The sequence below is a fragment of the Acipenser ruthenus genome, chromosome 5 (assembly GCF_902713425.1).
Source record: "Acipenser ruthenus chromosome 5, fAciRut3.2 maternal haplotype, whole genome shotgun sequence".
NCBI lineage: Eukaryota > Metazoa > Chordata > Actinopteri > Acipenseriformes > Acipenseridae > Acipenser > Acipenser ruthenus.
In genome coordinates this window covers 17,684,497-17,756,585 of record NC_081193.1, presented here as the reverse complement: position 1 = coordinate 17,756,585, position 72,089 = coordinate 17,684,497, and the positions used below count along the sequence as shown (strand labels likewise).

Here is a 72,089-nt window from a genome sequence, read left to right as displayed (position 1 = left end):
TTTAAAATGCTCTGTTTAATTGCAATAACATACTTCAGGGAAGCAGTCATTGAGATATCTCAGCACAAGAATATAGTAAAAAAAAGGCATTCTTAAATGCTTATGTAGATTTTTACAGTATACACAGGATATTGTCTTTAATATGAACAAAATACAACTCTACAAAACATCTGTTGTATCGCAGAGTAGTCAGTTCATATTGGTGTACAAAAAAAGTACAAATAAGAGAAGAAACAAATGAGTCAGTCTCCTTGTGTATTGGATGTTTAGTGACATTTATGAAATAGGACATCGTGTTGGTAAAGTTGGACCAAGATCCTAATGGGAATGTGTGGTTAAGAGTGTGCAGGTGCAGGTGATCAATAATCAGACAGACAACGATAATCCAGGTGTAATGATGATTTAATGTTTATATCCAATGGCCTGATGGCAAACAACAGTAAATAATAACAATGGTAATGAAGCAATACAGCAGCATGTATTGCTTATTTGTAATCCACGGGTTGGCACCGAAATAATAACAGTCCCACTTCATTTCACCCACACGTAACACATACACAAACACAAACACCAGTCCACAGTGCGTGCTCCAGTGCTCGCAGTGAATACAGTTCTTTGGTGCAAACAAAGTGCCGTGATGTTGATCCGGGTTTAGTGCTGGCCTTTGGCAACAGCTCCGGATCGTATTAGCTGTCTCAATAACAACAAACACTATTATTAACAACGACAAACAAACAAACAAAAGAGCTACAATGAATTCTAGGTGTGTATTAGTTCATTTAATATAAAGCAGTTGTATGTTTTTGTGGTGAGAATGATTATAACCTCCCTCTGAAGAAAGATCTTTTGATTTCAGCCCTCAACTGTAGCTGCAAGATTTTCCCAGTGAGTCACCGTCTTGTTTGAATCAAGAATACAATAAACAAAGCATGTTATCTATGGTGAATTTATTCAAATCCAAGATATTAATATCACAAAGAACTTCTCTAAAGCTTCACTAACTGTCAATGACATATCTGATTCAACAGCATGTTTCTCTTTACTCAATAGTTGCCCTACCGGTTTCATTGTCGCTCCCTTTTCTTCTTCTTTTATATAATATACTTTTACATTTTCAGTTTTTCAGGGGAGTAAGGGTTAAAGGTCTTCTTTTTCTCACACAGGTGTTACACACAAGTGGAATTCACTTAGCCATTGACTTTAGATACTAAAGCTGTATATCCTGTGATATACAGGTTAAGACACTGTCCAAGTTTATATCCAGGAATATCACAAATACCCTCACTGAGAGCATACTCTAGCATAGCAACCTGTCGCTGACTTATTCAATCAAACTCAAAGTAAAAGTGGCAGATAACAACTGACTTTTCTTTATTTATTAAAAGACATGGAATTGATTTATTTGTTATTATTTATTGTATTGCATGGAACGTGTGTGATTTCACACAGGTCTACAGGTGGATTTTGTTGTCTTGACAGCATTGTCACTGTCATGTGCCATTGCTGTCTGTCCACTGATCAGAACAGCAACTGTAACTACCCTTTGTCAGCCACCCGTTGTGGTTACAAATCACTGGCTATGTTACATTAATGGTTAACCAATTGGTTTTTCTTATTGTAATCTTTACTATGTCGTGCAGTACTGAGAACCTCTTGATGCCACTGTATTCTCTTCATGATATGAAGTTTATTATTACATGAACAAGATAGCAGGAATCTCAAGGAGGAAATCCAAGGATGGTCTTGTCAGTGTGCAGAGAGACTGATATTTATTTGTGCTTCACATTTTTTTTTTTTTTCCTTCGATATGAGTGCATGGTAATAAAATATGTTTTACTCCTCAGTACGTTGTGTTTGAGGTATTAGTTATAGAGAGTTTGCATGAAATTCCTCTGAAACACAGATAATAAAGGGAGGGCCTAAGTAACCTGGTGAGTCCTTTTACAGTTTGGAAAGGGCTTGAGGAATGTCTGTGTAATGCAAGGGTGCTTTTATGAGGTATCACATTGCAATAAACTATTATCACTTTCAGACAATGTTACCAGCCGTTTTAATTGCATTTCTCCCCTGCAGCACAGGGATCAACCATGTGGCATTACTTTACAGACTGCACCTGGAAAATGAAAGTATACATATTAAATATAAAAACACTAATCAATTCAGAAAATATGTCTGGCATTCCTGTACTGTACCATGTATGTATTTAATATATTTATTTTTATACAAACCAGAGTCGTTAAATTATTATTAAATAGGGAGAAGAGATACAGTACATAAAATATAATGATACAGATTAAAAAAATAAGGGGTGCTACAGGAAACATGCCAGTAGCCACCATACATGAAAATGCTGAAAAGTACTGTATGTAACTGCACAAAAGGATGCTCTAACAAAATAATAAGGTGACAGTGTTGGACAAGATTATTATCATTTTTTTTTAAGCGTGATCCAGAAGTAGTGAGTGACAGGAGGTATCCAAGTGTGATTTGCGGTACCGTTTCCAGTGGCAACAGAGATATTATCTGCATTTTGAAATACTCGGACAGTGGTATAAAAAGGACCCCGATGCCCAGGCAGTGGACTTCTGTGTATTTTTTTTCCTTTTCTTTTTCTATGTCCAGAAGCTGTGCTTTGGTAAGCTCGATGCCTAGCAGTAATACTTTTTTTTTACCACTTGAATAAGTGTTGGTGTCTGATTCAGACGCAATTATTTTCTGTTTTGTATTTGTAATTAATTTAGAACAATTTGTAGATTTTATTTTTCACTTTGACATTATGGACTTTTATTGTGTTGATCCGGGGCAAAAATTTAAATTTAAATTTAAAATAATTAAATCAATTTTGATTCCATGTTGTAACACAATAAAATTAGGAAAAGTCCAAGGGGAATACTTTTGAGAACCTCTGTATGTATATGCTGTATATATATATATATATATATATATATATATATATATATATATATATATATATATATATAACATAATATATATAACATCATTTGGACATTTTATTTAACATCATGTAATCAAAGAAACTACAAAATGATATCACAGAAGTCTAATGGAAGCCATAATTTAGTACAGTATTTCATATTAGATTTTGAAATGTCTATTTTTGTCAGTTTTTCGTTAAGTATATGTAAAGCGGTATGTAATTCAATATGTTAACGTAATTATACATCAGGTTTCTTTCGACTTTATGAAGCAAAATTAATTAATTCTATAGCGTGATGCAAAACTTTTGTTGACAGTGCATAGGAATATGTATAATTCTTTATTATTATTATTAATATATATATATATATATATATATATATATATATATATATATATATATATATATATATATATTTTTTTTTTGCACTTGTCATTATTGTTTAGTGTAAAGAAAAACACCAAACAGACAGGCTGGGTATAATAGGCAGTTTGCCCGTTGAGATAACACAGAAAGAAGCTGTTATTGTTTTGTAGTTGTTCACTTGTTCAACTTACAGCCTAAAAGAGAACTGTGTTCTGTTCAGTATTGGTTCAGCTATTAAAATATTGAATCCATACTACAACATTTATTAAGCCTATCCGCTCTGTTCTGTCAGATGCGTGGCTGGTGGTGTTTGCTTTAGTGTTTCACAGTGCAGGCCCTGATTCATGCCCCTCGTGTTCTGCAGTACTGTAGTGCTGAAAGGGGAAGGGATCAGGTTATACTGTGACGTAGCTTTAGCTTTGATTACAAAGGGAGGAGTTCCTTAATAAGTTACAGCGAGCAACAGAAACTCAACAATAAGAACATATGTCATTCAGCTCCCACAGCATATGGTTACTTAATGGTGTCCTGGTTGGACCCACAATGATGTAAATGCATATATGATATATTTATTGGTGACTGTTTACTTATTACAAAGTTTACCTTTCTGTGCATACTACCTCAACAAAACCAGCTGGTTTAAAAACTCTGAAACCCTAAAAAACGATTTTGAATTTCTTTCTGGGTGTTGTCAGAGAACAAAGCAGATTCTCTGTCGAGACGGCATTGAAAATCAGATGAATTATTTTTATTGTCTAAATACAATCAAAATAAATCTATCCAGGGTCATTGGCCTTAAAAGCAGGGGAAGAACTAGATTATTTGAAAAAAACACAACCCCCATTGGAGGGCCTAATAAATCTTGTAAATGTCACATTTTTCTTCAGGTTAAGTATTATGAAATTGCTGGGGCAAAACAGGCATACTTTGTGAGTTCTTTATATACATTACAGCTTTTTTAAATCTGTCCCACTAAATAGTTTTTTGCTGGGCTTTCAGTATCCTTACTGACCAGGGGTGCTTGACACATTTGGGATAATAATACCCTGCTGTACAAACAAATGTCTTTTGGTAACAGTGTGGAGTTTAGCTCTTTGAAGTAAATCAAGCTAAATATTTAGTCTCATGTTATAGACTATTGACATTTAATGACTTGACAGATGTAAACACAGTGTTTTAGACCTCTAATCTGAGAGGACCACTCTCTGTAGCAGCCCAGAGTTTTTACAGTCACAAACATTTACACCACTTCACAGTTAAGAGCAAATGACGATCTTCTCAAGGTCAATTAGCCTACTTAAAACCATAAAGTAACTTCAAACACTTAAAATAAAGTACTTCGTTGGTAATAGCTACAATGGTTCTACACGTTTCAAATATCCTTAGTTAGCAGAAAAAATTAAATGAAATAATGGAAATTTGAGCAAAGATGTAAATGCAATTGTTAAAGTGGACCTTACAGTATTGCCTCTTACTGTACATGTACTGCAGTGCAAGGATCGTGACAAAATAATAAACTGCACCTCATATGCATGCAAGTAAAAATACAAAGAGCATGGCTTACAAGCACTGATTAAACATTAAACTATGATAATTCAGGCTTGACTTTTTGATTATGATTTATGAGTCTGTCTCTCCCATATTTCCTAGTATTGCTGTCAGAATTAAATGGTAAAACCATACTTTATGTTGTACTTTTCTTATTAATAAATGACATTGAAACATTACATTTACCTAAACTCATGTATTACTTATGTATTATTGCAAAACCTCTTGAAGTGTGCTGCCTTATTAATGCCACCACTTAATGCCTAAGTACCAAAAGAAAATTGAGCAGGGTACGAGGTTTGGTTCGTTTGTTAACCCTAATTTGTTGTATTTTCTTGAACCTGCTTTTGCACTGAAGAGGGCAATCACCCTTACAACTATATATTCTAAACATAAATACTATATATAGTGGATATGTCCAAAATATGTTTGAGATCATATATGATTTTTTCACATAAATCAGGGCTCACTGAAGCAACCATTAAATCGGGTTTCACAATATATTGCATATAACAGATAACTTGTAATAAAGTAGGCGGTAGATGTAGGATAATTGGTTTTTAAAAAAATCCATAAGTGTTCATATTATGCCATATATTTTATAGTTTTATAATCAATCAGACTTGTTTTTCATGTATCAAACAAGCTTTATCAGAAAATCTTATAGTCTGCAACATCTTTTGTCAGTCAAAGCACCACTATGTATGCTGTTATGTTGTCCTATTATGACCTTCAAGTTAATTCTACTGTTTAGTAACAAAGTATCCTTGTCATTATATTTTGCATGCTCTTAATTCTGTGGATAAGGTCAGGTTTCAATTCAAGCTGTGGCAGGTGTAATGTTGAAAGTATGCTTAACATTATACCTGAGGAATCACCTGGAATAATGCTGAACAAGGGAAGTTCATTCCAAGCAGCTGTCCTACTGGTGGTGATAACAGAGCGCCTCCTAATGGAAAACCAGGGAATGGAAATTAATACACTACTGTAATGACCAAAGAGTCTTTGTATGTATCTGTGGCAAAGTGAGTTGTAGTGCACAGGTGTAAAGGTGATGCAGTGCTCCAAACAACAACAAACATACAGTTCTGATGAAGTGATGGGTTTTTAACTGTAATCCAAGGGTCGAAACTGACCAACAATGTGTACTGCTCTGTATAATTAATGCACTGGGCAGTCCCAAATAAAGTACACTATAATCACAAAGACACACACACAACACACAATACACATACACGATCACCAGTCCTCAGTGAGTGCAGTAGTGCTCGTAGTGTATATAAAATTTATCGTGCTCTGGTGCAGTGATGTTCCGGGTACGTGCTGGCCTCTGGCAACAGCTTCAGAACGTGTTAGCTGTCTAATAACAACATGTAACAATTAGACAAACAAACAAAACACTAATGATACAATAATACGGGTCCTTCCAGGTTCAATGCCTTAACCAAAATGAAGGAACATTTTACGTCGCTTCGTCCCCTATTTGTACCGTCACTCATGACCCCTTGATAAACGATTGCAGCTGCTCCTCCAATCCGTGGCTGCCACATCATTTCCCTTCCGGGTCGATGAGTTAGTACACCGAACCTCTGCCCCCTTTCTAGATGACTGACTTCCTTTTAACCCTAGGAATGAAGTGTCAGGCCAAACAGTCCAAGGTACTCTGTTCCCGTCACTTAGCACCCTCACAGGTCGGGAGGGAGATTTACCACCAAGAATCATTGTCTTTCTGTCACATATCCCACCGCTCAGAGTGGAGCCGAAGGAACACTCGGCTGAATCTACCTCAATATCCCTGTCCGGGCAGAGACTAGGGAGTCCTCAAAATCCTCAGCTAGTTTCACGGCGTCCTCCAGGGTGTCAGGGTTATGGCACTGTATCCAGGCTTAGGTTTCAGCGCCGACCACATGGCAGAATTGCTCCACAACAACTGCCTCCCCCATCTGCAAGTTGGTTTTCTTCTCGGGGGTCAGCCAGTGTACCATGTGGTCACACAACCATTCCACAACCACCCTGGGGCATGTCTCCGAGGACCTTCGGTACTCCCTGAACCGTACCCGGTGAGTCTCTGCCGTAATGTTGAGGTGACAGAGGATGGCCAGCTTCACCAGTTCGTAGCTGGAAGCGTTGGCATCGCTCATAGCCTGGTATATTGCCTGAGCCTCCCCGATCAGGCAGGGTCCCAGCTGGCTTGCCCAGAACTCCCGCAACCATAACTCGGTGGAGGCTAGCCGCTCAAACACGACCAGGTACGCCTCTGGGTCATCCTCCGCCATCATCTTCATCGCCCGAGCCTTCGGTGTTCCTGTAGGGTTTGGCGTTGCCAGCCCTGCCCTCTCAATGAGCGCACTGTATCGCTCCTCCCTCCTTCTCTCCTCTGCCTCCCGTCTGCTATCCAGCACTTCCAGTAGCTCCACCAGTGCATGACGACCCATAGTCCCGTGTCTGACACCACATGTGGCAAAGTGGTTGCTTGTGTACAGGTGCAGGACCGATGCAGTGCGTAATTAACAGACAGAGAGTTGTAATCCAGTTGGAAAGGGTTTTTAATTATAATCCTGGTCTGGTGACCAAACCATACACAATAATGTGTAATGCACTGGAATAAATAAACGGGTTGCAGTCCCAAATAATAAACACACGTATCTTTCCCACAATGTACAAACATGGTCACCAGTCCTGGGTGCGTGCTGTAGTGCTTGTGGTGGGTGATATAAGTTTATGCGTGACAAATGTTCCGGGTTTTGTCCAGGCCTTGGCAACAGCTCTGGAACGTGTTAGCCGTCTACCAATAACAAACAATAACAATTACAAACAAAACAAACAAAACACTCACGATACCTTATCACAGTTTCCACAGGTCCTTCCAGGTTACATTTCTTAACCAAAGCGAAGGAACAGATTGCGTCTCTCCGTCCCCTTTTATGCCGTCACACATGACCTCTTGGTAAACAAGTGCAGCTGCCCCTCCAATCCATGACTGCCACATCGTTTTCCTTCCGGGTCGATGAGTTAATGCACCAGAGTTCCGGCCCCTTTCTAGCTGGCCGACTTCCCTTGAACCCTGGGAAAGAACTGTCGGGCCACTCCGTCCAAGGTACTCTGTTCTCGCTGCTTAGCGCCCTCACAGGTTGGGAGGGAGATTTACTACCAAGAATCATTGTATTTCTGTCACAGGCCACAGTAACTGGTTTTATGTTTTTTTGGTTTGTTGACATTATGTTATTGTATTACTACATTATGTTATTGTAATACTATAATGAACTGATTGTTGACATAATTGTTGCAGAATAAAATGAGATTTGCTTTTCTGTTGAATAGTTCTGACTGTGGGTTTGTTGATGAATCAGCAGTTTTCTGTGGATAAGTAGCACAACTGTGGATTTGTTAATCAAAAATATATCTGCCCTGCACACCACACAGCCACTTTTAGTTATAAGATTAGTAGAATAAATCAATCAAAAGATCAAACAGTGGCATGAAATGTTTTAATGTTAAAAAGACTGCTTGACTGAACTAACAAAGTATTTGCAAAGGTATATACCATTGTAACAGGGGTGTTCTGTTACTGTGTGAGTATCCACTGATTGACAAGAGAGACAGAGGTTGATGTTGAAACGGCACTCAGGCGTCCAGGTTTAATATACAATTAGCAGGCAGTTGCAGTAGGTGGGGGCTGCCAATAGGGTACCAACAATGGTAGTCCTAGTGCGGAAGGACATATAGAAAAATGTACATGAAAATAAATACAAAAAAGCAAAACAAACTCAGTGGGTAAAGCACAGCTAAAATGTAAAGTTTGTCAAACAAAGGCTCAGCGCTGCTCCCACTAAAAGGGAGGTCCTGCTCCAGGAACATTCTCCATAACACACTGAATAAACTGGGGTGGGATTACAATCCCCTAAATGTCAAGGATCCTGGTTGCACACGTGGTGGTCCACGGTTTTGGTTCACTCCCCCTGGATCTACACAGTCATGCGCTTCAAGCATGTGGCCAGAGTTAATTGATAATTAATTAGTCAATTAACACCTGGCCACCTGCTGCACATGGATTTCAATTAGGCAGGGAGGGAATTCTAACCTCCCAGCCCTGCCATACCTAACACACTTTATAAATAAAATGTGTTTAATTTTACCAGTAATCAAACAAAACACATTATTTACAGGTACACAACCATATTAATTTCTACTTTCACCTGAAGGAGAGACCTCTGAGATTACTTTTTAGTTAGTCCAATAAAAGGTATCACCTCTCCTTCCCTTTGTCTATCACCTCTTCAGAACTAATTTATGTATAAAAGATGATAGAAAGTAAGTAATTTGTAAGGCCTCTCCACCTTTTTAGCACAAGATGAGTTTTCACTTTGTTTTGGGTTTATTTTACTATTTCAAAATAGCTGACCCCTGTTCACTGCATTTGCTAGAATTTTACTTCAAGAAATCAATACCAAACATGCAGCAAAGATAAACAACTAAAAGGTACTACTAAGAACAAAAAAAATAATTGACTTATGACTAAGAATCAAGTCTTGATAATATATGTAAATGTTAATTGTCCGATTCTAATGCACTAGTATACTTTTATGACAGGCCTAGTAACCCAATATAGCACTTAAGTGGTTATGCTGCGTACAATCCAGAACTTGCAATGAGATACTAAATATCCTGGCTAAATAATTCCACAACAGCTCTTGCAATTAATTTTGTTCTAAATAAGCAGAGCGTGTCACTTAATCCTCTAGCTTGCTCATTACTGTCAGAGAAGGAAAACAGTTCATTAATAACAGCTGTGAGGGGTTGGGAGGAGACCTTTAATGAAATATAGAAGTGGTACTGCTAGCCATTTTTCAAACTCAACTTTTTCACTTTTTATCATAGACTCCTAACCAATTACCAATAATAAAATAATAGTGTACAACTAATCAATCAACAGAATAAACAAAAAAGTAAAAGAAGACTATTGCAATGAATTGGTATGTTATTTGTGTGGGAAACATCTTTATGTATCTACAAAGAATAGTTGTTTTTTTCATTGAAAATGTCTCAATATTTCACACTGGTAGTTTGTATTGTCTGTATGATATATTGTAACTCATTCGGTCTAACTCTTATAAAAGTTTCCCACAGTAAAAACATAGCAAAGTATAATAAATCACAGTGACAGCATGGTAAAGCACATGTTAAACATTATAAACCCAGAGAGGTATGGTAAAGCGTATTAAAAAAAAAAAAACAACAACAACATTGCAAACTATACTAGGCAAATGCATAGTATAACCATGGTAAAAGCATGGAAAAACTGCAAAGATACCATGCAAATTTACTGTGGTAAACTTTGATAAGGTAACTCTTAGTCATTAATAGTAATGACAGCATTTTTAAATAATTTCATTGAGCTCTTTAGTGGCTGACATAGTGCTTCAGCCAGCCCATAAGATAATCATTAGCACTAAAAAATGCTTCTGTTCAAATTCAAGTAAAAAATATTCTGTGTTTCTATTCTGGTATTTTTATTCAATGATAAAAATTCAACTGGGGCAGAGGATACTTGTCGATATACAGTTCTACAATCAGTGGTGAGACAAAAAAATTCAAATTGGTTAAAAACTGTGGGTAAAATAGATAAATAAATAAAAATGTAACATACTGATAAAGCTACTCCATATATATATATATATATATATATGCTTAAACAAGCTGTGTTTTAAAACGTTTTCATCTTTGCTTGATGTTGACTGGGTAAAATTTAAGTACAGAGTGAGCCCTTATTATTCAAAGTGCACACTCGTTGGTCAAAACATATCTAGGTACCTGTAATCTATAAACCTATATAAACCTAACCAATACATTGCTGGACCAGAAACCTGTAGCTGGCACAATATATATATATATATATATATATATATATATATATATATATATATATATATATACAATTGTGCAATACATATTAAATTATAAATCCTAGTTTCCATCAGACACAGGATTAAATTAAAGCCAAGAAAATGAAAATATGTTCGTATCACAGATACTGTATGTACGTTTTTTAATGAAAATGACTTTGTTACATCAAGCCTACTATCTGGTACAAAGACACAGATTAAAAAAGGTAAAAGCCAACTAATTAATGGTCATGTTATCCGCTTTGAATAATATAGATGTTTTAGATGTAGCTCCATAACTCATTGAAGTTGGAGTTCTAGTATTCTGTGATGAATAGTTTTATATGAAAGATACAATAAACAGCGAACATTTGTGTGTGCAAATGATGGGCCCCTTTCCAGAGAAGTTAAACATCAACTTGAAACTTGAAAGGAAGAGGCAGAGATTTGCCAAGCTTTTTCTTGTCTTGGCACTTGCTACTGGAAGCCAGTTTTAAGGTCAATGTTTGAAAACCGCTCATTATAAATAAACTGTTATGTTTTATGATGGAAAGCTATGAGGGGGCTGCAAGGGGAGGGTAATGTTGGCGATTAAGGAGTTATGATTTTGAATTACACCTCAGATCCAGTAAACCTCTTTCAAAGGGGTTTATGGGCAGCCTAAGAAGTGCTGCATCTATTTCATGCTTGTCTTGTACACTGTGGGATTATATGAGTAAATGTAACACTAACAGATCATCTAAAATGCTATCTTTATATGCCTCTTTTCTATATTACTATATTCATTTCTCAATTTTCTTGTTGACATCATCACTTAGTGCTTTTTGTTTAATGGTGTTGGTTAGTGTAATCTCACACTGACATACTAATTCAGTAGACAGCATGTAGACCTGTAGCATGCACCACAAATACAGCCTGACTCATGAACCTGGAGACTGGGGTTTGAGCCTCATTCATAACCTCAATATAATGTAAACTCTATTGCTTACACAATTAAATCCTAAACTACAGCAGATGCTTTAAAGGAGTAAACAACAAGGCTCTAAAAGCAGCATAACAAACTTTATTTTCACGTAAATTATACTATTTTGACTCAGGGTATACCCCTGTAGGATCTTAACCAGCAGATCTGTTGGGGCTGATTTTTTTTTTTTTTTTTTTTTAAGGATGCAAATATTTTTTACGAATTATTCTGAAAGCAGTGGTGACAAAAACAAAATAAAACAAAACAAACAAACATTGGACTTAAATACCGGTAGATGTTTAATAATGTGTAATATTATAATTATTTATTTCTTAGCAGACACCCTTATCCAGGATGACTTATAATTATTACAAGATATCACATTATTTTTACATACAATTACCCATTTATAGAGTTGGGTTTTTACTGGAGCAATCTAGGTAAAGTACCTTGCTCAAGGGTACAGCAGAAGTGTCCCCACCTGGGATTGAACCCACAACCTTCCGGTCAAGAGTCCAGAGCCCTAACAACTACTCCACACTGCTGCTAATAATTCAAAAAAACTTTAAAAAATTTTGAGGGTGGATTTCTATATGATGATCATAAACTCAAATGCTTATATTTAAATGCAAGAAGCATTAGAAATGGATTTCTAGAAGCCGTCGTCAATGTGGATAACTATGACATTATAGGGACATTATAGGGATAAAGGAATCCTGGTTAACTCCAAATGATGGAGACAAGTTTAACATGGAAGGATATAAGTTAGTTAGGAAAGACAGACATGATTAAAGAGGGGGAGGAGTCACAATATATTTTAAAAATGCCTTAAAAGGGGAAATACTGGAAAGTAATGGCAGGAACAATGAATTAATATGGATTATATTAAATGAAAACTAATCTAAAGGTTTAATAGTGAAAGTCTGTTATGTTATCATTAAACCAAAACTTATATGCAAGCATCAAAAAAATAAGTAAGGAAGGGGACACCCTAATTAAGGGAGACTTCAGCATCCCAAACATAAACTGGGACCACATGACCTCAGACAACAGTTCAAACATGGGAATGATAGAGTTAATGCAAGATTGTTTCTTATCACAAATGGTGAATGCCCCGACTATATACAATTAATGTCTAGATTTGGTATTAACAAACAATGAGGCAAGGATATACAACTTACAGGTAATAAGTGACCATAATATGATAGAGTTTGTGGCAAGTAAATCAAGGGAAGTACATAAATCAAAGACTGGTATACAATTTCAGGAGAGCAGATTACAAAGTTTGTTATAAAAGAAAAGCACTTAAAATAAACAAATCCACAGGGCCTTATGGAATCTGTCCAGGAGTCCTCAGGAAACTAAAGAACATCTATAAATAAAGCAGCTATCCCAGTGGACTGGGAAATTGGCAATGTTGTTCCTATATTTAAAAACAAAAGGGGATAAATGTGACCTATAACTTTTGGAAGGGTAGATCTTGTTTAACCAATTTACTAGATTTCTTTCTGAAGGCGTCTACTAGAGAGGACAAGGATAGTGCGTATGACATAATCTACTTAGATTTTCAAAAGGCATTTGACAAAGTAACGCACAAAAGACTATATCGAAAGATTAAATCAGTAGGAATAAATGGTAAAGTAGCAGCAACTGGCTACAAGATAGAAAGCAGAGAGTTATAATTAAAGGTCAGGTATCAAACTGGAGTAACGTAACAAATGGAGTACCACAGGGATCAGTATTGGAATGATTATTCTTAATCTATATGAATGACTTGGACCAAGACATAATGAGTAAACTATGCAAATGTGCATATGACACAAAACTGGGAGGGGTAGCCAACTCCCAATCAGAAACTTTAATAATGCAAAGAGATTTAGACAAGATTCAAGCTCAGGCTGACACATGGCAGATGAAATGTAATGTGAATAGGGTGCAAAAACATTGGAGGCAAGTACAACATGACTAGTAAGAAATAGAGGAGGCTATGTACGAAAAGGACTTGGGTAGTAGTGGATGAATCTCTTAAGCCAACTAGACAGTGCGGAGAAGCTATAAAAAAAGGCAAATAGAATATTAGGTTATATAGCCAAGACAGATGAATTCAAATCAAGAAAAGTTATATTAATTATACAATGCACTGGTACGACCACACAGAGAATATTGTGTACAGTTCTGGTGCCCATATCATAAGAAAGACATTGAGGCATTGGAGAGAGTACAGAGGAGAGCAACATGATTAATTCCAGGATTGAAGGGTATGTCATATGAAGATAGAATGAAAGAGCTGAATGTGTATAGTTTAGAAAGAAGGAAAGCCAGAGGCAACTTAATAGAGGTATTTAAAATTGACAAGGGATTTAACAAAGTAACTGCTGAAAATTATTTTTCACAGGTCACAGAGAAGAGAACCAGGGGCCACAGATGGAAACTGAAGAAGAGCATATTGAGGACGGAGGGGAGAAGGAGCTTTTTCATGGAAAGGGAGGTGAACCATTGGACAGGCTGCCGGACAGAGTTGTTGAAGCAGAGACTATCAGATCCTTCAAGAATAGACTGGATGCTGTCATGAACAATACTGTGTAACCCTCTTTGTGACTATAATAAGACCTTTAGCTAGCCTGGAGGAATGGTGGTCCGTTTAGTCATGGATTCCCAGAGGTTTAATTTCCCCTACTAACCTGTTTGGGTTTTTTTTTGTTTTTCCTGAGTGCTAACGGACCACGCTTGCATCAAAGCTAGTGAGCATAGGTGGGCTGAATGGCCTTTTCTTGTTCTAAATTTCTTATGTTCTTATGTACAAACACTTTAAACACATTTCCCATTGGGAATGCTGGACTATTTTTATTGGTTAACCCACCTGATACAAAGAGAGAAAAGGGTTTACAAGAGTGTCCCTTAAGAATCATGTGTGAAATTAAAGTTAAAATAAAGTTCTGGCTATGCTTAAGATCTTACCTTTCTTTAACAGTCTTAATAAAAGTCATATTTTCAATAGCCCATTTCAAATTGTTACCAAGAGCTTTCAGGTTTGCACATATTTACTTTTGGATCCCCAGGATTTCCTCTACAGAGAAAGTGCTTACCTTAGCTTGTTTGCATCAGTGGGATACTAGTGAAATATTAACAAGAAGAAATCCTTTAAAACCAGAAGAAATCCAGATTGTAAAGCCTTCTTCCTGGAATGCTAAGAAAAACAAACAATCTAAATTTTGTTTCATCTGGCAGTTAAGCTTGGGGATAAATTCAGAGGCACTCCCTTATCCAATGATCTTCAATAGTCGTGCAATGGCAATACAATGGGACTCCATTGCAGGTTCTTTATAAGAGGAAATGCAGTAGTTTATGTAAATACAGGAGTAAATATAACCCCTGACCTGTTGTTATAGAATAATGTCAAAATTGCAAATGGCCCCTCGTTGGTTCTAAGGTATATAACCCCACCTGTTATGCCTCAATCCATATTAGACTCCTCTGGGAGTCTAAGCATGTAACCAGTTCTCCTAATGAGAAATTTTAGAATGTTTTTCTCTTTAATGTTTATTTTGTTCTAACGTTGTATAACAGCGTTACTCAGACACCAGAGGAAGCTCTAGTTTACATGCAATGCCCTGGGAAACCATACATCAATTATTCAGCTCCATGTTTAATGTTTCTGTGCCCTGTTGACATTTCCCAAAAAATACCTTCCTTAGGGTGGAGAGCTTTTCCCAGAAAACCACTGTCACCATAAATAAGCATACAAGATATTACACTGCAAATACAGGTAACTCAATTACTCCTCAGGGTTCTCAGCTCCACACCCCATTATAAGTTAAATCTTTAAAGTATCACAGCAAAGACCACTTGTCATATATTGTCAGAGTGATCAATTCAGAATAGGGAACTGAGGAGAATCCAGCACGACTTGGACACACTTTTGTGAAATTGCTAGGGAGCTTATTGGTATTTGCCAATATGAATAATGTAAAAAAAAAAAAAAAAAAAGAAAATGGGAGAGCACCCAAGAAACAAGCAAAGCCTGTTTGGAACATGTTGTTATAGGAGGCTGTGTGGTCCAGTGGTTAAAGGAGGTTCAAATCCCCTCTCAGCCACTGACTCATTGTGTGACCCTGAGCAAGTCACTTAACCTCCTTGTGCTCCGTCTTTCGGGTGAGACGTAATTGTAAATGACTCTGCAGCTGATGCATAGTTCACACACCCTAGTCTCTGCAAGTCACCTTGGATAAAGGCGTCTGCTAAATAAACAAATAATATTGTATTGTAAGGTGGAAACAGGAGAAATATTTTTAAAGAAAAAATTGTAGTCCTGGTGATGTCATCTTAAACCATTCATCTGATGATTTATGATGTCACCAGAAACCCTTGATGCAAATTATAACGTTAATTCTCTGTTTTGCCATGGAATGGTCATGTATACACAATAAGTAGCTATTTATTTTGTATTGAAAAATAACTGCACCTATCAGGTGTGTCTCCTAGTGATGTCATTAAAAGTTGCCTCAAACTAAATCTTCTGGAGCAAGATTTCAACCCACTGTTCCTGAAAAAATGGCTTTGTGTTCCTAGGGTGTAACTGCCATGGTCACCCCAAGATCAGCAGAGAATAAGATATAAATCATTATGTGTTCATCTTTATCCTGTGATAAATCTACAGTACATGTCAATTATGAGTACAGGACAAGCCTGTGAAATACTGTAGCTATAAAAGCAAATTTATTATTGTTTTTTAACAAGCACAATTTCTGCCTGGGGCAGACACAAGTAGACAGACATACTCACATCAACACCACTCTCCACTTGTGATAATAATACATGATAATCTAAAAACTATGAAGTGCTATGTGCCCAAAATCAATAAAGTTAATTATTCTGAACTGCAACACAATCCTTAATAGTTGTTTTAGGTATGCAACATTATAGGCATAATGATAGTCCACTTTATGCATTCACAAGCATTAAAATATGATCTCCGACCTTCACAAGTTGTAGCTGAAGGATATATCTTCAATTGGCCAAGCCGTGAACAGGAATGTGCCAAACATGAACTACTTTAGATGTGTAATGACTGCAGTATAGGATACTGACCTTAAGGTTAGGGTTTCGGTGCAGTTCATGTTGCTTGCATTCTGACTCCTCATTCTGCTTCTGTTTCTGTTAGCTCAGCTGCTATTGGCCAGCATTAACGTCACTATAATTTTTACTTACTGATTGGCCGAGCTTTCATTCTGATCAGATTTAATTTTGGCATGCGTCACAAATCTCCACCCATTTCACTTTGTGTCAGTGCTCATTGGTTGATCAACGCTAAATTGACCTCAGTAATTACTTTATAAACATGTGGTTTTGCCACATTGTTTATTGCGAAGATACTACAATGGCAGGAACTAAAAACAATGTAAATTAAAAAAATTTAAATAAAAATAATATTACACTTTTGTACTGTTTCTGCCTGAAATACACAAAAGAAGAAATGTGTAACTTTAACTACTATTTGATATCCTTTGCTGTATGGTTCATTGAATGGGACAAAGTAAGGCCTTCACAGCCTATTATTCTGGAATATTACAGTTTTACATATCATTTTATGATTGAACAACATTGCAAATCGCTATACTTTTGTTAGATTTAGCTGGGAATTGTGCAGCATGTATTTGGAATAGGAAAGTGAAAGTACTTGTTGTATTTATTTAACTTCATAGTGCATATAGTATATGTCACAGTATACATATAGGAACTTTTGTGCTGAAACCAGCAATTAGTATGTAAAATGACAGTTTGTTTCAATGCTCCACTCTATTGTGATATGCAAGTTAATTAAATGAGAAAATGTACTGGGTTTATGGAGTTCATGTAATTAGTCACTGCAGGCGCAAGGCCACAGCTTCTAATGCTGGTGTGAACTAGAATTATCTGATAGCTTAAACTATATGGATTCTAAGCCAACGGCATGTATTGACACATTAAAAAGAGCAAGCAATAACGGCTTACTACAGAGAATCTGTAGTGCACTTTACCGCATATTTATTTTGTGCATCCTTTTTATTGTGCTTCCTAAATTGAGCATAGTGTACAGTCATAGAACAAAGTCTTATTTAGTATATTTCTGTAAGAAATACAGAGACTCACTCTGCGCTCACAGGACCAGTGTTGTCTATCTTACTCAAATGATTTTGGCAGCTTTAACCTGGGCCAGATTCCCACGCAGAACCCGAGATGAAAGACTGAATCAACCCACTATACCACAATGTTTTAGCAGCATGTGAATTAAATTATTTTTTAAAAGAATGCAAAGTTTGAGTTTTTCAAAGCCATCAAAGGCACATTGCCTTTAACATTCCTCAAACCAGTGGTTCAGCATTTCCTCTGGTGTGTATGACCCCCTTTGCTTATCTGTCATTGGGGTTGGCATTTTCACTGTGAACTGTTTAATTCCTGCTCCGTCCGTACTATGGGAAGAACAGTCACTCTCTTTGTAGTGAAATGTAAAGCATGGCTCTTCAATGACGCCTTATTAGATTGAGAAGGGCAGTACTGTGTAAAAACCCTTTGGGATTTTTTTTTTTCTATATGAAAAGGCCTAATGAAAAAAAATAAGCAACAATAGTAGTTTGTGAAACAATAGCTAAACGTTCACTTTTTTAATAAAAAAAATATGAAATCGGACAAAAAATTTAAAACTCGGAATTGTAAATTGTAAAATGTACATGTATTGTCAGTATGTAACAATAAGAACGTGACAGACCAGGAAAAGTAATACAATTGGAGTATAACATCTAATGGTATATCACCCCTCTTTCAGTATGGATGCAAAGAGCACCCCCCCCCCCCCCCTTTGTTATATCCAAGGACAGTAAATTGCACCCATGCTGTTGCATTGTCTAGTTTGCCCCCTCCCCACTATATAGTACTGTTGCTAAAGAACCACTTTGAGTCAAGATTCAGACTTTTGTAGCCCTCATCAATACTTTAGACACATGTGGGCCTCCTGCTGTGTCTTCATTTAGGTACAGTATAGTTTTCTTTCTTTGCTATATTATACGATTGTGTTTCAACGTTTTGCTTAACTCTTGTGCCACCTGGTGTTAATGTACAGTAAATTACAAAATAAAAATTTAAAAAAATACAAATAAATAATTTCTATTTAATACAATGATAGTATTTTTAAAAATATTTTTCAAGTCCATTGTAATCCATATATTTTTCTTTAATACCTTATAGACTCTAGATCTTAATATAATCACTGTTTTTTTTAAAGATTTGTATTCAGTTTGTAAACATTTGGTTTTACAGTGTCCCGCTTCATCAATTACTGTTTAGACAAAAAGAAGATGTAATACCTTTTATTGGACTAACTAAACAATAATTAATCACAAGCTTTCAAGACGCAAAGGTATCTTCTTCAGGTGAAAGTAGGAAAGTATATTTATTTTGTATTTATTTATTTATTTATGTTTTTTAAAAATGTATTGTATTGTATTTATCATTCTGCACTATTATTTCTTTCCCTATATTAGTATTTACTGTTACATTTTATTCTTATAATTTTGTCTTTGTTATTGTCATTGTTTATTGTGCAGTCACTCGTCCTGTTTTTTTTCTTCAAACACAGCTTTTTTCCCCCTTGCATTAGAACTATGATTCAAAATTGGTTATTTTTGTTAAAGTTCTGATGCTACCTTTGAATGTAAATATCAATCTCTCTTTCCTACTTTCACCCGAAGAAGAGACCTTTCAGGTTTTGAAAGTTTGTGATTAATTATTGTTTAGTTAGTCCAATAAAAGTTATCACATCTCCATCTCTTTGTCTCGCATCTCTAAATACGGCTACCATTCGACAACCGATACCTCAGCATTGTTGGAATTCAAAAACCCCAGCAGGAATTCTAACACAGGTAAGCAATTCTTAAGCAAATATTTAAACGGTTAAAATGAGCCTTGTATATGTATGCAATCTGTCTAAATAGTTCATAATTCAGGCCATTTGAATGCTGAAGATTTTTCTGATATTATTGCTCGTATTCCATTGTGTTACAAATTACGTCGATAAACCAATCAGGGCTCACAGTAAACGCAAGACGATCTGCTGACGGTATGAACTTTGATGGCCACCGTCAACCCCTCAAGCCCCGCAATTCATAAAAACAACTTACGCAATTCAGCCTTGTTTATTGACTTTCTAATCAGTTACACTCGCACCTGATTTGCGTAAAATATATATCTTGTCTGGAGGAGATGAAGTTTACAATGTTTCACTTTTCCAGGAAGGAAGAAACTTCGTGAAGTCTCTAGGAATAATGAACTATTGGACAGAATACAAACTCAACATTTTTTTTTTTAAATTAAATTCTGTTCTTGGCAGAGAGGTGCACACGACAACCCAGTCGTGCTAAAGAAAAAGAACCGTACACTGCATTACAATATCATCGTGCGGTGTACTGCATTTTTCGAAATAAAAAAAACCAAAAAAACACAACGCGCTATAGCCTTGTGTAGAAAGTAAAAGGGATAATGTTAAATCCAGTTCTTCGCTTTGTGTTCGATGCCGTGGATCAGTTTTCCCAAGGTTCGTATTTTTCTGATTTTGTCCAACATCGTCCTCATTTTTTAGCCCTGGTCTCTGTTCTGCTGGGGGGTGTGGTTTTCTTTGTTATTGTTTTACTCAAGAAAAGAGGCCAGCGTGGTACCGCGCCCACCTTTCCCGTTGATTACAGCACAGACCTTTCAATTGAAGAAGTGGTACAGAACAAATACGTTGCCGGAATTAACGGAAAGAAAAGGAGACACCAGGATGAACTGACAAAGAAAAAAAGAAAAGAAAAGGGGAAGGTAAAGTGTGGTAGCTGTGTCCTGTACATATATTGCTATATACATAGTGACATATTATTATTAGCAGTAGTATTCGTCTTAGTATTTTTATTATACATATTATTGTACTAATGGATATAAACGAGAACATAATAAATAATTACGTATTTGGACTTTTGCAAAAAAAAAACTTCAGTGACATTGGTGACCAGGGTCCTGTAGTGGAGTGAACATGTGTTTCAGACAGAACTGTGTCATTCGTGAACATGAGTGACCAATTGAATAGTTTTGACATCAGTGGACAGGATATATTCGGAGCGCTTTGCTTTCCCCAGTGATATGACAAGTGGGGTTTCCATTTTCTCAGACCATGTTCCTTGTAGGTATTTTCAGCAATAAATACATCATCTTGTGAGTTTTTGTGTTTGTTCCTCCACATAGTAGTTTTAAAAGACAGAGTAGGGATGTTAGGAATCAAGTCAAACTGTATAGTTGTAGTTGCTTTGCGCTGTGATGAGGTGTCTAAGGTCACTACACTGAAAAGGGCTCCAGCTGTAGCAGAAACATCTGTACTTTGCAGTCAAGGCTGTTTAAATGGATAACAGTGTACCTCACTTTCCAGGAATCAGTGAATGGACAGCCCCCCATTGCTCCAGAAACCAGAGCATCAAGGGAGGACAGCATACAGAGCACCACTGTTGTTGACAAGAAGCAAGTGAAGGTGCTTTATTATTATTATTATTATTATTATTGTTATTATTATAAATGGTGAACTATACTTTTCCTATAAACTTCAGTATTTTACATCACGGTGATGGCGTGAGACCAGTGTATAAGATTAGGTGGTAGCACTCTAGTGATTTGTCACCAGAAATCCTCAGTAGAATTACAGCCTTATTTTGCACAGTTGGGTATATTATTATTATTATTATTACTGTTATTATTACTGTTTTTATTACTGTTATTGTTATTTCTATGTTGATTTATTTAACCAGGGTGTTACATAAAAACCGTGTGTATTACAGTAGATGTTTACATTTAAGTACAAGATATTGTTAAAACAGACACAAATGGACCATTTATGCTGGATGCAGAGAAGAATGAAGGCGGCATCCCAAACACATTTATATAAACATTTTAAGAAAGCACATGGTACTATGACATAATTCAATGTTCTTTATCTCCATATTCACCGCCTGCATATAAAAAAAAGAGGAACCAGTAGAATTAGATACACAATGTTTTCGTGTACATCTTTGCAAAACCTGCATTTTTGTAGTGGTTTTATTGAAGATTATTTTTAATACTGTAATCTTTACTCAAATATAAAATGGCTTGCTCTAAAAAAAATGTGGCTTAAAAAGTCACAATTTATTGGCACTACAGCACTGAAGGGCCTCTATTTATAATGTAAAACAATCACCAAGATTATTTCCATATTAAGAGTACTGCAAACAGAGTCTTCAGATTATACAGTACAATGCTGGGTGCTGCAGACTAGAGTGGACTAGCCTGTCACTGCATTCTTGTTGAATGAAACCCTAGGTCACTGAATGAAGTGTAAGAGCTGAGAAATTAAACCACTTCTCATAGCACATCTGTCAGCTCCCTATAAATTTACAGCCTAAGGATTTGCTTCCAGGGCGACTTTATCCTGAGTGCTGTCAAGCTGACAATGCCTCACTGTTAAGCACTGTCTGGAAGGAAGCCAGCTTCTCTGTGTGCCAGAGGCAAGGTTCCCTGACGACTTACTCCAAGATACCAAATTTTAAAACTTGGAGCATTTAGTTATATTCAGCATCACTACCCCCCTATGCTGGTTCCAATCCCCAGCACGATACTTGTTATATTTGTTATTTTTGTATATCTATTTGTTTGGCCAATGTGCCCTTTTGCTTTAAAAAGTGTTTTGGTTTTAAATCCTTTGTTTATTTAATAAAAAGCTGAGCGCCGCAGCGTCTCAGTTTCACCCCACAGTTGCTGCGTGTTACATTTGTTTCTGGTTTGACGTCACCACCAAAGCCATCCTGTTCACAGTGGGTGTCAGAACCGGGACGACAGCACCTCCAAGTGTCAGACCAGGAATACTACAGGCAAATATTATTTCATTTTCTCAAGAGGAGTATTTGTTTTTTGTTTGGGAAAAAAAAAAAAAAAAATAGAGACAATGAAGAAGGGAGAGTGGATGGAGCAGTGGCATGACCATCAGCGGCAGCTGGAAGCCGCAGGGGCTCCGTGATGCCTTGCCTCTTGGATGTGTGCCCCTATGAAGACCCCCTTTTTGTGCAGGCCTTCGATTGGGGTGAGATGGAGACCGCAGAGGAATGGATCTGCCTGAAGGCCGTACCATTGCTGCAGGCGGACCAGGACACCTGCCTCACCTGCTAAAGAGGGGAAGAGTGGTGCTTTGCCATTGGCGAGGTCGGGCACATATCATCAACTGCCCCCGCCCCGGAGAGGAGGAGGAGGGACAACCGAAGGGCAGCTGGGCCTACCTCAGAGCTTTTGAGGCCGTGAACTGGGACATCGCCTGTGGGGAGTGGGGTCACTTCATGGTCAACTGCCCCATCATCCAGGAAGAGGAGGAGAAGGAGGAGAAGGAGGAGCACCAGTTCGCAGCGCGAGAAGGAGAAGCTCCGCTGCTATCTCCAGCGCAAGAGGGAGAAGCCCCGCTGTCTCCAGCGACAGAAGGAGAGCCGCATCAGTTCCCTGCGACCGAGAGAGAGCCACACCAGTCCCCAGTGATGGACGGAGACTACCTGCTGCTCCCGCCTCCACTGCTAGAGGGAGACTACCCACTGCTCCCACCTTCGCCACCAGGAGACTACCCGCTGTTCCCATCTTCGCTGCCAGAAGACTGCCTGTTGCTTCCACCTCCACTGCCATGGGAGGATTCCCTGCCACTCTCACCTCTACCGCCATGGGAGGACTGCCTGCCGCTCACACCTCCACCGCTAGAGGGAGACTGCGTGCTGCTCCTGCCTCCATCACCAGGAGGAGAAGTGGAGCTCCCGCTGCCACCTTCTTGGCCAGGGGCTCCCCTCCTGCCGTCACCTTCAGAGGGACCGCTGCTGCCCTCTCCTGCACTGCCTGGGGTTGCCTGTCCCGCACCGCCTAGGGCTGCCGAGTCTGCATCGCTTAGGGCTGCTGAGCTTGCATCGCCCGGGGATGCCTCCACGACACCGCCCAGGGATGTCACCGCCCGGGGATGCCTGCATGTCACCACCCGGGGATGTCCCCATGTCACCGCCCGGGGATGCCTGCATGTCACCACCCGGGGATGCCTGCCGGTCATCACCCGGGGTGGTTATAAATCTGGGGCCGGAGCCCCAGAAAAGGGAGCCGCCAGCTACAGAACACGAGGGTGAAATGGAGCTTCCCGATGCCACCTTCTTGGCCAGCGGTTCCTCTCCTGTGTTCACTGCCTGAGGGTCCGGAGCTGTCGCTGTCGGAGGGTCCGGAGCCGCCGCAGGTTGGGGGTCCGGTACCGGCGTCACCTGGGGTTGCCGGCACTGCCTCGCCGGGGGTCGTCGGCTCTGCCTCGCCGGGGGTCGTCGGCTCTGCCTCGCCGGGGGTCGCCGGCTCTGCTTCGCCTGGGGTCGCCGGCTGTGCCTCGCCGGGGGTCACCGACTCTACCTCGCCAGGGGTCACCTGCTTCCCACAACCCGAGATAGTCAGTTTGCTACCACCCGGAATTCGCCGCTGCCTGAGGAAGCAGCCTTTCCGCTGCTGGAGTGTGCCACCATGCTGTCAGCCTTGACACTGCCCGGATTGTCACCAGTGAGCCCTTTGGCCCGAGACTTTGTGCAAGACTGTTGGGTTTTTAAGGGAGGAAGTGGCCTTTGAGGCTATATGTGCTGCACACAAGGGGGGGCATATGTGACGTGGAGCCCCGCCCCTATGTATATTTGTGCGATATTTTTATGATTTATTTGTATTATGTTATGAATATATATATATGATGGTGAAAAGCCGAGTTATTTGTATTTTATTATTGCTTGGCCAGATGAGCGAGATGCCGTCCGCCATGGTATTGTTTTGTATTATCTGTTTTAAATTCCTCGTGAGAATGCGTGACTGTCAGCTACTGATTATTTAACTAGCTGACAGTCACGCAGACTTAATTAAACTTTTGCAGACTATAACCGAGGGGTAATAAGATAATTACTAGCTAGTTAACCCCTCGGCCATAATATAAAAGACCTGCAGTTTGCCAGTGCAGGGTGGAGAGTATTTGGAAAAAGGAACGTAAACGAGAGAGAAAGGAGGAAAAATAATAACAATTGCTAGATGTGCTGGCTCCTAAACCCACCACGATACTTGTTATAGTTGTTATTTTTGTTTAAATCTTTTGTTTTGTTTATTTAATAAAAAAGCTGAGTGCCGTAGCGTCTCAGTTTCGCCCTGCAGTTGCTGTGTGTTGCATTTATTTCTGGTCTGATGTCACCACCAAAGCCATCCTGTTCACTGGATTCCATGGACTTTTTCTCCCTACCTGCCAGATGCACTCAAGCGGACACCTGCAGGGTTGTCCATTGTCCTCCAGTGGCCGGTAGATCGCAGACATCCGCTCTCGACCTGGGTGTAAAGAGGCAATTGGCTTGGTCGTGGAATCCGAAAATGCCCACTGACCTTCAATTCTCCTGAGCTGTTGTGGGGAATTGCTATGGTGAGGGAACATAATTGGACATTCTAAATTGGGGAGAAAATCAGGGGTAAATTGGGCAAAAAAAAAAAAAAACACTTAAAAAATAAATGTATGATACATTACATTGTAAAAGCAGTATTAAAGGCATAGTAAAAAAAAAAAAAAAAGGTTTAATGAATATCAAACTACTTTGTTAATCAAAACAGACTTTTAAAAAAAAATTAATACTGTAACTTATGAATTAAGGTTTTCTGCTTATGTTTTCTACAGTTGAGTTTAAAAAGAGCTTTTCCTTTTTCAGTCAGTCATAATTAGACATATGTTTGGTGGTTATAGCAGCTTTGGTAAGTATGCAATATCCAGATATACCTATAAAGTCAGATTCAGTGTGGAAGGATAGGGGGTGAAGTGGGGTAGGAGAAATCTGTTCAGGTTTGCTTGCCTCAGCTTAGTCCCCACAGACAAAATTTAGCACAATTTACAATTAATATAAAACGCTGGACAACTTTTGGCAGTGGGGGGTGGGGTGTATACATAGTTGTTAATGTAGCATGCTCTTTTTCTATTGCAGCAAGGACAAATGCAACACAGCTTGAGCACATGCAGCTTAAGGTTATACTTGGTTAGCATGTGGTTAAAATGTGAATGTGAATGGCTACTGCTGGGTTATTTCTCAGATAGCTGAAAGCGCATAGTCAGAACCCAAGCCAAAAAATGGAAGACAAAAATGTAACCCTGTATTGAATTAGTTCTACTTCACTATGCTGTTTTCTGTTGTCATAGAATTGCTTACGCAGTTGCCTTTATATTTTTGATTGTCTGCTCTGTGAAATCATTGTCTTTGCGAAGTTTTACTCAGAAGACAATTTGTATTTGCTGGTGTTCACTTTTTACTGCTGCAATAGCACTGTAGAATATTGGCTCAGTTTACAACTGTGTACTGTGATTCCCTAGGTCAAGTTCCATCGTGGGTATTGAGACTGTTTGGGGTTTGTTTTTTTCTTGCCTTTCCATAGCAAGGATGTCAATGTGACCCCTTTTCATTCTAGCTTGAATTGATAGGTGTAAATCAAAACTACAAACCCCAAATGAGGGACAAAAACTTTAAAAAGGGGATTATCTGATTATCAAGACCCTGTATCAAGTGTTGTACCACTGTGTATTACAAATCTGCTTCACTAGCTCTTATTTTGTGTAGCTCAAGAAAAAGAAGAAAAAGACAGAGATTGTGGTAGAGAGGCTTTCAAAGGGAGTCACGTCTGACAAAGAGGAGAGTGATGAAGAAGAGGCAGGTGTGTGAAATGCTGTGGATTTCTGTACAGAATGTTTGCTTCTGTTTTCAAAGGCTGCATTGACCACAATCCTGTTCAACAGTGCACTAAAATATAATTCCTTGGTGTTTGTTTACTACAGTCTGCCCTAGCTTTCTTTGATCTCATTTTAGCATATTTAACATTGAAAAAAAACCAAAAACTCAAAATGGCAGACTGAAAAATGACTCTATTCAACACATGAGTTTGCTGATCCCAGTGCTGGACATGCCCATACAGTATATCATTTTTAACTGTTTCTCAGATAAGACATTGTAGCTATTACATTAGTTGTATACATAATAAAACTGATAATAATATAGAGTGGAATTATAGTCACATGTCTGAGTTCAGTCAGTTATTGGACTTTTTTATACTGTTGGTCTGCACATATTACTTTCAGAGAATTTTTTGTTAGAAACACACGTGATGCATGCTTTGCCATCCTCTTCCAAAAAAGTGGTACCAAAACAGGAATGGATTAAAAAAAAAAAAAATTATCCCAAGTCACAAAAAAGCTGGTAAAACCATAACATCTTAGGGGTTACATCTTATAGTAGTTAATAATATAAAAGTTAATAATGAATAAAAAATGCTTCTGCTTTGTATTCCAGGTATGTGGGTTACAAAAATCAGCAGTCGAGAGAAGAGACAGCTGAAGAAGGAGCGCATGAAACAGAAGGGTAATTCTCTATGAATGAGAGTGCGGTGTATGTCAGGGTTTTTTTTAGTTTGTCAAGAGGAACTAGCATTAAATAAAATAACTACTTTCATTTTCATTTGAAAAGGGGAGGGGGCTTTAGGAGGCAATTGGTCTGTATGGTAGCAACATTACAAAACAAGAACACTTTAAGAAGGATGGTGTTTTTTTTTTTTTTAAATCTTTATTTAGTTGTTATATCTTGCATTGGTGTAATTGCACAGAGATTGCCAATGTCCGTCATGAAAGGATGTTTATAAGACCCTGTCCTCCTTTCAATAAGACACTGCAAAAGCTGTAGCCCCTGAGGCCCTAGCTTGCGACACAGCGATCCTGTGGGATGATGGCGTTGATAAAGAAACTGACTGGCAGGCCTCACCTCAGAATGCGCACCCTGACACTGGGGTTTGGGGGGAGGCTGATAGCAAAGTACAAGGCTGCGTATGGAAGGAGCTGAAGCCCCGGGACGCTGTGCAGACAAGCCGGAGACCAGTGGAATGGGCGCCACCAGGAAAGCCAGAAGAGGATATCTTTTCCCATGTAGGTCAGTACAGTTCATGAAAATTAACCACCTGTTTGGTTAATTAACACGAGAGGTGCAGATTTGTTCAAAAAACAGTAGGTCAAATGTATACCCAAACCTTTTAAGTTGTAGTATACATTCTATGATTAGCTGTTTCTGGAGTCATGGATAAGCATTCCCATACAACAAGTGGAATGAGATCTAGCTTTGAATAAATTTTTTTAGAAATCAGTTGTTTAGTTTACGTTTCAACATACTTTCTTTACATACATTAGTCTTGTTATATAAACAGCATGAATGTTTGCACCCGGAACTTTTGTACAGGAGTGTGGTTGATTGGTACAGAACAGGGTATTACCTGAGGTGCAGTCTTGTTACAGTATGTTTCCAGTGATGTTGTGTTTTGCATTTAGGAACTTGGAATGTGAAAGGTGCGAAGACAGAGCCTGTCACTTTTGGGACTCTGCCTGACTTTTCCTCTGAATTAGGTAATATATTTACTGTAAGATGTATGCATCTGTGATGCATGCTTTGTCTGCTCTTAACTCTTATTAAGAGGCAGAAATAAACAGTGTGCAAGGAAAATGTATTAATGTGGGGGCTGAAAAAAATGTATTTCTCCATATGCTTCCCATCTTACAGTAGATGTTACAAGAATTCCCTGCACTGGAAATAAATAACATGCCACCTGTGTTCTCTTAGCATTATACTTTATAATACTATATGTGTTTCCTCATTTGGTTTGCGTTGGTTGCATGTACACGTATGATTCCATGATAAGTCTTTGTGTTATACTACATATTATGTATTTTTTAAAGTACACCTGCCCTGTACAGTATAGGAATTGCTTGCACTTAAGAAACTCATTGTAAAGCAAAACGTTTACTTAGGAATTTAGGGAATAAATGTAGTTTGATGTTCGTGAAACATGGCTGACTTTTTTTGGTCTAGTAAAGTAAGGTAAATAAATAAAGTACATGGTAAAAAGTGAAGTGTGGTCAAATATTTGTTTGTTTGTTTAGATAGTCCAGACAGTATCTCATCACAACAAACAAGGTCCGTCCCACTGCCTGTGGAGTACTAAGCTACCCAACTTCGGAGTGGATGAAGCTTGGCTTGGATTAGGTAAGCAATGAGGTTTCTCCATGTGAGTTTTAATAGTCAACTAAATAACCAAACTGAAGATTCACAACCACTTTTGTGTCCTTGTTAACCAATGTAATTAATTTACTATTGTGTCCCCTGTATTTGTGTGCAAGATGCAGTTCTAGAAACAGACAGTAGGTGACAGTGGTGGTACGTTGTCGGAAATACAGAGCAAACTTGTGCAAGCAGGCATGTTGCAATCGAGATGTGTGGTTTTGGACGGCAGCAGTTTTGAGACTGTTATAAAAGTCTGAGGTGTTCGCTACCACTTTGCAATCTGTTTGAAGATAAGAAATGTTCTGCCCTAATAGTAAACACAATATAACTATCAAGAAACAACTGAGTTTCAAGAAGAAGCAGTCATATTGCTGTTAATTTCTAACTAGGTTTAATGCCGATAAAATAATATTATGAGAGAGAGAGAGAGAGAGGAGAGAGAGAGAGGAGAGAGAGAGAGAGAGAGAGAGAGAGAGAGAGAGAGAGAGAGAGAGAGAGAAGAGAGAGAGAGAGAGAGAGAGAGAGAGAGAGAGAGAGAGAGAGAGAGAGAGAGAGAGAGAGAGAGAGAGAGAGAGAGAGAGAGAGAGAGAGAGAGAGAGGCTGACTGACTGATTCTTCTGTTTCATTTTTGGGGTTCATGACTTGTTTTTGTTTAACCTTTTTTTTTTGGCTTGTGTGCCTGTTTATTTGTTACTTTGTTCCTGTGTTTGTATTTTTGTTTTATTTTGTTTATTAAAATGTGCATTGGTGCTTCATACTGCAGTTTTCCTGATCTCTGAGTCTTCTACTGGCCACTACCTTGTCACACTCTCATACAGGATGAATGATTTACTACAAAACGCTGCGCTTGAGTCCAATGAAATAAAAACAGAAAGTGAGCCAGTGTCACAATTAACTGCATGCACTAGAGCTGTCGTCTTCTTTCTACGGAGCACGCAGAAACAGTTTCAATTGGTTACACTTCAGAAAGCATTGGGGCTGGCCACCAAACATTCCAAGATCTTTAGTCTTGAGATGATGGGATAATAAATCCTGATTTGAGTGGTATTGTTTTGTTTGTTTGTTTGTTTGTTTATACAATTATAAGGTCAACAGATCATTTAAGGGGACAGACCCAGATCATAAGGGATTGTGTTGTTAAGATTTCTATCACAATCACAACAACAAAAATGTACTGCAAGCCATAAAGTCTTTTCTCGATTAATCTAGTGGATCCTTTTGTCGTCGACCAAAACTCAGATTGGAGCCCTCCTGCTGAGGAGTGGGGTAACTGGACAGGAGAGTCCATCTCACTGACACAACCGCAGACAGCTAACGAGAAGCAGGTAGGAGTCTTTGTTGTTTTAGGAATCTAATTCCCACACTCGTCGTCTATAAGTGTATATTATTGTGAAAGTTAAAGAAATGCACACTATCATCTTAAGCTCATGCAACTATATTTAAGGCTGCTTTTATGTGCGGGAGAGTTGAAGCAGAAGAAATATCAATCTAAAGCATTTAAAATCCATGGGAATATAAACACATTCCCCTGTCTGTGAACAAAACAAGAATTGTGGCAGCTGTCCGTTGGTAAATGGAAAAACATTCAAAATTCCAGTTTTAGTTAATTATAAACATTGCATAATAAGGGGCAGTTAAAAATAAAATCAACGAATATTGCAATTTAGAACTGTTTTAAAGTTATTATTTACTATTTATATATGGCTTTTAATTTATCTGACTGTCAAAGCCTCTGTAGTAGCTGTATTTTCATATGTTTTTATTTTTAGATTGAATCTAGAAAATTGTATCCTAAATAATAATTAGGCAGATATTGGTAGACATACCATTTTTTTTATTCAAATTATATTTCACTTTATAAAATGATGTGCGTGTACAATGTTTAAATAATATTAGGACACCAAAAATAGTAAACAAAATGGGTTGTGGCATAAGGCCAGTAGATTTGTTTAGATTATGTAACGTTTTTACAAAATTATAAGTAAAAAAAAAAAAAAAAATCTTGAAATCAATCTATGTAATAATAGGATGATTGCTTAATTATTGCTTATTACTTTACTTATGTCTAAACTGACATTGTGTGGCTGTAGGGCTAAATTACAGGTAAAGAGACAAGGTGTGTAACATTACTGAAAAAAAACTATTGCATATTAAACAGGTAATAAATTAAATATTAGGTAAGTGCCAATGACAAACTGTACAATTAGCTTTTATTGTAATGACCCAAACAAAACCAGCAGTATTCTAAACAAAACAAAAATCAAGTTTTGTCATTGTTTCTACTGTATGATGTATGAGTCACTATTCGTAGTAGCCACTACTCTAGTAGAACTACTTAGTAGTACCAATAGCTCTACCATGGTTATATGGAATACCCCTAGTCTGAACTCTTTTTTTCCCAAATCTCCAGGCACAATTTTGCTTACTAATGCTGTGTCAGCTGTGTAAGTGCTTAGCTTAAAGTATACAGATACACGGTTCAATTTAAACAAATGTAAACAAATAGAGACCAAAGGTTTTTTTTTTTTTTAACCCTTTATGTTATATTTTATGTTTAAACTCAATTAAGACCTGATTAAGTGTCACGATCTAGACAAGATGAAAACAATATGAAACTTAATGAGCTTGACATATCAAGGCCTTTACAAAATATAATTTGCACCAATTTCTGTGTATGGAAAATCAAAGTTATTGATTTGATAACTAGTTACAAACATCATTGGCACACAATTGGTAATTGCTTTTATGAAATTGTTACTTTTTTTTTTTTTTTTACAAGGCATGTATATACAGTCGGTCTGCAGCTTTGAAAAAGCATACATATACAGTGCCAAGGTGTTAAATCTTATAATGCCAACATATTAGGAATGCTCTGGGCCAAGAACAGTAATACAGTAACGTGCAGGCCCAAAAGAACAGTGCTCTGTGAAATTAAAAATGGGATTGGTTCTATAAGCAGTACGCTTTTCTTGGATAATGGAAACAGAGTAAGCAATCGTGCAGGGGAGACCTAGCAACCAGTGTTTTTAATTACTAGGCAGGTTAATGTGTAGTTTTTCTGTCAAATAGTCAGGAACACAATATCCAAAGTACTTGTATGCATTTTGGAGCACTTATTAACTGATATACAGGGTTACTTTGTTGAACACAGATTTTGTGTGTAGCATTACATTTAGTACTTCAGTCAAACATGAGATTTTTGGTTCACAGTACCCTCTACTAAGTGAACTGTTACTGCAGGTGCATTCTAAGGCAGGAAATCTGTGGCCTTTCAATTGAATGTGCTTTCCGTGAATTGTTTGCATTCCTGTGTGTTTCCAACACGTTGACAAATATAAACAATTTTTTTTCTTGGAATAGAAAAGTTCTGAATTGAACAGTGTTTATGGGGAATATTATTATTATTATTATTATTATTATTATTATTATTATTATTATTATTATTATTATTAGTAGTAGTAGTAGTAGTAGTAGTATTAGTAGTAAAAACCCAACTGTATAAATGGGTAATTGTATGTAAAAATAATGTGTAAAAAATAATGTAATTGTATGTAAAAATAATGTGATATCTTGTAACAATTGTAAGTCGCCCTGGATAAGGGCGTCTGCTAAGAAATAAATAATAATAATAATAATAGTCGTAGTAGTCGTAGTAGTAGTAGTAGTAGTAGTATTAGGCTTCCAAGCTGGCTTTTTTTCCAAGCTAGGATTCTTCTTCTTCTTCTTCTTCAAACTGCTCCTGTTCACACGCGGTGTAACCAATCAACATGAAACTTGGTAGGTATCATCCCGTATAGATTACAGTTCAGATGCAATAAAAATTGCACTCCTGCATCAACAAAGATGGCAGCCTGACGCATTTTTTGGAAAGACCTTTTAAAATCTTCTTGGGAACCGGTGAACTGATTGATCTGAAACTTTGCATATGTCATCAGCAACCAAATCTGCTTCAAGTTTGCAAAGCAGAAGTTGCTACTATCAAAATGGCTGCCACCAAATTCACCAAAACGCGCCCAAACATCAAACTGCTTCTATTTGCAAACCATTTAAACAACTAACTCTTAACTTGGTAGGCATCATCCTGGGGACAATGCATTTCAAATATGGAAAAATTGTGTTCTTTTGTAAAACAACGTGGCGTCCAAACCTACATTTCATTCTTAAATTTAAAACTGTATCAGTTGAAAAATGGTTTATTTATTTAAGTTGACACGCACCATCCCTGTGTTAATACAAATGTGTAAACCAATATGGCCACTTGACGTATTTCTTTAAAAGTCTTTGAAAATCTTTGGTCAAATGTAAAACTAGCTTATAACTCCTTACAGTGCAAATAGGGTTATGGTTACTATACAACACATTTAGGAACCCATATATGCTCTATTAAAAAATGACCTAGATCGTGACCTTTGATCTATCCTTAAGGTTCAAAGTAAAATTAGCTTATAACTCCTTACAGTGTGTAGATAGGGTCATGGTTACTATGGTGTTTACAGTTATAAAGCATCGTGAGATCATGAACTAATGCAGTATTTTGAATTGAAACTGCTCCATAAAACTGATCTGTTGCTGACACTTGTGCTGCAAAGCTACAGCTTGTCAAAATGTCCAACTGGTACTGAGCTTGGAAGCCATAAAAATGCCTGGCAGCTCTAGTTGTTATTATTATTATTATTATTATTATTATTATTATTATTATTATTATTATTATTATTATTATGAATAAATAAATATTTGACAATATATGGCAGTGGTATTCTCCACCACATTATTTTGTTTTTATCCCCAATGGATACTGTCTGCAAAGCCATGGCAGCACGGGTAGTAGTGGAGGTACACATTTAATACTGTACTGTCCTGTACAAGTATTTCACTTGTGGTGGTTATGCCTGAGATTTCTTATTACATTTGTATTTGAGTAAAGCAGGGACAGGGGTCTGGAAGAAGAGCAGGGCAAGAGAACCTGAAGGGAGTTGTTTCAGTGAACCCGTCTCAGTGGGCAGCAGGAGGTTCTCCAGGAAACACACACATGGAGTACAAGAGCTTAGCTGGATCCGTGTCTACTGACAGTGAGTCCTGTACCACACTAGTACAGTAACACCCCTCTCTAATCCATCTCTATAAACTGGATTCTGTATAATTTGGCATAGTTTATGCACGTGTATGTGAGTACACTATAGTGTATCTACAGTAAAGTCCTTGTTTACATACTGGAAGTAAAATTAAAATAATAAAATCCTTGAATTACTGGGTATACCCAGACACTACTTCTACTGTATGTACTGTAATAGAGTTATTCACAGTGTTCAAATAGTTTGTCATTTTTATTCACATTGTATAATCCGGCATTGGTCCCAAACGATGCCAGATTAGAAAGGTTTTACTATAGTACATGGACCTACAATTTCTGAATGGCTATGAATGTTATTTTCAATTTATATTTAAGTTTTCGTTTTTTAAGATATTATGATATGAATTATGTAATCCAAACAAAAATTAAATATTCAGAATAAGAGTCAAAAACTGGAAACGGATGTTTCTTGTAAAACTCATATCTGTACATATTTGGATATATAGAGATTGTAGGTCCATGTACTACAGTAAAACCTGTCTAATCTGGCATTGTTTGGGATCAGTGCCACATTACACAATGTGTATAATGCTGCACCCAAAAAATTGGTAAAATGAGTATTTATCGTTTTAAAATATTCCAAAATTTTATTCCTCCTTGGTGGTGGTCCATTTTATTCCAGCAAATTTTTGCTATGTCGATTTCTGCATTTATTTCCCGTTTTGGTTTCTGTTTTCGTTAACGATTATAACACTGCATCACATGACCGCATAAACCATTCACCAAACACAATACTGTTTTAAAAAATAACAAAAGCATACTGAAGCAAAAAAAATGTATTTCTCATTAATCAGATTAATTAAGGAGAAGTTTTTTTTATTGTGTTTCCATAGGTCAAAACACCAAGAAGGAAAGAAAGAAGAAAAAGAAAATAAAGAAAGAAACCTGACATCTCTTTCCGGCAAAGCGCAAGGGATCTATATCGCATTGTGTGGTTGCTAAATTAGCTGCAATGGCTCTGCTTTAGGAAGTGCTGCACTAAGCCCAATCAAACATCCAGAACGCCAGAAAACACTTGAAAGTGAGAGAGTGTAAGGAGGTAAAGAAGATCAGACTGGCGCTTCTAGGTGTACAGATAAAACTGCTCAGAGCTTATTAACTCAAGAGATTCAAGTGGGATTTTCTTTCCTAATAAATCGGTTCAAAGGGAACAGTAGTGTCCTCCTGTATTGTAGGAGACACCATGTTTGTCATGACAGTAAAACTCTTGTGTTTCTATTTAAGTGGAGAGACTGTAAATGACCAGATAGATTTGTCCCATTTATCACAGTGAGAAATGTGTTAAAAGCGAAGCCATACATTTCAGAATATTCGTTTTCTTGTCATTTTGTATGGCGGCATATTGCTTTGTTTCAATTAATAGCTTGTTTGTTTCTTTGGTTGATTTTTTATCATCCGTGTCTTTGTTTTTTTTTAAGATATGCATGACAGAGATGGGAAACAGTAAAACAGTATGCCTGTTATTTCCTGGAAAAAATGGTGTAATAGTGTAATAGTGTAAAAATCTTTGTATTTTATGGGGGGTTCTACACTTAACATTTTTGATATTCAGCCCTATTAAACCAGTTTAAAGATTACCTTTTGTTTAAATACATACCGCAGCTTTTTATTTCTGTTGAGATCTCTTAGTTTCCTAAGATTGCATTTCAGTGTGATGTATGGAAAATAAATTAGGTGAATCCCTCACAATTAACTTGTCACTGCTCTTGTGTAATTTCTATACTGAGAGTAACTTTTGTTAAATTGTTTGGGGGGGGTGGAGTCACTACCCTTCACATTTTTAAATAAACAAAAACAGTTGCTATGTGATCATGCTACTACTGCAGTATGGAAGCCCATTTCTACCAAAAAAAGCTGTCTCAGAATTCTGACTTAGTAAGTCAGTATTCTGAGATACTCAGAATACTGAGATAGCTTTTAATTTTTTTGTGGTGGAAAATTAGCTTCCAATGTACCAGTAATACCTTCAGTTTGTTTTCAAACACACGCTCCCTTAAGAAAACATACGAAACAAATTTTGGTTAATTTTGGTTTGCTCAGTTGTTTAGGAAACTAGGAGAAATGAATACAGGAATAAAAAAGCAATGTTGTGTTATAAAAAAAGTGTATCTATAAAATTGTCTGTATACAAAAGCATTGTTGATAACTTTTTAAAAAGAAATACTACATAAAACTAAATACATTCAATGTGAAGCATTTTGACAAAGTCTTTTTAAGTGTTGTCTTTTTCTAATTGAAGCCATTCAAAAAAAAATCTTGTTGAAACGTTTGCCATTAAAAGTTTTAAAAGTTTTAAAAGTTTTTAAAAGTAGTTGAGGAGAGGAATCTGGGGGTCCTGGTGTCTGAAACTGAGCCAGAATTTTGTCAATGACTATTGCTTTTGCTCAGTGCAATATTGTGTACTGCAAATGCAAAAAAAAGATCACCGTTTTGTAATTTTCTTACTTTGCTCTATATTTGAGTAAGAAAAAAAAAAAAGAAAAAAAAATACTTGTAATACTAACTTCAGAAAACAAAGGACATGTTCCAGAATTTTGTTTATATGTTGTACTATTTGTTATACTGCTATTGCATGTTTTTCTATTTGGTACAATTGTATACTTTTGTTCATACGCTTTGTATTTAATTAGCTTATTGGAGTACATTTTACATTAAAAGCATTCAGCTATTGCATTGTCTTTTTTTTATATATATATATAAAAAAATCAACAAACTTTATGTAGCCCTCAAGCAGCAATATCTTAATGCCTCTCAACAGACTCAGAGAGTAAGGAAGCAATGTTTAGAGTATGAATCTTTGTGCCTTCTCTCCTCCCCATTGGCACAAAGATTGAACTTTTAATTCAGGTACTTCACAGTGTTTTGTTTTATGCAGAATCTCCTTTTCTAATGCTGGTTGAAACTGGTTGTGAAGCTGTGATTTTGAAAGCATTCCACCGTGTTACCCTGTCAAAACCCCAGCCCCTCACAGACAATTTCCGCCTGGGGGGCTGTGCCCTTAAATAAATCACAATATCTTCCAAAGTATAGACAGCACAGGCATGGTTCAGGGCTTGAATTCAAGGTAACCCTTTGGGCATCAAAACTAAAACCTCAGGTGTGATAAAAGTCTTACTCAGTACCACACTGGAAGGAGATATCCAGAAAAAATACATAAAAAAACAACAAACGCTTTTCATTTTTTTATGTTCTATAGTCATCTATAGTCATATAAAAGAAGCATTCGAATCAAGACCTTGACATTTCCAGTAGCAGACACTTCAACAGCAATAATCACACTGCTGAAGACATCACCATCTGTGGAATCAGTCAGTGTTTTGGTACAAATTATACTCAGAAGCAAAGAGAACGTGATCTTATCTTCAAACTTGGAACTTTGGAGCCTCTTGGAATGATCATTCTATTCTGACATCATCTTAACATCATCCTCAGAATTTTTGAAAATCAACAAGTTTACTGCACTATGTTACTTTTCTTTCTACACAGCTGAAGAAGGGCTTTTGCCCGAAACATCCTGAAATAAATGATTTCTTAATCATTTAAACTTTTTCTACATTCACTTTATTTTTATTTGTATTTTATTTTTTAAATATTTTTTCTTATCAACCTCTATTTTTGTTCAACAGCCTCCTCTCTCTCTCTCTCTCTCTCTCTCTCTCTCTCTCTCTCTCTCTCTCTCTCTCTCTCTCTCTCTCTCTCTCTCTCTCTCTACTGCATGCAATTTGAATACTTGAATAAAGGTGCCAGTGTGAGGAAGTTTCCACCAAGAGTTTTGTACATTAAATATAATCAAATGTACAAGAAGTGTAGCCCAAGTGATAAGCTGTATAAATACTTGAAGACAACACACGTGTGCCCCAAAATACTGTGATATATAACTTAAACACTTAAACAAAACAACTCAATGAGGTAATGGTAATTACATTTTAAGATAGGTTGCATTCCATAGGCTGTACTGTACAAATTAATTAAGTCATACCTTTATTACTGTACCTACCGAGGCTGGGGTCAATTTAGGTCAAACTGGTAATTTGTGCACAGTCATTTACATCCAACTCCTCTTTTTGCTTACGTGGAGAAACAATTGTTGTTAGCTAAAATAATGAGGTAAATTTCACACAGCTAAACCCTCTACTGCTCCAGCAAATGACTTGGAACGTGGGCTGTACTGTAGGAAAATTCCTACCGAATTTTCAATTTGCGGCTCCTATTGTCAATTCGTCCTGTCAGTTGCATTCATACGCCCTCTCGTCTCTAACACTATCCAATCAGAAGTGTGAACTACACCAGCTTGCTTTCCGTCTCTCATTCGTCTCGTTGTCTGCCAATCGTCATTTAGGAGCACCGCCTCTCTAAAAGCCGATAGCCATTGGCTTATTTTGTTAGCAATCAAACCACATTTGCGTTCTCGTTGTTATTACGTCAGTTGCGTGGGCGTTTTAGCCAAAACGCAAGTTGGAGGTAGACGGAAGGGTAGGGGAGAATAAGTATTTTTTTCAAACGTTTTTTCACCCCCAATGTATTTCCCCACAACAGAGGACGACATGACTTTCAAGCCGAGTCGGGATAGGTTCTACAGTACACGGTGCTGTGGTTGCTGTCATGTCAGGACTGGAACCATTATCCTGGGGACCTGGTACATGGTGAGTGAGTTGGGGTGGTTGGGTTGGAGGGGGTTGTTGTTTTCCCTCTGGTCATTACATAAGATGTATTCTGATCACTTTCTATTGTAAAAGATAACAATAAATAAATAAATAAATAAATTCTTACCGTGTTGTCTGTCCCATAGGTAATTTATATTATGAACAATTCTTTCCAGTCTGTTAATAGATAATATCTATAGTATTACGTTATTGCTGGCTTTCGTGTTTTGTGTTTGAGCCATTGGTTTACTAGACTAGCAGCATCATTTATGGTCATTAATCCTGTCGTTCTAAAACAAACAAACAAATATATATATATATATATATATATATATATATATATATATATATATATATATATATATATATATATATATATTAGGTGTGTACATGACTGTTGTATGGAAACAACTCCAGACACGTGTACAATATAACTGGATTATTTCACTTTTTCCTAAAGGCCCGAGAATTTAATACCCGAGGCCCCGGTTTTTAGTTTACAATTTGAAATAATTTGCTTGCAATTAAAGTAACGGGTGATGTGGAGTTTGTTTTAAAGTGTGCGAGAGGGGTTGTCTTTGCCTTCAATTTACAGTTCTCACATGATGAAGAGACGTGTGAACTCGAATTCTACTGTATCTTTTTTGTACATATTTTAGTATAGGCCTGCTCTAATAAAACGGCATCACCGTACAAAACGTGCTGTAATATTAAAAAAAAAAGCAAACTAAGTGTTCTTATAGCCGAATTGTTCTCACCCCTTTCACACAGATGAGGTATGACTGCTCAGAACCGCTGATGCGGCATTTTGGTGTGTGTGTGAATTGCCTATGTCACAGAGCCATTTTATACAGTCTCTGAACCACGTCGTGAGATTTGTTAACTTTACAATTCTAGTGGCAGCAGGAAATGCGGCACTTTGAACTGTGCAGTAGAATTTGGGGACGCAGAACCTCTGCAAATCCAGTTAATGTGATCGGGAGACTTCTCGAGAATGCAGAGAAACCAAACACACACACACAAACACACATTATATATATATATATATATATATATATATATATATATATATATATATATATATATATATATATAATACCATTAAAATGTAGGCAATCTGCAATTTAGAGGACCCAGCGAGCACAGGGAAGTTTAGAGTACAATACAGTTCTCCAGCGCCATTAAGATTAGAAATGTGTATACCTGCGTATAGGTTATGGTTACTAGTTAGTTGCACAACAAGAACCCTCCTGTGCAGAGTGGATACATTATACACACTCTCTCTCACACACACATACTGTATAATCAAATCGATAGACAGAATTTTGCTGCCTATATTTAAGTAGCTTACACACATTATGCTTATTTGTTTTGTTTCCGTTTCCATTGCCATGAAAACGATCTGTTGACTGACAGGTTTTAAAGTTGTACTCGCATGATCCCTTTGGCTGTGTAAAAGGGTTATGACGGTATACATGCATAGTTTGCGAAATTCCGTTCTGTGTGAATGGCTATTTAAAATAAGTTTTTGAAACGGCTCAGTAGCGGCATTTGTGTGTGAAAAGGGGTATTAGACAGTTAGCCACCAGATACAATATTAATTAATAAGTATGAATGTATTGTCATGACGCACGTGCATCAACATATGAAACTAACTGAATAAGTAAAAGCAAAATAGGCAAGTGTATATTAATAAACTATAATAATAAAGTAACAGACAAACTAACGTTAATAAAACTAAAGCAAAACAACATGGTCAAAAAGCTTAAATCGCCATGTACTATGAAATTAGCTGGTGGGTGTGTTTCGGGCTATCACAATGGCAGAGGAAAAAATAATGGTCGTTACTTAGGATTGACAAACTGTCAAACTCAATTAATACAGCCCCGATTCGTTCCAAAATGCAGTAGCAATATATAAAACATCACATTATTTAACAGAATGGTAACGCGACTCACCAGAACAGAAAACACAAAATTGTTCTGCGATTTGTCGTTTTTTTTTTTTTTTTTTTTTTTTTTTGAGCTCGAACAATTTCCAGCTATGTGTAGCAAGAGAAACGGCGGCATATTTTGCCGTTTGTTTACATGCAATTTTGTAGCTATGAGGCGCACTTGTAGAAATTGTAATACTAAACAATTCAATGATGTGATGTCGGTTCTGGTAAGAGTTAATAAACCAATCTGTGTTCCTCAAGACACTTTCGCGGTGACGACGTTTTTTTTGACAAAACAGTACTATATATCTTGTGAACGAATCGCTATAGGTGCCAAGAAGGTGTTCTTTTAAGAGAAGTTCCTGCTACTTTAGCGGGAGAGCTAACGGAGCTAGTAGGCGACCCTCATGGGGTAGGAGCAGGACTAAGATCCTGCGCTCCTCTAGATCCTCCTTTCAGTGGAGCAGCGGTCCCTTTTGACAGTTACTGTGAGGAAGACGCCCCCCCCCCCCATTGTCTGTCTCCACGGTTCAGGTACCACTGGCCAGCACAGGACACCATGTCCCTTGCTGCATCTGGGGATCTGGACACCCAAGCATACATTTTCCCACCTGAGGATGTGGAATCTGATGTTTTGGCTACTGCGGTAAGTCCTTCCCTGTCAGAGGAGCTCACTGGCCTGATCAAATGAGCTACCACGTTGTTGCAGGTGCCTTTGCCCATGGAAGGGTTCCCACTGCTGTACGCCAGTGCTAGGGCTTGGTTTCTACCTGCTGAGACTTCCATCGCCTCTGGTGCAGATGCCCAATCTAACCTTGCTGCAAAGTGATGTCTCATGTCCCAATAAACAATGCTGCTTCACACACGTGATGCTGAAGAAGGTCTATGCGACCTCAGTGTTTTGCAAGCGTCTTGGTAGCTACAGTAGCATATTGGTGGCTTACCAGTCCATGCTCTTGCAGACTCTCCACTGATTTAATATGGTTACAGTATGTGCTTTTATCATCTTAATAAGTTATTGTTTCTTTACAGGTGGTAAACCTGTTGATGGGCATTATGCTAACAGTGGCAGTGACTCATCCAGATAATGTACCTACTGTTGACCTGCAGTATGAAGTCATTGAACATTACTTTGCCTCTGATAGGATGGCAGGTAGGTGAAATTGTGTGAATGAATGTATATTACAGAAGGGTTCCAGTTTGCTAGGCATTCAATCCTTTTAAAAATGAGTGGCATGTAACAACATAGGAGTGAAAAACTAAAGGATTAAATAATGGATCAATAAAGAAAAACAAATAATTAAGAACTACTGTAGTTCTTAATTATTTGTAACTACTAAAGTATAGATTAATGCTGTTGCAATCAGTATTGTTTATAGTGATTTAAAACATTTCTGTGACGTCACCCTTTGATCTTTCAGTGGATTATATCTACGAGTCATCTAACTAAAGTGGCAGTGTGGCTTTGAAGAGAAGGGGAGTGTGGGGCAGATGTATTGTTGAGAAACAAATCCACACTTTGAGCTACGAATCCACAGAAAACTGCGGATTCGTTAACAAACCAGAGTCAAACAATTCACAAAAAAGCACGTGTCTTTTTAATAAGCAGCAATTATAATAACAATTAGCTATACTTTTATACCGTTTAAACATAACTGATTTCCAATTTCAGTACAATACAATATATTTTCTTGTGCGGAAATAACTTTAGCTTTCTTTTGATGCAAACCAAAAGTTTCATTTTCCCATCAACAACACTGCAAAAACTTTCAAACTCTGGGTCATTTAACAAACTTAGTGCGTCCCTGCAGTCTTAGAAAATGCTGTATACACATTACAAGTTCGTATAGTGAATTACCACAGTACTCCTCTCCGTTACATTTTCTTAATTCTGTCACAAAACAGCTAAGGCTGTATGACTAAATCTCCACTAATTACACGTATCTCAGATTTAAAGTCAGCTTTTGAATTCCTTTCATTTAACCAAACTTCAAACAGATTCATAGCCCATTTACATTTTGCGTGAGTACTTCCAGAAAATCGATCGCTTGCAAAGATATTAACTTCATCTGTTTTAGGTGCAGCAAAACGTTTACTTTCCGCTTTCTCCTTTGTTTTTTTCATTCTTTTTATTTTTCTAATGCCACCTTCATGGTCTAAATTTAAAGCAAAGTCCTCGTTGCTATCTTCACTTATAACACTGTTGTCTGTGTCAAAGGGATTTCAGGTTCTGACTTGGAACTCATGATGGCACACCAGCAAACTCATACACAATGTAGCCTATCAATATAAATGTCAATTACCAAATTAGAGTTCAATTACTCTCATTATTGAACAATTGTCAATTAGGAAGAAATGTTTTAAATGGGATAAACCACAGTAGGTGTTGAATCGGTAAAATAATCCAGTGTCTCGTGTCTAACGGCACTCGAAACGGTGGATTATTTTACCAATTCAACACTTAACGTGGTTTATCTCTTGCGTATAAAATAAATGTGGCATTCAACCTTTAAAATGAGTGGAATTTCATGGAATTAAATTCCATTTCCTTTCATTCAAATTCCAATTCTGTATCCTGAAGATTTTTTCAATTCAAATTCAAATTCAAATTCAAATTCTTGAATTGAATTGGAGTTTACCAATACATTCGGAATTGACCCCAACCCTGACAAAAATTAATTAAAACAGAAATCGATGCACTTTTTAGCGTTGGTGTTTTGGGGGGGAGGGGGATAATACCAAATTTACAAAACAGCAAGAGTCATTGAAATGTCATTAGCAATTTATATACACTGAAAACATGAAAGGAGTCAGAATGTGTATTGCGCTGTTGCATTTTAAGTATTGTAATTTCAAGCCCGTTCTCTGACAATTCAATTTAACGGTCTAATCTCATCCTTTCTGCAGTACTTGACAACTGTAAGTTATTATTATTATTATTATTATTATTATTATTATTATTATTATTATTATTGGCGGCAATGACGGGCAGGCTTACAGACAACTTTTGCTATAAGTGTTTTTTTGTGGTTTTTTTTGAGTGGCAAGCGGCTTGGGCACTTAGGCAGTTGCTGCCGGTGCTGTCAGTTAGTTTGTGCTCTGTGTTTTTTCCAAAAATCAAAGCTGAACATATATGAAGACAATCTTGTCTTAAAACAATCACAGTTGCCATAGTTGCAAAGCACTTTAAAATAGAAGTTGACATGCCTACTGTTGATCTAAGGTGTTGTATGTGTTTGTGTCCAGTAAAGGGGCAGAGCACTAGACCAGAATACAGCAAACAGAGACTAGACAAAGTCCAATTGATTACCAAGCATTTTTGACTTCTCACTGTTGGTAGAATGCATAAAAAGCTGATAACTTATGGCTCAACCACCATAAAACTGCTGTTTCAAGTTGAACATATTCAATAACACATACCTACAACAGTGAGATAAGAATACAACTACAGACTGACAAGTGTACACACACCAGGTAAATCGTTGTATGTTAAAGTAAATGTTGATGGGCATGAAGGTTTGTTTGTTTTGCTTACTTTTTTGTTTCTCGCATGTTTCTCAGATGTACTAAATTTGTTTAGTCTCTTGCTTGACATTTGAACATTAACATTGTTGTATATCTCTCTTGCAAACATCACCATTTTCTTTATACATTACCAACTTTGCAGTAAACTGCAGTTTTTTCCTCTTGGTTCACCAAAGAGCCCCCTGAGCTACCTGTTACTGAACACGTCCAGTTTAACAAGTAATACAAGCACTGAAAAATCACTGTTGTACAAAAAAGTTTCAAGTTTTATTTTAAAGAGCCCTTTCATATAATCATTTTTTTCCAATATATGGTTTCATTAAGGTAATTATTATGGAGATTATTAGCTAGACATGCAAGTAGATTTTATTTTATTAAAATCAGTGCTCCTTGCATACGATTTTAAACAACATGACATTAACTAAAAACGCAGCTTCCTGCTTTTCTTTTTTTTTTCTTCTTTTTTTAAAATCTATGCTTGTGCTTATTTCTGGTTGTTTTAATCCCTTAACAACAATTGCTAAAGGTAATGTTAATTTACATTACAATGTAAATTTACTCTGTGGTTGGGGTAATATATCAGAGGTCATTTGTGATGGCTGCGCCCAGTCCTCAAGGTTCTGAGGCAGAGAATGTGTTTACTTTGCAAGAGCAGTATGCTGCATTATAGTTTTGATGAGCAAACCGCATTCCAAAACCAACCCAATGCATCAGAGTAAGGGATAACGTGCAGTGATGGTAAACTTTCTGATAAACCTATCAGACCTATAAATATTCCCATAAAAAATTAGGATAGGGACTTCAAATAAAAAAAAAAAATTAATAAAATAATAAAAAAATAAAAAATATCAACAAAAAAAAGCAATCACTTCAAATATTTTCCTTTTAAATACTATTTATTTTGAATGTTATGTAAGGCTTGGCTCCTTGGCTGATGATTACTTTCCAGTCTACCACGAAATGATGTCCTGATGACTCCCTTTTAAAAGCATTCTCTTGTCGGTTCTCTTAAACTTGAAGTCAGTTTCATAACCCCAAATGAGTAAGGTCTTTTACCCTGTACAAGGCTAGAAAATAAGCTCCCCAGGTTGCAGATATGAGGGAAAAAATGAAAAGATTAGCGGTGAATCTCCATCAAATAATCCCCTACATGAGTGATCTACTACTGTTTTGATGTTGTACAGTAGATTATTTGAATACAAAGAGCATACAGTACACTGTTTCTACCCAATTCTGTTTTCTTAGTCCCAAGGGCGCTCGCTCTCAATTAAAAAAAAAAAAAAAAAAAAAAAGTTAGCTTTCTATCATGTTGTCTTTAATAGCAAGTATATTGTAGAAATACCACTTGAATGGAATGGCGTCAAGGCTGTTTTAAATGACGTTGGTGACTCTTCCTCAGGGTATTAATGTAGTTCACTTTCATGCCATGACTATTTTGAAGAGGAGTGGTGCTGTAAACCTGTATATTGAATGTGAAATGTTTTATTTGTGAAACCTATTTTTTTTTTTCAAACATAACCGTGATACACTATGGGGTAAAACTAGTTATTTTTACTCTTCTGACGTGCTGATCAGTGCACTATAGGTGAAGTCTGAAATTAGAGGTTGTGACAAGAACAAAGCAAGAAATTTTCTTCTGTGGCAGGGGAACCTTGACAGGAAAGGTTACATTCAATCAGTTGGAACATGCAGCAAAGATAACTAGCAAAACAATTCCTGATTTCCCAAGAAGCATGGGATGCCATAAGAATGGGGCAACAGAGAGTTTATGGTAGTACTGATGAGTAGGGTTGGATACTGCAACCGTCTTAGGAATTCCAATCTATAGCACAAGAGGCCTGCATTATAAATGGAATTATAGCTAAACAATAACCGTAAAGGGTTTCTTTGAAAATTAAATACAAGATGTGTATGTGAATGATTGATCACATTGAAGCATCTGTGTCAATGCATGAGATGTTAAATCGGATACATAGGACCAAAGAAGACTACTACATTCTTATTCTTTTAACATTAGAACCTATTAATAAAGATCTGGCATTAGCAAAGAATATTTTTCTGAAATGCTATCTCTCTATTCTGATACCTGTTCATGGAATAATATATATATATATATAGCACCATGTTTATCACACGAAAATGTGATAAACAATGACATCATTTAGTTGCGCAGAAATCCATTGATCCATTGAGCACCAACTGCGGTTGTAATACACACACACACACACACACACACACACACACACACACAGTTAGTGCACATTAACTAACCAAACTCGATACTTGCTCTGAAAAGGATGGTGCGGTTGTCGCTGCCCTCTGAAACCGAACTGTGTGTGTATACAAACTGTATTAAGAGGAAAAGGTGAACTCACAACCGCATGTAGCCTGTGTGTGCACGCAAGTGTTGCACTCAGCTGAGAGATCAGTGGGCGGGCACGGCATGTCTTTTATAATGCACTCGATTGGCTATTGCTAGGTATCCCTTTGCTTCTCTTAACTAATAGGATGCCGTCCTAACTGATAAAGATGAAGAGTGTATTCAGTTGCAGTGGTCACATCCTTACCCCCTATCGTTCCAGAGTGACCCCAGAAAATGTGTGTTTGTTTTTGTTTTTTTTTGTTTTTTTTTGTTTTGTTAAATGATTTTACTTGAGTATTTCTTTAAATAGCCATTTAAAAACGGATTACAAAAAAATGGCATTGTACCGCGGTACGACGATAACCGTGGTATATTTTGACAGTTACCATACAGTCAAAATGTGATACGTTAACATCCCTAGTCCACACTGCCTTTAAAACGTATTAGTTGCCTTTAAACTGGCCTAAAGCACAATGTTAAATTAGGTGACTGCAAAAATGAAATGCGAGTTAAAAGTAGTATTGGGGATGCACAATCCACGTAATTAAGGGGCAGCAATTAGGGTCAGGGAAGATAAGAAGGTAAAGACTAATTTAATTATGAAAATGGAATTGGCTCAATTTGTTTAAAGGGGCGTCGCCTGATTTAAATAGAACCTAAAAACTTCAAGCCTGACGTGTGTGTGTGTGTGTATTCGCATTTACTTTTTTCCAAAATACTTGTTTTATTTCTTGTTAGCAATATGAATCTCTATTAATGTGAAGCACAACACATTATTTTAAAATAGTGCAATAGGGTTATAATTTATGTGAACCCTATGATTTACAATTTTTTATTATTATTATTATTATTGTAGTATTCTTCCTTTTAAGACCACAATATTCACTCAAGGTTAAAAAAATATATATAATTTTTTTTTTGGGGGGGGGGGTTATTACATTCAATATATCAATTACTGTTTTGTCTAATAACTTATTTCAGTTGGACTAATTGTCAAATGTATAACTTTTTTTTTTGTAGAAAATGCCTGTGTTGGGTTTGCAGTTTCTTTGCTGATGTTCACCATCAGTGCCATGATGGTGTATGGAGCCATTACTGTAAGTGATATCTTTATTCGTTTATACATTTTCTATATCCATGGGGAGGAAAAAATAATTGTTGGTCTCAAATATCACGTGTTCACAGTGAAAATTCTATTTAATTGGTCCCAGAGCATACAGTATGTGAATCTGTCTGTTTGTGTCAGTTGTCCCGTCAAGTATGTGCTCAAAATATGTGAAGTGATCTGTACTAATAGTGAGTTGCATTACCTCGTCCAAGGCATCATAGTTTTGTTGTGTCAAAACATCTTTATTTTTCTGGTTCAAGTTGATATAAAAGATGCACACATTATATATATATATATATATATATATATATATATATATATATATATATATATCATTTTTATTTATTTATTTTATTGATACAGATGTATCAATATTCAAGTAAGGTGTCCTTCAGAAATTAGACAACTTACTAGCATACTAGAATGTGTGACAGTTTCTAAATTAGCAAGTGGAAAGATTGCTCTGTCTGTGGGGGATTTCTATATTTAAAAAGAAAAAAAAAAAAGAAAAAAAAAAACGAAGATTAACAGAGCTACTCTTGGTCCCCTATTGACTTCTAGCTGTCAAACATTAGCATTTTAACCAGTCTAGATTAGGATGCACATGCAACACAAGCGGTTTAATTGAGATCTACTGTAAAGTTTCCGGTGCTGCTTCAGATTTGGGAAATGACGTGTTAAGGTTTTGCAAATTAACAAATATTTGAATACTTGTCTGAATCTTAAACCATGTGAGACCTGTAAAAATAAGGCAATACATAAAGCCTTGTGTTTTGTTTTGCAAATACGAAGTACAAAGAAATAAATAGCAATACATATAATAGTGTGTGTTTTTTTTTTTAAAGGTCTGAACAAAGTATAAAATACCTGTAACGATTGTTGGAATGGCCCCACTGTTCGTATAAACACAGAAGCAGAAGTTGTTTTTTTTTTATATAAGATTTGTACTGAACATGCTTTGAGAAAGTGGAACTGTAAGCGAAGACATCTGTTGAAAGACACCACTGTGGAAGATTCCCAAGCAACTATGTCAGCAAATGTAGCAGTATTGCATATATTGGAAATGAGAAAATGCTTGTTAAGAAAATATCACATTCGCCTAATAAACAGTACTGCATAGAAGTACAAAACCGTGGAAGTACAGGATTAGAAACTTGAAGCATCATCAATCACTTCATTTCTGTGTTTGCATTTAAAATGCAGTGTTAGCTTTTTTTTTTTAATTTAATTTAAGATTGTTTGTGGAAATAGCCATACACTAAATTATGGATCTGGTCTCTCTTCATAGTGTTCAAATATCATTTCTTTCTTTCTTCCTTTTATTTTTCTGTGACCAGCAGAAAGTCTGACTGGGGTCGTTTGTCCCAACTTAACATTGTCTCCCTTTTATTGTATCATATTTACATGTTGAGTTGAATATACTTCGAAGAGGGCTTCATTAGTAGAGCCCTGTGAAATTTTATTTTTATTTTCTATATTTTTTTGTTTTATTTCACAAATGTTTTTACAGATGCACATTGATAAAAAACACTCAAATACTATAGTATACATGTTTTAACTACATGCATATTTTTTTTATTAAACATCCACTTTTTTAAAGCATTTTGACAAACAGACCTCGCACAAAAAAATAATTGTTACCATAATTTCTCATTGGTGGCAGTAATGGTAACATGAAGTCCCCTGCTTTTTTTTTTTTTTTTTTTTTAATTAACTTTAACTTTAATTAAATGTGCTCAAAATACAATAACATAAAATCAAATTTTATATATTGCCCTGCTATTGTGGGGCTGTCATAACAATTGCACATACAGCAATCTACCCATTTAAAAAAATAAAAATAAATAAATAAAAAAAAAATAGGCTTTGTAATTCAATCCCATTGCACTGAAGCAGTATACAACAAGCTTGGGGTTTCTCGGTATTTAAACCCTAAGCAAAGCAGATTCATCCATTCAAAACCAAAACAGCATTTGCTACAGTGCAAAGTTTGCCCTACTTGAGATGAAACAAAGAATTTGCATACTAATGCAAAATGCAGATTAACCTGTTTTATATCGGAATTTCGTTTTATTTTGTATTTGCGAAAAACACGGGGCTCTAGCGATTAGTATAAGCCAATTGGAATGAAGTGGTTTGAAGCCAATCTAACTACTCTTGCAGGGATCAATTGCATTATTCATTTGTTATACACTGAAGTCGGCTATTGTAATGTGATTGTTTTGTTTTTTGTTCCCCCTCAGCATCGTGACAGATGGCTGATTCCTTTCTTCTGCTTCCAGTTGTTTGATTTTGCCCTCAGTTGTCTTGTGGCCGTTAGCTCCCTAACCTACCTTCCAAGGATCAAGGACTACCTAAACCAGCTGGTATGTGAACTTATTAATTATTTCAATGAAACAGTAGTTGGTAGAAGTCTGAAACAATTTAAATTGCAGACTTCATATATGCAGGGTTATATAAAGATCTTGGTGTCTATTTTTATCATGTTACCTAGATGTCATTTATTGACCCAATTATTAAAACCAAGTGTATACATTTTAGGGCAACAGTATTCATATCCATTGCTATTTAGATCATTAAAATAGGCCTAAATGTTATTTGCTGGTAACCTTGACATCTAACTTAATACGGCTGCCATTGTGGTCATTTGACTTGCAATTGTTGCCTGAGACTACATTGGGCACATGTTCAGTGCATCCACTTGAGGAATATACATAAGATGCAGCATAAAATTTGACTCTAATTCACTTTTTTTTTTTTTTTATTTTATTATAGCCTGACTTCCCTTATAAGGATAACCTGCTTTATCTGGACTCCAGCTGCCTGCTGCTTTTCGTCTTGGTGTTCTTTGCTTTTCTCATCATCCTAAAGGTAATGTTTTAAAAAGGAATGTATGTGTCAGGGTTCTACGTTTGTGCTATTTTTTTAATTTATTTTTGTAAAGGGCGTTTAAAAGACAAGGACAATTGTGATATGTTTGCTCTTTTGCCTTCATGTTTTTGGATTTAAGATGTGCCTAGCATATTTGCTTGCAAGCTTTTCCTAATATTTTGTCAAATAAGATCCCCATTGAGTCCAAGGCCTCCCCTCTTTTACGGATTTGTAAAAGAAATATACAAATCTTAGTAATCATTAAAATCCTTTAAATAGCAGCATGTGCTTTAAATCTGTCTCTTTCATGTGAAGTTATTGTTCCATATTGTTTGTGATCTCAACCTATTAACTGAGGAACCAGTTTGGTTAGTCATTAAATACTTGTCATGTGATATCTTGCAGGCCTACCTGATTAACTGTGTTTGGAACTGCTACAAGTACATCAACAACAGAAACTTGCCAGAGATTGCCGTTTACCCTGCATTTGAAGCTCCCCCTCAGGTATACTGATAGGGAAATCTGTTGCCAGTCCAAAAGTATAATTGCCTACTGTAGATATTTACCATGAATGGCCTTAAAAAAATCCAGCAGTTTGCAATGAATGTAAATGTCATGTGACATGTCCTGGTTAAACATCTTTACCTTTTTTAAATCCTCACACTACCTAAAAGATCTTACCAGATCTGTAAATCAAGTAACTAACAACTTAGTAGGCCTGATACTAGTTCAGTCAACCTGAATTTTTTACCTTCAGGCTTAAAGTGTAAAATACTAGAATGATCATTCTGATTCTAAAATTAAACTGCATGTCATGGTGTCTTAATACATTGTTCAATTCATGTCATGTTTTGTTTTATGATTTACAGTATGTTCTGCCCACCTATGAGATGGCTGTTAAGATGCCATTGCCAGAGAAGGAGCCCCCTCCCCCCTACATGCCTGCTTGAAGAGCCCATCTCATTGTAGACCACACTCCCTCTGAACCAGCTTCCTGTTTTTAACCTTGCAATACCTTTTTTAGACTCGGGATATCCAGTGATATCCTTTTAATCTTTAAAGTCCAACATTAGAGATGTATATCACACACAAAGTAGCTTTCGAGTTAAGGGGAATGAAAGCAATGAATAGAGAACAATGGGTAAATGGGGAAATATGTACATTTCAGCATTACAAGAGATTTGATTGGCTCTTGTAATGCTGAAATTTGCATATATATATAATGTGTGAAAGTGGTGTGAACATAAGACAGAATGGAAGCACAGCTATATTTCTAAGATCCTTGTTTGTCTTTCTATCTATTTTTGATGTCTCAGTAAATTATAGTACAATAACATTGCCTGAATGCTGATCATGAAGTATTTTTTTTAGAAAACATGCTTTCCTAGTGAAGTTTATCTTGATAGGTAATGAAAATATTCTTAAGACAAACTGTGTAACATCTTTATTGATACAATTCTTTTGTTTTTTCTGCATTTTGTGGTTTTTAAGGATTTAATATTTTTAGATTGATACTGTGAGGGATCTCCTTACTTTTGCACTTTCATCATAAGTATTCAGCCTTTTTTTTGTGTGTGTGACATGTTTGTTTTTTGTTGCCTTTTGTGTTTCATGTTTTGAAGCCTTTTTTGGGGAATGGAATTTGAAATAAATAATGCGAAAAGTGAAAACTTAAATTAAATGGGTCATATTTACAAAACCAGTGCATGGAGAAATTAACCAGGATTGGAAAACGGTGCATGCATGCTTCTGTCTTTTTGTTATTTTTCCTGTGAAACAAACTCGCTTCAATAAATGTTGAAAATTGTTTAATATCTTTTAATTTTATTGAGGTCCAAGAGAAGTTAACTAAACTGGTACCCATTTATCTGCTATTCCATTGTAGTTAAAACTATAAATTAAAACTATAAATTAACAAACTTAAATTAATTCTATAACCAACACACAACTCCCTTGTAATTACCTACATTACAAAGAAAGATACCCACTAGATGGCACTGTTTATCCATCAGCCTAGTATGAGCAACATCATTGAGATGCATCTCAGAATTTTAAAAGTCATACAGGTAAGAAATTCAATACAATGACTTGGCATATGAAACAATGGGTATACAGAGGGGGGCACACAAGTATGAAGTATCTGCCAGTAAACAGAATAAACTGTAAACTCAACAAGGTCTTGTAACATCAATGTGTCTTAGTGTCACAGCTGGGTAAACTGAGGAAAGTGCCATAGTTGGCACTTAATGGTTTAACCAAACTGCCTTTTCTGCTTTATATATAAACACACTGTAGAACACTTTGCATTAACAGCACTGCATTTCCAGTAGCCCGTCACTTCAACAGTGATGATCACAGTCTGTGTGATCAATCAGTGCTATGGAACAAATGTTGCTTGGAAACAAAAGGAACGCAAGTTTATCTTCAAACTGGGAACTTTGGAACCTCAGGGAATTAACATTCTATTCTTAATAATCATGACACCACCACAGAATTTTTGTATAATTACAAATCTTTAATAACAAGTTTACTGCACTGTGTTTACTTTTCTTTTTAAAACAGCCGAAGATGGGCTTTTGCCCAAAACATCATGAAAATAAAAGGATGTTTTCATTTTTTAAAACTTCTCTCTCTCATATATACCCACACACACTACTGGTCAAAAGTTTTAGAACACCTCAATTTTTCCAGTTTTTATTGAAATTTACGCAGTGTAATGTCTCAATGTACTCTGAAATTAAAGCATAGAACAAATAAACAATTGGAGATAAAAAAAGAAATCATGGAATCGTTTTGTTTAACAAAATTTAATCTCAATTTTTAACTCATCAAAGTAGCCACCTTTGCAGATATAACAGCCGAACACACTCGTGGCATTCTTTCTACAATGGAAATCAAATATTGTTCGGAAAGTTCTTTCCAACACTGTTGCAGAAGTTCCCACAAATGTGTTGCACTTGTAGGTTGCTTTGCTTTCACCCTTCTGTCCAGTTCATCCCAAACCAGCTCGATGGGGTTTAAGTCTGGAGACTGTGCTGGCTATGCCATGATTTGAAGCCTACCGTCTTGTTCTTTTCTTCTAAGGTAGTTCTGACCTAGCCTGGAGGTATGTTTGGGGTCATTATCTTGCTGTAGGATGAACCCCTGACCAACTAGGCGTATACTAGAGGGTATTGCATGGCGCTACAAAATGCTGTGGTAGCAGTTTTGGTTCAGGGTGCCACTCACTCTGTGCAAGTCGTCGACTCTGGATCCAGCAAAAGAGCCCCAGACCATCACGCTTCCTCCTCCATGTTTGACAGTTGGTGTCACACACCGAGGAACCATCCTTTCACCTACCCGACGGCGTACAAAAACCCTGCGTGATGAACCGAAGATTTCAAATTTTGATTCATCGGTCCATAAGACCTTCTTCCAGTCTTCAGTAGTAGTCCACTGGCGGTGCTTCATGGCCCAGGCAAGCCTCTTTTTCTTATTTTGCCATCTTAGCAATGGCTTTCTTACTGCCACTCGACCTGTCAAACCTGCAGCTCGAAGTCTTCTCTTCACAGTTGAAACTGAGACTTGCTTACTTCGACCAGTGTTAAGCTGTGCTTGAAGCTGTTGTCCTGTGAGCTGCCTATCACGCAAGCTGTTGACTCTCAGAAACTTGTCTTCTGATTCTGTTGTGGCTTTGGGTCTGCCAGACCTCTTCCTGTCAGAGTTTCCTCCAGTTTCCAAGTGCCTTTTGATGGTGTAGGAAACTACTCACTGGCACCTTGGCTTTCTTTGCAATTTCTCTAAAGGAAAGACCTACACTTTTAAGGGTTATAATGGTCTGTCTGTCTTCCTTTGTTAATTGCCTTTTTCTCACCATTATGAGAGCAATATACTAACTACTTCCTGCAGTACAATACTGTCCAAATAATGCTTAAGAGGGTGTAGTAACACAGTCTGTTCCAACACTGCTTTTATACAGACAGAGGGTTTGTAAGTAATCAACAAAAGTTGGGACATCTGTAGGAATTGTTAGCATCAACTTTCAAGGCTTAATTTACTTCCATTGCTGCAGAACAGCTGTAAGTTGTTAACCCATTACTTGTTCCCTGAAAAAGGCCTGAAAATGTACATTATTTTTCAGTTTTTGGTAACCTAAACTTTTTTTTTAACCTCTGGCAGTTTACCGCTTACCTTTGTACCATTTCAGGTTATTCACTGGACTTGAACTGCTTAAATTTCAATAAAAACTGGAAAAATTGGGGTGTTCTAAAACTTTTGACCGGTATATATATATATATATATATATATATATATATATATATATATATATATATATATATATAATACACACACACGCACAGTCATTTGCATAAGTATTCACCCCCCCTACAAAGTTTTCACATTTTGTTGGCACCTGAGCGTTCACCACAATGCTTTCAAATTAGACTTTACATGTAGAATCTACACAAACTGCTCCACATTGATAAAGTGAAATGCATATAGAATATAAATAAGTAAGATTTACAGAGAAAAACAGATTAATCTCAGTTGCATAAGTATTCAACCCCTTTGCTACTGCAGCCCTAAATCAGCTCAGGTGCAAATGATTTGTTTGAAAGGTCACACAATTAGTGAAATGGTTTCAGCATGTGTGTACTCTAAGTGGTTTAACTTGTAGGTAATTTCCTTCAGGTATATAAAGACTTTCAAGCTGCAACTCACATAGTGATCCAACAAAGCAACCATGAAGACCAAGGAGCTTTCGAAACAAGTCAGGGATAAAGTGATAGAGAGACACAGAGCAGGAGAAGGGTACAAGAAAATTTCAAAGGCGCTGATTATCCCTCTCAGCAAAGTGCATCATTAAAAAGTGGAAGATGCATCATACCACCCAGACACTACCCAGATCAGGTTGCCCTTCCAAACTGAGCAGCTGGGCAAGCAGGAAACTGGTTCGGGATGTCACTCTGAAGCCAACAATGACCTTGCGAGATCTGCAAGGTTCTGTGTCTGAGGTGGGAGTCAGTGTTCACTCATCAACAATAAGCCAGTCTCTACACAAAGCTGGCCTGTATGGACGGGTGGCAAGAAAGAAGCCATTACTCAAAAAGCCTCATCTTAAAGCACATATGGAGTTTGCGAAAAAGCATGTAGATGATACTGCAGACATGTGAAAGAAGGTTTTGTGGTCAGACAAGACAAAAATTGAACTTTTCATTCTAAATTCCAAGCACTACGTCTGGCGCAATCCCAACACTGCACATCACTCAGTCAACACCATCCCAACTGTCAAGCATGGTGGTGGCAGCATCATGTAGTAATGTTGTTGAAGCTGACACCCTGGGATCCTTCAAGAAGCTGCTTGATGAGATTCTGGGATCAATAAGCTACTAACAACCAAACGAGCAAGATGGGCTGAATGGCCTCCTCTCGTTTGTAAACTTTATGTTCTTCTTATGTTACGGGAATAATTCTCTTCAGCAGGGACTGGGAAGCTTGTCAGGATATATATATATATATATATATATATATATATATATATATATATATATATATATATATATATATATATAAATTGTACAGTGCACTCCGTTTATAAGAATCACATCTGTCCCGGATGATTTGATTCTTAAAAGCAGACCGATATGATTACTGTGGTGCACAATCAGTATGTTAGTTTGAGAATGAAAACTTTGTTCCTTACAGTGTAATGGGTTGACCACTAGATGTCATGAGTTCCCGCATGTGTGCACAGGAACCACACTTTTAGTTAGTGCACCAACTGAGCAAGGTTTATTTTGTTTGTTTTATTAGCGGTTGTTTCCCCACCACACTGTAAGAAAAATAAAATCAACACCAGTTTTGATCTGTAAATCAAGACTCCAGCCTGATCATTTACACTGCCCTCCGCCAAGTCACATTACAAGTAGCAAAATGAAGCGCCTCCACGCATCAGCAGTTTAAATCCAGCATAAAATACAAATGTCAATGGTGCTCAACCACTGAGGACAATAATACATCAAAACAAGTCCTCGTGGTAAGCAGCTTGTTATATGATCACGATTATGTTTACTCAAGGCTGCAGAATCCTATTTTACTACAGTATACGTGAGAAGCGATCGTCGCGTGAGGGTGTCTAGTTTAACTGCCGTGCAGTTTTACGTGTAATTGCCTTTGAATTAAAATGACATTACAGTACAGTATTTTACTGTACCACTGCATTTAAGCATCTGTGGCTTACCTATTTTCTGTTGCGATGCAAATCTCACAGTTTTTCATAAAGCGGAAATGCAATCTTCACAATCACCCCCCGACCCCCACGCCCACGCTCTGCTCCTCCTCACAGCGCCGCGCCACAACCCCCCTCCCTCTACATGCACATCACACAATAACACTGATATACTCAGTATCTATTCAGTGAATGTGTATTCGCCTTATTGAAACACATTTTTACTTAGAGAGAACACAAAAAAAAACGTATCTGCACAGTGCAGTGGCGCACTCAATGTCTGATTACAAACAATCCAGTGTTTCCTGCATCATTGCACGATCCACTCTGTGTACGTACCTAATCAATCACATGAGATGTGATCAAATTCAAATTCAAAAACAGCTTATTGACTGTACATGTAATTGCACTTGATACAGAACCGTATTACATGTAGTCAGTTTGCCCCGTAATGCTTCTTCTAAGTGGATTGTTTGATTCTTACAAGGGGATTATTTTATATTGGTTTGGTATTGGTCCCAGTGGTTTTGATCATATGCGGTTGATTCTTATATCAGTGATTCTTATAAGTGCAGTGCACTGTATATATAAATCAAAGGAAATCCATACATTTCTAACTAAAGTTATTAGAGTTTGGTTTTTGTGCCCTGTTTGCCAATATAAGAACCAAAATACCTTGCAATAACCTTCAAGTAAGCCAGTGAAAACAAAAACAGGAATCCTACCATTTCCTCCATAATCACAAGTTCTGAGCAGGTCTATAGGGATGTTTTGGTTGCTTGTTGTCAAATGGAATCTTGGTGGACTCAATCCTATGGAGACAGCTGGGGTCCCTCTGCAGTGATCGATAGGTCAGACTACAATTTGCTGCAAAACACCTCCTTTCTTCATCTTTTGTTTTCTTTATAAAAGCAGGCTGCCTTCAAGCATTACAGTAATTGAGATGCCTGGCTGTTTCCAGTAAAGTCCAATACACTATCTGTATAAATATTGTTTTTTGTACAAAGTCTTAAAAAGTATTCTGAGACCCACCCAGAAAGATGTGTTGGAAAGCCATCAGCTGTGTACTGTGCACATTGAAGTCAATTATAGTTTAGTACTGTTTCAGTGTTTTGATATAGGATCCTAATAGTTGGTACACAGTTCTATGATGCTCTGAATAAATTTATGTTACATATGGTTTCCAGTAAAAAGTTATTTTGGCCTCTGATTGTATTGGTGATGCAAGTCACTTGCTATTGCCTCAATAAAGTTCCATTACAGGTGACTTCAGTAGAAACTAACCCTTTCACTGCCACATTGTTTTTAGCCTCTGGGTAGAGCAATGTTAGTGTTTTTCACATTTCCATTTTACTTTGTATTTACAAACCACTCATTCTGATATGACATACCCTTGGATTTTGCTTTGTTTTTGTTCACAAAAACTCCGATTTCTAGTTAATTTCTGCTTTACAGCCCTCATGAGACCACATGCTAATCTTCAATGTAGCTGTTAAAAAATGGATAAGTATTTTTGAAGATGATATACACTAAGCAGAACTTTTACTATTTCCCAAAACAATTTTAATGTTTTGTCTATGATTGGATATATTTATTGGTGCATATTTGGCCGATTTGATATTGTTACCACAATCTGCCCTTTTGGAAGTTATGTCTTATTTTGTGCATTCTGCTTCGTTAAAAAATAGACATACTATGATGTGGGAGGGGATTTAGAAAAGTAAAAAAAAAAAAAAAAAAATAGAATAGACTATTACCATTCCTTCTGGTTCGGGATTGGGTAAGTGTCTTACACGTGTCTCATATTCGGATATTTAAATTTGCCCAAGCCTGAGGGCTAATAACGCTGGTGCGCAGTCTGCAGTCTTTCAGACACCTGTGTTAAGAAGACATAGCAAGGAGCGAAAAATAACATTTCAACAATGAAGGCTTTATTCGGTGGTGTCCTCTACTGCTTCTCCCTCTTGGTTCAAGTTCATGGAACTAATTTCAGGTTTTATGGCTATGAGCCGCAGAGGATTTCCCCGGCTATCCGGTACACCAGACCCGTCTTAAGACCTGAACTGCCGCTCGGTACCCAAGCAGCCCAGAATGCTATCAGTGCGACAGGTACAATTACTTCATTGTTACTCAGTGCTACGCTCAACGCATCTTTACACTTTAAATTCGTTTATATTAGTTTACAATTTAAATTATAATAATATTCTGTAGAATGATGTTGGTAATGTGTACAGTACTACACCAAATCGATAGTGTGTGTGTGTATATATATATATATATATATATATATATATATATATATATATATATATATATATATATACCGTTTTAGAAGTTTTGTAATATAGGGTATAAATTCGGGTTTTCTTTTTCTTTTAAATATAAGTATTGCCTGTTTCTAGAAAATTCTATTATGGTGCACAAATAACTTTATCAGCTAACTATGTATCTTTTGAATGTCTGTAGGAAACATATTAAAACCAAAAGAATATGAATCCGCTTTTCTTATTGTGGAAACATACGACATTCACTCTCTTAATTTAAACGTGCTAAAATAATATTTTTACATCCGTGGCTTAATGTAAGAATTGGATACCGGATACATATTTTATTAAAACGTATTTATAATAATTACAGAGTTTTCACTCTGTTATGGAAATGTTACCAAATAGACGGTTCTTAATATATTTCTGCTACTGTGAACATTAATCACAATAATTTGTTTTGTTATTTTATTTTGTTAGAAACGGTATGCTGTTTCTCCCCCTTAAATTATACCGAACAAAATATATAAGCTAAAGCAAATTGTTAAACCATGTTTTATCATTTGTTCACATAACAGAAATAATAATAATAATTTTGAAACAAATGATGAAGTGCTTTGTTATTAACCCATGGTTATAAAATGTATTGCTTTGAGTGGATATATTGCACCTGTCATTATTGGATTTATTTTCATTAAATTCAATAAATGAAGTGCAATGATCGATTTGCACTGGATGGGTCATTTTTTCATGCAATAGGCCTGTTCCATATTTGGAAATTGCATATTCAATAATGTATTTTTTGGCACTCAAGACCTTTTTTTGTTACTATTATTGCAACAACAAATAAACTATTAAGCAAGATAAAGGTAGGCTGGTTGTACATTTAACCGTTTAGGTGTTTGATTATTTAACAAATATAACTGTTTCACCAAAAAAACCAGGTGCTTAGGATAATCTGCAGAAAATAACTTTTATGAACAATATGGCTGTTATATGCTGAACTTGAATTTTTTGTGCTGCCAACTTACAGAACAAAAAGCAAGTGTATTCCAATGTACCCTACAACTTTTATTTTGTAAAACTGCAGTAATAATAAAAAAAATCTCATATAAAACTTGAAATATGCAGTAAAATGGAACAATTAGACAATCTCAGTGAAACTACAGATAATAAGATTAAATTTATAAGAATAGCAAGTACATCCAATAAAATAGTTTTGTCTTTGGTCAAATATAAGTAGCTTAAATGGAAGAAAGTTTGAACGTGGTATACATTGTTTGTAACATTTAGATTAGTTATGCAAATACAAAATCGCTGAAAGAGTGAAAAAGAAAGTTGTACAAGACATTATTGCATTTAAAATGGATCTCATCAATGCTTCTACTAATAAGGGACAGTGGACTCAAATGATCACCTTCACAAGGTCAGCCTATTAACCAATGCTCTACTGCTTCTTCCTCTTAGTGGCCCAAGTTCATGTCAATAATTATAGGTTTTATGGCCACCACTATCAGCTGCCCCAGAAGATTTCTCCACGAGTCTGGCACCCCAGACCTGTCATCCGACCAGAGCAGCCGGTCAGTACCCAAAGCAACAACAGCACCACCAGTACAGACACAGGTAGAACACTTAAGCAAAAGTCCTGTTTCTGTAGCAGTGCGTCTCTGTTGAGGAGCAGCACTTCTATTGTTGGTAGGAACGTATGCTCCCTGTGTTCTGTGGTTCTCTAATTATTTCAGATGTTCCCCATGTCTTTGATCTAACAGATGTTGAGGTCAGGTTTGTAAATACAGCCCTGAACTCTGTTCTAGGGTGCTAAAATACTACTGAAGGAATATTAGTCTTTTTTTTTTTTGCTTTTGCTTCCCATTGCACTTGCATTGCCAAGCTTAAAACCTTTGCTTTGTTCCATTCAGATGTTATTGGAAATAATAACTTGCTTTGTTTACAGGACACTGACTGATTTAAAGTTATTGGCTTTTAACTTAAACAGTAACTGTATGTTTTTCAACAGAAGCAAAATAGTACGGATTGATCTTTTTTTGATGGAGGCCTATCAAAAAAAAGTACTTAATACAGTACTGCCAGGATGTGAGTGGTGTAGTAAGGATGGAATATTCATAAAGAGGGTGTATTTACAATAATGATCCCGTTTTATTTCCAAAATAACTGTCCCCTCTACCAACAATGGTATTGGAGATCAAACTGTGGGCTTGTAGTCCCAAACAGCATTTTTCCCAAAACAATAATCACAGGTCTGCAAGTTCCCGTGCTCAGAGTGCTAGTACAGGTTGAAGTGATATGTCCGTGCAGGTGCATCCGGGTGGTAGTGCTGGCTACGTGACTTCAGCTCCCAAATTCACCTCCGTCTGCTTACACAAATCAATAACAAACACACACAGCGCTCCGGCTTGTCAGCGCATCAGTTAAGGGGCTGTATTTATGTACTGCTGAACTTCTCACTGTGACCAGTACGGCGCCACACTCTATCCAATTGTCGTGCGCAACACAGCTGAAAGCTCAAGCTTACTGAAACCGTGTGGGGGGAGTTGTTTACTTATATTTACGAGTCATGTAACACACACACACACACACACACACACACACACACATATATATATATATATATATATATATATATATATATATATATGAAAATGAACCACTCACAGATTAGAAATTCGTCTTGTGCTAAATACTCTGGGAACATCTCATCCATAATTAACATCTAATTTCTAATATATAAAGAAATTATATTTTATTTGTCCTGCTGGGGGAGGAGATAGCAATTTAGCAATCCGATTGTGACTTTAAAGTTAGGATTAAGTTAAAAGTTGTTTGGTAAGTACAATTGTGAATTTGATTACAGTTGTGTGGATGGGTGTTTCTGGAGCATTTTTCTCCGGGAGAATCAACAAAGTACCCCACACTCTACACCTTGATCTTTTAAATGCATTGCCTAGAGCAGACAGAACTTAACCCTGGTATCTCCTGGTCCCCAGCACCCCCCAACACTCCAGCCCCCACATGCTTGTATGGATTTCATGTGGATTTAAAAAACATCATTGAATTGTAATTGTAATGGCTGTCATGTATATGTTAAAGTACACAATCATTCTACTGAATACGGTATTTACTTTGTGCAATTTTTTTTCAGAAAAAAATTGTTGTTAATGTTTCAAAACTAAAAGCTACATTTTAAGGAATACAGTTGTTTTTTCTACTTACTAAATGAGTGAAATGGTTAGTAAATCTGGTCCATTCAGTTTTAATATTTTTTTTTCTTTTGTATCTGTATCTTTCCTCTGAATGTTGAAACAACCGTGCATGTATTTCTGTAGTGCCTCAATTTGTAGAAATGTCACATTTTGTAAAATAATGTGAAATAAAAAGACAAAATAAGATTGTGGCTACTACAAACCATTATAGACGGAGCTTGTTTACAAAAATGTACCTTTGGTAAGTTGAACAAATGGATTTCCTATGCATTAAAAAAATCTACCTGGACTGTAAATAGGAAGTTGAAAGTAGCAGCTTCCAATGCAGCATAATAAGCCTCCAAAGCTGCCTCATGACTGCTAATATTAATTTATTGTCTTTGCATCATTATCAGGGAGACAGTGCAAGAGCCGCCCCTTGGACCTGGTCTTAATAATCGACAGCTCCCGTAGTGTGCGTCCAGGGGAGTTCGAGAAAGTCAAGATCTTCATTTCAGACATGATCGATACCTTGGACATTGGCCAGTATGCCACAAGAGTGGCAGTCATAAACTATGCCAGCACGGTCAAAATTGAGTTCCACCTCAAGACCTACTTTAACAAAGTAGACATGAAGCAGGCTGTGTCCCGGATTGAGCCCCTTTCCACGGGCACCATGAGCGGCTTGGCCATTCGGACTGCCATGAACGAGGCTTACACAGAGAAGGCTGGAGCACGGCCGCCGTCCCAGAACATCTCCAAGGTGGCCGTCATTGTGACAGATGGGCGGCCGCAGGACAAAGTCCAGGAGGTGTCAGCCCAGGCGAGGGCCTCTGGAATAGAGATCTATGCCATTGGTGTGGACCGGGCCGATATGCAGTCCCTGAGGCTGATGGCCAGCACACCCCTGGATGAGCACGTTTTCTATGTGGAGACCTATGGTGTGATAGAGAAGTTTACCTCCAAATTTAGGAAGACGCTGTGCGGTAAGATGCTTGCTGAAAGATGATGCTGAAAACTATAGGTATCCAGTAGAGTTGACTGATACTAGTATTCTAGTATTCAAACAGCAATCTGTTAAAAGTAAAACCATAAAACTATGATTCGATTTGATCAACCTACACCACCAGGATGAGACTGAGCTGGATTTTGGGAGCATTTTCCAGTTTTGTGAAATTACACTGGATTCGATCAACTGTGTATGATAATACAGGAATTACTGGTTGATAAATAATCCAGGGGAATTCCTCAGGGGTGTAAAATCCTCTAATAAAAATAAGGGGTGGCGTATCACAGCTCAGTTTAAGTTGATCAAGTTAACCCCTAAATCAAGTAGACTTGATCAGGGAATATTATATTTTTTATGGATAACCTTGCTATTAATTTTTTCTTTTTAAATCTTACTAAATGCAGAGCTATTTTTCTAAAATTCATGTCTTCTAATTAGGGCTTCTGTTTTTCAGGTTTTATTAATTGTATTTTTCAGTGCTTATTTTTAGCTATTTTAGAGTTTCATGTAATTTTTTTTTCTGGGCTTTTGCTATACTGTATGAAATTAGTGTTTTCGATTACTTTTCAAAATGCGTGAGCGTTTTTTTTTCTGTCAATATGTATGGTAGTAACTTGACACTACTTGCACACTTAAGTTGTACCTTCTTTCCTTTGCTGTCTTCCACAACAAAATCCCTATGGTCACAGGCACATTCTTCTGGGGTTTTTGTGTGTAGGCATTGTTGTACATTTCGCCACAATTCTGTTTTAAATCCTCTGTATAACTGATGTATTGGGGATTTCATGAATATGCTACTTTTACAGTTGGTTAATTTAACAAATCTGCAAAGGCAATTCTCTAAACATGCTTGTTACAGGTAAGGATATCTGCTCCCTCGGAACCCATGGATGTGAACATATTTGCGTGAGCACCACAGATTCCTATTACTGCAAGTGTCAGGATGGGTATATCTTGAATGAAGACAAGAAAACATGCTCAAGTAAGACCCCTCACAGCTGACAGGGTTGCCGTGGCAAAGTGTGTGTGTGTGGGGGGGGGATGAAAAAGCACGATTTAAAAATTAGTTTATCTAGCCATATATAATAATCTATAGTGTGGTAATCCTGGGTGCGGTATCATTTAATTTTTTTGTGAGGAAAATTAATTGATTACATTTTATTTAGAGTGATATTAGTCATAACAACAGTATAGATATTTTCTACATAATTCCCCATTTACACTAATGCATTTGTCCTTGTGTGACTTTATAACCTGGCACACTATTGATTACCCATTGCTCCAACATGCTTTGGTTTGTTTGGTTCTGTACAAGATAATCTTAGAAAATGTTTCCAAAGTGATGAAGAGGTCAAGACAGTAGTCCAGTTTTTTCAACAGATGCCCAAAGAAACCCAGTCACACTATGGGATTAGGCAGAAATGTAAACATTATGCATCAATTGCAACCTTCCACTTTAACTGATTCTCTGTTTGTTGTATTCAGTGCCAATATAGTTCCCCAAAACGTTATCCTTTTAGTAGGGATGGGCGATAATGACTTTAAATGATAGGTTATCAACAATAATTATCACGATAATCATGGTTATCTTAAACAATGTTTGAACTCCCATTAATTGCTACCTTCTCTCTAGCAGGTTGTTCTAGTAGTCCAGCTATGGCACAGTATAGCCACGCTGCCACAGATGCAATGCCATAATGACATTCATACCATAGCAGCCAAGACTTGGTGTGGTATTCAAATATTATTTTGTTGAGGCGGGCATGGGTTTAGAAGTTAAATTGAGTTTAGAGAGCGTTTGTGTGGCAAGTAAAAAAATATTACTTTAGAAAGTGGACAAAATATATCCAACCTGTTCCAAGATCCTTAAATTTAAGAAACAAAACATGACTTTTCTGGAAACTGTAAATGTAACAACTTTAAATAAAATGTTACAACAATTACTGGGAAGTAGTTTTGGCAACAGTTGACAGAAAAACAGTTGTCTGAAATGTGCCTATTGTGTCATGGCTTTAAAAATTTTACCTGCAACTAATTTTCAAAAGACCTTAAAGTGAGGCCGTAAATCTGTTTCAGAATTTTTTTTTAAACACATGCGCAGACTTTTCACACTTATTATTTGAGGGTGGAGACCACACCAAATCATGGGATATAAGAATGTGAACCAAAACTCATCTTAAGATTGAAGAACTTGAAAAAGATTGTTAGTTTATTTTAGCATTAACTAGAATGTTAGGCCTGAGACATAATTAAAAAAAAAAAAAAAAAAATATGAACATAATTTAGACCTTTTATTTAACATCATTTAATCAAAGAAACTACAAAAGATATCCAAAAGTCTACCAGAAGCCATAATCATAGTACAGTATTTCATGTTAGATTTCTGTATTTTTTTCGGTTAAGTATATGGGAAAACTACAAAACGGTGTGTAATTCAATATGTTAACGTAACATTATTCAGCAGGTTTCATTCAACTTTATGGAGCAAAATTGGTTAATTATGTAGGGTCTTGCAACACTTTTGGCCATAGCTGTACATACAGTAGTAAAATAGCATGCCATTTAGAAATGTCATTTTATTTACTGTTTAAAAATTTACAGCCTTACCTTAAAAGGTAACTTTATCATCACAGTTTCATATTTTACCTGTTTAATAGCATGTTGTGTTCCACTGAGGGTTCTTCTGAAACAACTGGTAAATTTAAGTGAGGTGGTTTGAAAAATGCATTAGAGTAAGCCTGGTAATTCGTGATTTAAGCAGCAGAAACAGCAACAGGGAGTTATACAGCAAACCCATAATAGGATATTAAACAGAAAATAAATGAATTAATCAGAAAATGTAGATGGTACTGTACCCTTTTAAGAGCCAGAAGCAACGATAGTCCACTGAGATTCATTTATTAAGTGTTTAAAATTCACATCAGCCAGCAGTATGAATCGAAATATGCGTTTGACTAAAATCGATCAGACATTGAGACATAACATTTTTTTGAGTCAGCATACGTGGCGTGCAGTGGGAAATGAAGATACGTGTATGGTTATGTCTTCATTAAAGAATCTTTTATTTTATTAAAGTGCTTATTATGGACAAAGTTGCTCTGCATTTCTGCATATAAAGGTGGGAGTTTAGGGTATATCATGCCCAGCAACTGTATAGTGTAGAAATTAGTTTGTTTAGTTACAATGCTTGCATACAACATTTTCTGCAACTGTTTTTGTTTCTTCCCTTGAATTCCTGTGGGATGTGGGCAATATGTTTTATCAGCTAGACCAATGGAGCTTTGTGCTGGGATCTGCACATCCCCAGTGGTAGACCTAGTTTTTACCATTGATGGGTCCAAGAGTGTTTGTCCTGAGAATTTCAAACTTCTGAAGCAATTTGTAACCACAACATGGACTCCCTTCAGATCGGCCCACATGCAGCACAAGTGGGTCTGATTCAGTACTGATGCGCAGTCAAGACTGAGTTCACCCTTGGGCAGTATAAAACGAAGACAGCAGTAAAAAGGATGGAGCACATGGCCAAAGGGTCCATGACGGGGCTTGCCCTCGGACAGCTTGCTGAGAAGAGCTTTAGTGAAAGGAGCAAGACTGCCATGTACAAAAACACCAAAAATTGGGATTGTGTTTACAGATGGGCAATCACAAGATAATTCGAGAATATGCAAAGAAAGTCAAAGATCAAGGTAATAGGTTAAACTTTTTTTTTCCTGGTAGACTTCTACCATTTTTTATATGTAGACCTATTATAGAATATACTAATTCGGGGTTTTATCAATTGATAATTTCACAATTGTTACTTTGGCATGTACAAAAAAAGTATATATTTTTTAAAGGTATTGTTGTTTTCCATTTCTTTCTAGGCATACAGATGTATTCCGTTGGAGTCAGTAACGCTATAGAAAGTGAACTAAGAGAGATCACTTCTTTTACACTGCTGATTTCAACACTATTAATACCAGAGCTCAAGCACTAAAGAGGTTATGCAGCAGTAAGCAAGGAGACCAGCAGTTTTGTACCACGCCATGTTTTTGTTGTGCAACACCTCTTAACGTGTCAGACAATAAAGACGTGATGAAAACACTGACTGCTGTTGTTGTGTTCTTGCGTTTATTAACTATTGCGTGATGTTTAAAGCACAAGGTTGCTTCTGCATGAGGGTGAGCCAGTTGAATTATTTATTTCTGAATCATTTGTTAAAGTATTGCTTTAGGTTAATGGATGAGTTGTAGAGTCCAGAACAGACGGGGGTGGCATGGCACCGCTCTGCATTTTCACGGTGCAATGACTGACTTTTCTTACAAAATTGTAGAAAAAGTAAAATACTATATGAACATAATTTCAATATTTTATTTAACATCATGCAATCAAAGAAACTACAAAATTATATCGCAAAAGTCTACTGGAAACTACAATAGTAGTACAGTGTTTCATGTTACTACAAAGCGATATGTAATTCATTATGTTAACTTAACATTATTAATTCTAGGGTGTGATGCAAAACTTCTGGCCATAGCCGTAATGCCCCCATATAACCTACTAAATAAAAACACTGGTTTGTTTATCAAAGTTGTTTTTCTGTCATCTATATGCAGGTATATGAAATGAGTGATCAGTTTAGCAAAGAAACATACAATACGTTGCTGACAGCAAGTAGCGTACTACTAAAGTGTTAGAAAATATATCCTTTTACAGCCAGTTATTTTGTAAAAATAGCGGTGAACTACAAAAATATTTAAAAAGGCATCAAGTGATAACAGGATCAAATTGACTACAGGAAAGATGCGTATAAAATACTGACCTGCCTATCCTTGTACGAAATATGGGAGGGATCAAACACTTCATGGTGCTTGGACACCTCCATAGATAAGTTTCATTCATGATTTTTCCTGCCAAGCACGTATTGTCACCACTTGGATGATTGGTTAATCCACCGACGGTACCGCACAGCAGCCAGAATTGCTCTAGATTCGATTTGAGCGACACTGCTCAGCGTCACCATGGGACTAGCAGTATCGTCCTGCGCCGATCTGTCCAACACCATCTGAAAGCAATAACAGCGATGCAGGTGGCAAAATCCCTCGCGTGCCGTGCCTGTCTGTTCCGGCTTTAAAGCCTTGATTTACTTCTGGCATTATTCCATCATGATTTAATGTGCTATGCTAATGACAGTGTGCATGGACTCCAGTGGACTTACTGTACTGATCCATCTTTGCTTGGGTATCAGACTGTTTAAGGTGTGATCATGTCTTGTGTTAGCTTGCCAGAGCATTCATTGAATTTTCTGTTTTTTTTTAGAGGAAGTAAAGCCAGTGGTGGTTGTTGACCCATGCAAGTGCGAGTCTCTTGTGCAGTTCCAGAGGACGGTTCAGTCTGCCATACAGTCCCTGGCCAGCAGACATATCCTTTCAACAGATCTTTATTTATTTATTTTTAATACCATACTGTTCTTAAATATGAGTCATAAATACCATACTGTTCATAAATATATTTTATTGTCTGTAAGCAGACAATAGAACACTGAAAGGCCTTTTAGTTGGGCCATCTGGATTAAAGGGAATTTCAACCCACTTTTGCTGCGAATGGTTTGGTGGCTGTAATTCTTGATGTATTCTGTCTTCCAATGTGTAGTGACTGTTGGCCCAGGGTGGTAACCACTCCTTAGTATTTTTTCTGATCTTAGCTTTAGCTAATCTTTTACTCCAGCAGTCTTGTTTTGCATGTAGTGTTTAAATGCAGTGTGTATGTATGCCATTTAGTGTGTTTTTTTTTTCCATTTTCAATAATATTTTTCTTAACAGCCTTTCACTAGAAGAAATGACAAAAAAGGTGCAACAATACGAACACAGGCTGCGCCACTTCTAGAGCATAAAGAGCAAAGTGGTTTCCCTGGCGTCATCGGTAGTTCTGTTTCATTGAGCTCATTAGCTGCTGCTGTCTGCACACAAAGTTTAGTTGCCTCTTACGTTAGTGGTCAGCCTGTTGCAGTGATATAACAGATTTCATTAAACTGTCGCTAGCATCCTAATACATCCGTGCCATTTTATTTCTCAAGTAACAGTAAATATTACAATCGCAACATGCTGTCTGAAAGCTTAAAATGCATACCTCTGATTGCACTAAATATATGAAATCAAAACCAACACAAATAAGTCACATGGTGTTTAAACATAATGGAATAAAGCTTAATAAATGCTATTGCTATTGAACGTCAGACTCATATGACACTATGTAACATTCTTTGTACACATATATTGTACATACATCTGTTTAAAAAAACAGGGACCATCCACTGCCTGGGGATTACTCTTAGATGTGGCACAGGTAATGAATTTGTAATATTTTTTTTTTTGTATCACTAAGGTAAAAGTTCTTGTAAGCTTGTAAGCTGAGTAGTGTAGTTTTTATTTAAATGTAAAACGAGAGTGTTCGCAGATATGTGTCGTGTACATTTAAATCATATTTTGAATACCTGTAAAAAATATGTAACAATAAACATTTATTTGAAGTTTGTTTTCTGCTTCCTGTTTCAGTGAAATTTCAAGATTATCCACAATATTAACGCTCTCTTCACCCGCTATACTCCCTGTTATAAGACTGAAAGCTTACTTTAAATTTTAATAATCATTCAACATTTTTCAAAAGCTTACCACATAAACAGGTTGAAATTTACACTGAACACATGAGCATGTGAACACATACTAAAAAACATGTTTCTTTGGACAGTAAGTCGCTTCGACTGATACTTTTGAAGAATATTTCGAGGGCTTAGAACGAGAGGAGCGTAAGTGACATTTTCATAATTTTACAGGAGAGCAAAAATAAGATTGATTGTTTGTGTTCAATTGCCATTTATCAGTACATGCACAGTATCAATATAATTTTGAAGAAAATTAAAATATAATAATACACTGAAATGACTATCCATTGCAGATAAAAGTGTGGTTTTCTTCACTCGTTCTATCCCAGACTTGTTTTTCTTCAATTTAATAACAATTAATAAATCAATATGTATTTTTAAAATATAAATGTTCACATATACAGTCATATTTAATTCTACTTAAAAAATACTACAGTAAAATATAATTTACAAGATTTTCTACAATTAACATGGTCTGGTTCTTGCTCTACTGAATTCATTGCTTGAATTCTCAATTTAACTGAGTAAAATATCCACAAAAGTTAGATATTGTTTTACAGAAAGCTTTATTTTACAGCTTTTTTCAGCCATTTTGACTCATCTGCTGTCACTCAGCCATCCCACAATGCACCACTCAGTGCCAGGAGGGCATTAGTGTGCTAGTTCTGTTAGCTAGTTAAGTTTTTCCTGGATTTTGCTGTCTCTATTACTTTCTCACTTTATTCAGTGCAGTTTGTGATTTCAGTTAGGTCATTTTGGCACTAGACAGATCGCATCAAGAGTTTTAATTTGATATATAATATGCCATTTCTACAAAAATATCACTTACACCCTTCTGGTTCTGAGCCCTCGATATATAAACTTTAAAATGTTAGACCACTTTCCGAAGCAAATTTGAACTTGACTTTGTAGAAATTCAGAAATTACTTCTTACAACTTTACCAGATGGATCAACCTGCTAGTTAACAAACATAGTTTTGGGGTTTTTAAGTTAATGTTACTCATCAAACCTTTTACATGTATGCTCATTTCACATAAGATACATTTTATAAAACTTTAGCTACAAAAATAATATAGGGTCATTCCATGTCAACTAAACCAGTGCCGTTGCCCGTCCGTCTCAGATTTTCCTAGAAAAATTCACCTGGGGTTTTTTAGACATGCCGAGTTCAGAAATTTTATTTCCCCTTCGACCCTGGGTGCAATTTAGATGCTACAATCATGTGTAGCACCTTGTTCTCCTCATAATAAATAGGGCTTTTCAGAAAAAAATACTAGGAGCACCCTACTCACTTCTGGCAAATTGCAAAACGAGGGGTAACTGACGAGTTTTATTCAAACTTGCGCCTAACCCTCTGTAGGGGATGTGGGTCCTAAAATGTAAGTATTGCTGTAAGAACCTTTGGAACCAGTCTTCCAAATTCTGTGAAAAACCTTTGGTTTCCGGTCCCACCACTGGTCATTAAACCTCCTTGAAATTTGAATTTTTGCTATTTGTACCAAGTTTAGACCATAATAACTTGCGTGGTGGGACTCAAAAAAATCACCCAAAGATATGTTTGGATAGATGTTGATGAGATGTGCAAGCATCAACCAAAATATGTTGGTATCTGGAGATTTTGCATTCGAGCATTGCTTATGGCCACTTTGATGAGGTTAAAGTACCACATAGTTCTATCCAAATGGGCTATTTCTTCAATTGTGCATTCCCTGAGGATTGATCTAGAGGAAAAAGTAACAATATGGGCTTCCAATGGATGGCACTAGCTTGGAGATGAGGGGTTATGAAATTGCATATGGGACTTGGGACTTTGTTGTTATGATGACACATTTGAAACTACAAAACCCTTACTTAGTTGGATTTTAAAAACCAAAAAGTGATAGTAAAGTTGTTTGTATAAGTTGTGGTGCCTACCCAGGGGGATAATTGATTGACTGACAAACCATTTATGAAAAAGCCATTTGCTGCATTCTTAGAACCAAAATCATTGTATTTATCATGCTCTTAATTGTATTATTACTTGTACTGTGATTCTTGAAATGTATTTTTGTTTACGACTGTAAGTCGCCCTGGACAAGGGCATCTGCTAAGAAATAAATAATAATATTATTATTTTATTATTATTATTATTTATTTCTTAGCAGATGCCCTTATCCAGGGCGACTTACAATTGTTACAAGATATCACATTATACATTATTTCACATTATACAGATATCACATTATTTTTACATACAATTATCCATTTATACAGTTGGGTTTTTACTGGAGCAATCTAGGTAAAGTACCTTGCTCAAGGGTACAACAGCAGTGTCCCCCACTGGGGATTGAACCCACAACCCTCCAGTCAAGAGTCCAGAGC

At 36.8% G+C, this 72,089-nt stretch overlaps 3 protein-coding genes across 5 annotated transcripts; all 3 read left to right on the top strand.

Moving 5' to 3' along the window:
* The first annotated feature begins 19,756 nt into the window (after positions 1-19,756).
* LOC117402402 (uncharacterized) lies at positions 19,757-36,631 on the top strand. 2 transcript variants are annotated; one of them, XM_034003492.3, is made up of 10 exons: positions 19,757-20,527; positions 21,129-21,227; positions 26,353-26,446; positions 27,079-27,147; positions 27,448-27,708; positions 28,101-28,175; positions 28,710-28,812; positions 30,040-30,155; positions 33,755-33,899; positions 34,795-36,631. In XM_034003492.3, exons 1-7 carry the CDS (start codon positions 20,210-20,212, stop codon positions 28,769-28,771), a joined length of 978 nt encoding a protein of 325 aa, XP_033859383.2. In that variant the 5' UTR covers positions 19,757-20,209; the 3' UTR covers positions 28,772-28,812; positions 30,040-30,155; positions 33,755-33,899; positions 34,795-36,631. The 2 variants fall into 2 exon arrangements, with proteins under 2 accessions (XP_033859383.2, XP_033859384.2); XM_034003493.3 differs by lacking the exon at positions 33,755-33,899.
* A 1,744-nt stretch (positions 36,632-38,375) lies between these two features.
* On the top strand, positions 38,376-52,213 carry LOC117402477 (lysosomal-associated transmembrane protein 4A). The gene is made up of 7 exons (XM_034003665.3): positions 38,376-38,604; positions 41,573-41,693; positions 47,448-47,524; positions 49,779-49,901; positions 50,311-50,406; positions 50,812-50,910; positions 51,276-52,213. The coding sequence occupies exons 1-7, from the start codon at positions 38,479-38,481 to the stop codon at positions 51,354-51,356; spliced, it is 723 nt and encodes a 240-aa protein (XP_033859556.2). The 5' UTR covers positions 38,376-38,478; the 3' UTR covers positions 51,357-52,213.
* A 6,258-nt stretch (positions 52,214-58,471) lies between these two features.
* Positions 58,472-69,595, top strand: LOC117402778 (matrilin-3). 2 transcript variants are annotated; one of them, XM_059023738.1, is made up of 6 exons: positions 58,472-58,723; positions 60,346-60,501; positions 62,495-63,064; positions 63,947-64,069; positions 68,386-68,487; positions 68,897-69,595. In XM_059023738.1, the coding sequence occupies exons 1-6, from the start codon at positions 58,537-58,539 to the stop codon at positions 68,950-68,952; spliced, it is 1,194 nt and encodes a 397-aa protein (XP_058879721.1). In that variant the 5' UTR covers positions 58,472-58,536; the 3' UTR covers positions 68,953-69,595. The 2 variants fall into 2 exon arrangements, with proteins under 2 accessions (XP_058879721.1, XP_033860117.2); XM_034004226.3 differs by lacking the exon at positions 60,346-60,501.
* Positions 69,596-72,089: the final 2,494 nt, after the last annotated feature.

Excerpts from the sequence above, each read along its gene's own strand:
- LOC117402402 (XM_034003493.3), top strand. The coding sequence starts at position 20,210 with ATGTTAAATCCAGTTCTTCGCTTTGTGTTCGATGCCGTGGATCAGTTT. Across the intron at positions 27,148-27,447 it reads GGAGCGCATGAAACAGAAGG|ACACTGCAAAAGCTGTAGCC; the intron begins GTAATTCTCTAT and ends CCTTTCAATAAG. Across the intron at positions 27,709-28,100 it reads GGATATCTTTTCCCATGTAG|GAACTTGGAATGTGAAAGGT; the intron begins GTCAGTACAGTT and ends TTTTGCATTTAG.
- LOC117402477 (XM_034003665.3), top strand. The coding sequence starts at position 38,479 with ATGTATTTCCCCACAACAGAGGACGACATGACTTTCAAGCCGAGTCGG. Across the intron at positions 47,525-49,778 it reads TGGTGTATGGAGCCATTACT|CATCGTGACAGATGGCTGAT; the intron begins GTAAGTGATATC and ends GTTCCCCCTCAG. Across the intron at positions 49,902-50,310 it reads AGGACTACCTAAACCAGCTG|CCTGACTTCCCTTATAAGGA; the intron begins GTATGTGAACTT and ends ATTTTATTATAG.
- LOC117402778 (XM_059023738.1), top strand. The coding sequence starts at position 58,537 with ATGAAGGCTTTATTCGGTGGTGTCCTCTACTGCTTCTCCCTCTTGGTT. Across the intron at positions 58,724-60,345 it reads GAATGCTATCAGTGCGACAG|TGGCCCAAGTTCATGTCAAT; the intron begins GTACAATTACTT and ends TCTTCCTCTTAG. Across the intron at positions 64,070-68,385 it reads AGACAAGAAAACATGCTCAA|AGGAAGTAAAGCCAGTGGTG; the intron begins GTAAGACCCCTC and ends GTTTTTTTTTAG.